This window comes from Silene latifolia, chromosome 11 (assembly GCF_048544455.1).
Source record: "Silene latifolia isolate original U9 population chromosome 11, ASM4854445v1, whole genome shotgun sequence".
Classification (NCBI taxonomy): domain Eukaryota; kingdom Viridiplantae; phylum Streptophyta; class Magnoliopsida; order Caryophyllales; family Caryophyllaceae; genus Silene; species Silene latifolia.
This window is the reverse complement of record NC_133536.1, coordinates 203,070,854-203,142,942: the sequence shown is the minus strand read 5'-3', so window position 1 is coordinate 203,142,942 and position 72,089 is coordinate 203,070,854. Positions and strand designations below refer to the sequence as shown.

Sequence of the window (72,089 nt, the reverse complement as noted above, 5' to 3'; positions counted from 1 at the left end):
CAGTTTCAACTTGTTTTTTTCTCAAAATAAAACAAAATAACGAGAAAAATAAAAAATTAATGAGAGGCCGCTATTATACCAAGTAATTTATTAAAAATAAAAAAAACTCTATGTATCGTGCATTTATTGCTCGGGTTCTAAACTAGTGAAAAGTTAATAAACTAAAAAGTAAAACATATATAAATACCGCGCAATTCCGCGGAATCTGTACTAGTTATACTACAAAGTAGAGAATTTATTAAAAGATCAGCATGGAGTAGAGTGGCAAAATCATATTAAAACCTACAATTTACATTTATCCTTTTTGCATCCTAAAATTAAATGATAAAACGCAAAAATATTACTCCCTCCAATTTTTTTTTTTCTTCCCCTTTCTCTAATATATGTGAGGAGTATTTTATTAAAAGAGGAAGATAATAAGAACTTAGAGGGAGTAATTAAAATCGTTGATGGAAATTATGATGAACAAATACCCCGAAAAAATTTGCACCTTTGTGAAATGGTAGAACAGGACACATGGATAATATTTCTATAAATCAACTTAGCTATGCGGAAAAGTTACATCAAAATTCAACTATAATAAAAAAAAAAATTAATTGCAGAAATTGATGTATGACTAACTGGAGAGTATGGCATTAAGGAATTTGTATTTTGAGCAAATATAATCTTGGAGAAAGATAGGATATGTTGTTTTTAAGGAAGGTAATAATATAAATATATATAAGCATCTTTAGGGTTTGGGTTAGGCGGGATAAACTTTAACAGTGATGTGAGACGTGTCAAGTTTAATGGATAGTGGTTCCTCTATTATACTTTTATATAGAATATAGAATATAGATATAGATAGATGGTAAACCTGTTTTATACAAAATAAAGTATAAAAGGTAAATTTAGGTAGCGTGAACGAAGAGGGACACCAAAACTAATTAATATTGTCCTCGCTCCAATCAGTTCTATATACTCCCTCTGTCTCGGTCAATTGTTGTCATTTGGTTTTTGCACAAAGACCAAGGAAAGAGGACCAATAACTAAATGACAAGTGAAATAAATTGAATGAAAATAATCAAATTACTAATCAAGTTCATTCTTAAAATAGAAAGGACAACAAATGACTGAGATACCCAAAAATGAAAAAGGACAACAAATGACCGGAACATGAGAGTATTTTAATAAAAATATAACTAACATGTATTCCACAAATGTATAGAAATGATTGGAATGAAAATTGGAATGAAGGGAGTGATATAAATAAATCCTTACAGTTGGCCTCACTTAAGATGAGCTATTTTGGTCTTTTCCAAAAAGATGAATTTTGAGACCATTTTACAGTCAAATGTGATCACGTTTGGAAAAAAAAAGTTACCATAAGCAGTAAAACTAGCTGAACCATTGTGATTACATTGATTATAAGATGATCGCAAAATCCCGACTTTATGAAAAGACGAAAATGGTTACAAGAATTTGTGAAATCCTTAGAAAATCATGAAATTTATCAGGATTGATGCATAGTGGTTGATGCATAGTGGTTTTACAAATATACACATCAATTGAAGTGCGAAATAAGATTACAAACTCCACAACTTTTACAACAATTACGAATCTCCATATAATTAACATTACATGAAATATATTAGAGAAATGTATTTAGCAAACCCAAACATATACTTTACATAACACATTTTCGACTACATACGATTCTTACTTGGGAACCCAAACCATGGCGTCCACGCTAAGGAAATGGCAAATGGGAACACTCCCTGGTTTAACCTTAAGGAGTTGGAAGGCAAGGTGCTCTTCATTCCAATGTGAAGTGTCCTTATGGCAAATAGCAATTGCCCTTACCTTTTTCCGGGTCGAATCAACCAAAGACACTTTGTATGCATCCGTTTTACCCAATGCATGGCAATAAAACACGGCGTATGGATAAGCTGTTAAGATTATGTAATCTTTTATACTCCGTATATTATAGCTTTCTTGTAATCTTTATTTGTAATCTTTTATTATCTTAGCATATCTAGGGTTAGTTATAGTTCTTATCTCTTGTATAAATACCCATCTTGTTAATAATAATTCAATCAAGCTTTTAGCTTATACTTGTCTTACATGGTATCACGAGACTTCTGACGATCCTAAATTCGACATCACCATGTCGACCCCTCAAACCATTCCCAACAAAGATGAACCTCTCAAACCCTTCATCACCATCAATACACACTCCATCGATAAATTCGACGGCTCGAACTATCAATCCTGGAAACTTCAACTCACCTCACTTTTAATTGGTTACGATCTCTACTGTTATGTCGATGGGTCATTACCATGTCCCGCGCAAACCCTAACCGCCAAAGACTCCACCACCCCTTCTCCTAACCCTGCCTATGCGACTTGGTATAGGCAAGACAAGCTCTTGTTTGGTGCCCTGGCCGGTACTCTCGACAAATCCATCTCCCCTCTTCTCACCCGCACCACCACATCCAAACAACTCTGGGACACCCTCGCCTCCACATACGGTCTTCCGTCCCGAGGCCACATCAAACAACTCAAATACAAACTCAAACACACAACAAAAGGCTCTTTCTCCATCTCCGTCTACATGAATGCTATCCAATCCACCACGGATGAACTAGCCTTACTCGGTCATCCCGTTTCCTGTGAAGACATCACTGACCGGATCATTGACGGTCTTGATGATCCTCGCTATCAACCCGTGATTGACGCTGTCAATGCTCGCGACACTGCCATCACCTTTGCCGAATTCCATGAAAAATTGATCAACAAAGAACTCTCCCTTCGCATCCAAGAACAAGCCTCTCCCACAACCTTTCCTGCCACTGTCAATGCCGCGTCCTCTCGCCCTTACTACAAACCCAAGTACACCCCATCCCAACCATCCCCTCCACCTCCTGCCACTCCCCTGCCTTCCGCTGCCTCCCAACCCAATCAAAACCCCGCCAATCCTTATCGTGGCCGCTGCCACTGGTGCAATACACAGGGGCACACACTTGCTTATTGTCCTGTGTTCAAAAGTCTGTACCCCTCTATCTCTGTCCCTCGTCACAGCAGGCCCCCTCCCTCTCCTCAAGTCCAAACTGCCATCCTTCCCACACCACCTATGGCTCCTCATCCCTGGCTCATGGATAGTGGTGCATCCCACCATGTGGCTAGTGACCTCTCCTATCTCTCCTTGCACTCTCCCTATGATGGAACCGATGAGATTGTAATTGGCGATGGCTCCGCTCTCCCGATTACGTACACTGGTTCCACTCCTCTTCCCTCTAAATCTCGCACTTTCTCAATTTCTAATGTTTTTTGTGTTCCCTCAATGCATAAAAATATCATATCTGTCTCTCAATTCTGCTCTCAAAATAATGCTATCATTGTTTTCTTATCTTCCTGTTTTCTTGTGAAGGATGCTCAGACGGGAATCCTTCTCCACCAGGGCCCTGCTAAGGACGGAGTATATTACTGGTCCCTGCCCTCCTCCCCAATCGCTCTCTCTGCCACTTCTCAGTCCATCGACATTCATCATCGAGTTGGACATCCATCTCTACCTATCCTACGTCAACTAGCTACTTATTTTAATACCTCTATTAGCAAGGATTTCTATTGTAATTCATGTCTTTCAAATAAAAGTATTAAACTTCCTTTTTCCATATCGTCTCTTACTACCTCTTCGCCACTTGAAGTTATCTTTAGCGATGTATGGACATCTCCATTATACTCTTTTGATAATTTCAAATACTACATTGTTTTTATTGATCATTTCACTAAATTTATATGGTTATATCCGATGAAACACAAATCTGACTCACAATCCATATTCACTAAATTCCACCCTCTTGTCGAAAAACAATTCTCCAAGCAAATTAAAACTTTATACTCTGACAACGGTGGAGAATTCACAAAGCTCGCCCCTTATCTCGCCAGTCACGGCATTGCCCACCTCACCTCTCCGCCTCACACACCCGAGCATAACGGGTATGCTGAGCGTCGTCACAGAAATCTTGTTGACACGGGCCTTGCCCTCCTTCAACACTCCTCTATGCCATTAAAATACTGGACATATGCCCTCACTACAGTCGCATACCTTATCAATCGACTACCTACTCCGACTCTCTCCAATTCCTCGCCCTACGCTGCTCTCTTTGGTCACACTCCCAAATACCACAATTTACGTAATTTTGGGTGTCTCTGCTACCCTTGGTTACGTCCCTATACTACCCATAAACTTGATCCCCGGTCTCTCCCATGTGTCTTTATCGGTTACTCCCCAACCCAACATTCCTACTTATGCCTAGACCCGTCCACAAATCGTGTCTACTCTTCCCGTCATGTCCGCTTTGTTGATACGGTCTATCCCTTTCGCACTCCTCCCACACCACCGCTTCCTACCACTGACCAGTGGGTCACCATCTCTATCCCCCTCCTAAACTCAGACCCACCCCCTGCTGCTACCTCTCCTGAACTCCCTACTACCTCTCCCGACACCCCTGCTACTCCCCTGTCTCCTCCTCCTACCTCCCCTGCCCCCTTTGCTCCTCCTCCCCTCAATTCACCAATTTCCACACCACCCACTCAACCTGCTTCCACTCCACCGCCTCCTCCCCCTCCTCCACCTCCTCCCACCCACACCCATCGCACGCGTGCTTCCAACAACATCTACAAACCTCGAAACCTCATGAACCTCCATGCTGCCCTTCAACACCCCACTCCCACCTCGGTTAGAGCTGCCCTCGCCTCTCCTACATGGCATGCTGCCATGAAAACCCAATTTGATGCCCTCCTCGCCAACCACACCTGGGAGCTTGTCCCTCCTTCCCCTACCCAAAACCTCGTTGGTTGTAAATGGGTTTTCCGTACCAAATACCACCCCGACGGTACCCTTGACAAACACAAGGCTCGCTTAGTAGCCAAGGGGTTTCACCAACGCCCTGGCCTTGACTACACCGAGACCTTCAGCCCTGTCGTTAAACCGGCCACGGTCCGAACTTTGCTTAGTCTTGCCGTTATGAATAACTGGTCGCTTCGTCAACTGGATGTCAATGATGCCTTCCTCCAAAGCACTCTCTCCGACACTGTTTTTATGGCACAACCTCCGGGTTTTGTTGACCCGTTGCATCCCACTCATGTGTGTCGTCTAAGAAAAGCCATTTATGGCCTTAAGCAAGCCCCGAGGGCTTGGTATAATGAGCTACGCTCCTTCCTGCTCGCGCTTGGATTCACTAATTCCGTCTCCGACACTTCCTTATTTATTCATCATGTTACTAATCCTATTTATGTTTTGGTTTATGTGGATGACATCATTGTCACAGGTCCAGCTGCTTCCGCCATTGATGCCTTCAATGCTAAACTTGCCTCGCGCTTCTCCCTTAAAGATCTTGGTGCTTTGTCTTACTTTCTCGGTGTTGAGGTTCACTCTCTTCCCAATGGGTTATTTCTCAGTCAGCATAAATACATTGCTGATTTGCTTTAACGCGCCAACATGACAAATTCAAAACCCGTTTCTACGCCACTTGATCCTAGCACGAAATTGTTTCCCCACGAAGGAGAACTGCTAGCTGATCCCACGCCTTATCGAACACTTGTGGGTGGTCTCCAGTATCTTTCCCTCACTCGCCCTGACTTAGCCTTTGCAGTCAGCCGCCTATCCCAGTTCATGCATGCTCCTACTTCAGTACATTGGGCTGCCCTGAAGCGACTTCTTCGCTATCTCTCTGGTACTGCCACTATGGGTCTCCGGCTTCACAGAAACTCGCCGCTTGCTTTACATGCTTACTCAGATGCGGCTTGGGGCGGTGAGCAAGACAATTTTCTCTCCACGGGTGCCTATATTGTGTATCTCGGTCGCAACCCGATTTCGTGGAGCTCAAAACGGCAACGCACCATTGCTCGTTCTTCTACAGAGGCCGAGTATAGGTCTATTGCTAACACTGCTGTCGAGTTATCCTGGCTCCAAAATTTGTGTCGTGAACTCCACATTGTCTTACCATCACATCCTACAATTTTCTGTGACAATGTGGGTGCTACTCAGTTAAGTGCTAACCCGGTATTTCACTCTCGTATGAAGCATCTCGCGCTTGATTTCCATTTTATTCGAGAAAGGGTGCAGTCCGGTTCCTTATGGGTTACCACTGTTTCGAATGATGATCAATTAGCTGACGCTCTTACCAAGCCTCTGTCTAGTCCTCGTCTGCATATGTTACTCTCCAAGATCGGCCTTACGCAACTGTCGTCCGTCTTGCGGGGGATGTTAAGATTATGTAATCTTTTATATATTATAGCTTTCTTGTAATCTTTATTTGTAATCTTTTATTATCTTAGCATATCTAGGGTTAGTTATAGTTCATATCTCTTGTATAAATACCCATCTTGTTAATAATAATTCAATCAAGCTTTTAGCTTATACTTGTCTTACATAAGCCATCTTATGACAAACTAAATTTTTCTCATTATTATTTATTTTAGTTGCACTCTTAATCTGATACTCTTGTTCCGTCTCTTCGTTTACCTCGGTTGAAAACGCCTTAATTTGGTTTCCTAGCTTGGATTTGGCACGGTTAACCATTCCCTCGAGTGAGGTTTCGCATGACTTTTCTTCCCCTTTTATCGCCTTGATTTCACATAACGTGATTGTTTCCTCGATTATCTTAGCATTTTGTGATCCAGGGTTTACTGTGAAAAATTTTAAGATTTCGGGGAGCTTGGATGATGAAAACGGAATTGATTTGGTCACTTGTAACGGCATAAATTTCGCTTTTTGGGCACCCGTTGAAAAATGGAGTTTCATACTCGATCTTGGATAGATAAGGTCTTTTTCGAAGAAATATTGTACGAAATTGTTGGTTTTGGAATTGTAGTTTTGAGCTCCCTTGGCATAATTAATTCTTGTTTCCCATGAAAGTTGAGCTCCATATGCTCCATATCCATAGTTAATTTGTGTCCCAGTTTTCGGTTTTAGAAGTTCTTGTGCGTAAGCTTGAGCTACTCTCTTTGCATAGTTTTTGAGTGATGCGGTACTAGTCGTTCTTGTTTCTGAAAGAAGTTGCGCAAAATCATGTGAAAAAGAATGGTGCATATAGTCAGGGTCGTCTAAGATGGGGTTTCAAGAGGTTCTTAGAAATTAGAACCGTGGCCAATAATATAAAAGGACCTCAAAATGCATGATCTCTATTAATAGGGTTTTTTTTGTCAGAAACTAAAAGGTACCTAATATTTAGGGTACTTTGTGATTTGTGAATATACAATAAGGTTCCTTATATTTCCGAGTCTAATTTTAACATTTAGAACAGGGTCTCTCAAATCCATTAAACGGCCGTGCATATAGGTATTTAAGTATTTTGAAAGCCGGAACAATGTTCTTAAATACTACAATAATATAGGTTACCTAACAAGGCATCCTTCACAACTTTCGGCATGTTTGAATCGCTACCGATATTCGTTTTCCAGTAGGCTTCTCCCGGAGACTCTGTGCCATCGACCGACACCGACATTAACACCTAAAACAAGGGAACAACATATATCATATACAAATTTCTAAACATATATATGGAGACTTGGGATAACACTTTGGGTGAGGATTTGATGGGAAAAAAAGGGGGGAACGAAGAGGAGTATAAAGTACTATATATGTAAATGATACTCCGTATAAAATTTCTTATAGGAAATAGCGAATGTGAGGGCTGCTGAAAATTGGAGGAAAGAAAATTGGAGGAATTTATTTATCTTCCTCAAAGTTTAATTAAAATCTCTCCCAACATATGCAAGATTTGAAATTAAATTATATTCAAAACTCTTACGGAGTATTTCATTTCCCTTCATTGCTTTTCATTTCCTTGCCTCTAGACTATAGCTATCTTTTCTCCTTTTTCCCTCCACTTTACTATCCAAACACGTCGTGGAGGGAAAATGAGGAGAGGGAAAGGAAGGAAAAAGTAGACCTAGTGAACGGATTAATCGCGCTAGGCTTGACATGTGTCCGTTTGGGGTCCGGGCAATTTTGGATTTGCAATGGTTCAGATCAGGTAGGGTCGGATTGAATCATTTCGGATTCAGGTTCTTTACATGTCAACTATTATCAAGTTATTTATGGATAATTATTAGTGTGCAACAATAAATTCATAACCGAATTATATTGGGTCGGGTCAATACATGTTCGGTCAAGCTCGACTCTTGAGTTCGGGTGTTGAGTCGAGTATGGGTTGAGTTATTCGTGACAGGTCATTTAAGTTGGTTAAATTTTACCAGGCCTGGGAAAATGGAGGAATGAAGATTTTCCTTCAAAAAATTTCTATACTGAAGGAATTTTTCTTAGGCTTAAGACGGGATAATTGAACACTTTAAGGGGGCGTTTGATTGAGGAGTTTTAAGAAAGGGAAAGGGATTCATTCGCTTACAAGGTGTTTGGATAGAATATTTTTTCATTTCCTTTACCGATATTATTTGGAAATGGGTTTACACCTCATATCCCCAAGTTGTTAAACCCCTGATCCGGATCTTAGGATCTTACGATTCTACGATCCAAAATGTGGCTACCGATCCCGATCCTAGGTATGATCTTAATTTTGTAGGATCTGACGATTCAACTTGTCTCAAATTTATTTAAATTAGAATCTTAACCTGATCCTACGATTATACGACCCGAACCTACATTATTAACATATCAAGATTTTCAGTTACCGGAATTTTATATATGACTCTTAAGATAGAAATTTACTATAAACGGGAATAACTTATGGGCATATGCTAAGATAATGGTGTTTTGAGATTTAAATACGAGATTTTAACATATTTTGATAACAGAATTATGTATTTTAGTTAATTTGTAGGATCTTACGATCCTACGATCCGATTCTACGGATTCGATCCTACTAATCTCATCGATCCAAAGTAGGATTCTGATCCTAACAACATTGCTCATACCCCCAAATCCATTCCCCCGCCCCTTAGGGTATCAAAGCACATTCCCCCACTTAATTATGTCATCATCTAACACTAACACCCACCAGACGCCACCACTACCCAACACCAACCACCACAAACACCATCCTTTTCGGCACCACTGACATCGCCTGTCGCCGATGAGTTAGGCCTGCGCCTCGCCATCAACTCCTCCTCCTTATTACCACCACACAACCTAGTCATAGTTTTCCCCTCACCCTTCGAAATTTGCACCTTTACTCCATAACCACCGTCCAAACCATCAAAAAATCACACACATACACTTGAAATCTCCTCCCCCACCCCCAAAACCACCAGCCTGTAGGGGAAGGGCGGCAATGTCGGGGCTTGACTACGATTAAAATAATGTCGGCGATGGCGATAGTTTATGAGTAAGGCGAGGTGGTTCGTGGTCTTAGGGTGGCTTTCTTATTCCCTTACTTATCTTAACCTAAGAGTGTTCATCAAAGGGTATCCCGTTTCTTTTCTTTTCTTTCCCTTTCTTAATCCCATTCCCTTTCCCCTTTGCCAACCAAACACGCCCTCCATTCCTTTACTATATACTCATTTGTTTTCAAAATATAGAATTTTATCTCTCTCTCCACTCTAATTCCCTCCAATACCCTTCAAAAATAAGCCTTAAAGACTAAGCGTCATATATAGTTCAACGGAGAGAATAAGAGTTAGCTCAAGTAGTAGGAGCTCTCTTACTCCAACTATAAAGTTGGGGGTTTGATTCTCACCCGCGACATATTGCGCTCATTTAAATCCAAAAAAATTATATTGTTCAACGGAAAGAAGCTAAGACTCTGATAATTGATTACATTAGATTTAAAACTTGGAACTTAATTAACTAAAAGTTAAATATTCAGTCGATATCCATTTCACCTACTTCACTCTGTGTAGATATTAAATACGAATAGACAAATAAAATACTTAATCCATATGTGGATTTAAATGGATGAAAAATTATTAAATAAATATAAATATGAATATAACTTCACCTCATTCATATCCTACCAATTATCAACTCTAACTATGTCCGCTACCATTTGCTCATTCATTTGATATCCGTAATCCTTTCCACTTGTACGCAGGGGCGGATCTGGGGGGGGATAGGGAGGGCAAGTGCCCTCACGTGACAAAAAAAATTTTTTAAAAAAAAAAAAAAAAAAAAAATTTTTTTTAAAAAAAAAAAAAAAAAAAGACGATAAACACAACACAGAGACAGAAATAACATAAACACAAACACAAAAATCAAAATAGAACCATAAAATCAAGACGATATTTGAATTTTAATGTATAAATGTTGTCCGCAAAAATGGGTGTACTCTAGGAGTACCGTCCTTCTTACGGTTAAAAACAATCTACTAAATGAAATTTTATTAAGGTTTAGGTGTAAGTAGTACGGTTCTCTAGAAAGACACAAGAATTTTTCGTTGATAAAGTATGGAGAAAAAAAATACTCCTTACGGACCGACCATACTTCAGTAAGTGGATTATACATCTGTTGTATTATATCAAATGGTATAGTTTTTGAGCATTAAGATAAGAGTTTTTTAGTTTTGTTTTAAAAATTATGAGTGATGGGGCATATTCTGCACCCGCTGACCGAGTCAACATATTGACCAAGGTCAAAGCTAAAAGACAACAAGTCAACAAGAAGGACGGCCTAGCCGACGAAGCATGCCGGCCTGTCACTTGGGTCTCGGCCTCGACAACTAGCCAGCCGAGAGACATATCCGCGTACTCACGTCCAGTCCCATCGGCATGGAGTCAACCAGGCCTGCCGACCTTCCATGGGTCACCCGGCCGAGGGTAAGATAGTCTTTCCACCTGCACTGCCACTTGGCCACTTGGCCACTACGTGACAAAAGGTGAAAGTCTATAAATACTCCACTTCTCTCATTGAGAAAAGGATCCACAACTTAATCCGAAAATCACTATAATCTGGTATAAACTCCCTTATCTCTCTACATTATACTTCGCCAAGTAACATACAGCTTATCTCTTTAAGTTTACTGACTTGAGCGTCGGAGTGAGTACGTTCGGCCCCCAAGCCGAGCCCTCAGTTTGTTCATCTTAAACAGGACAGAGTGAAAGGAAGAGGCAAGTCGCGGCATCATTCAACAAAGCTTACGTGGTCACAAACACTGCTCTGGAACTTACACCCGGAACAATTGGCGCCGTCTGTGGGAATAGATACTAAAAGCTAGTCACCTCCCTTACAAAAAAAAAAAAAAAAAAAACAAAAAAAAAAAAACCCAAAAAACCACCCAAAGAGCTAAGAAGATGTCAAAACAGCCAGAACTTGTGAGTGTAGAAACTGAATTCTACCAGGATGACACAGTCCCTAATTCTGAGATCGGGCAGTCCCCCACCGGCCGGTTCATTGAACCGGCGTACGGGATGCCAAAAGAGCCAGAAGCCCCGCTGCCTACCGGCCAAGTCACTGTCATGGGACATGTGGTCGATGCAGCTAAATTGAAGCTATTATTGGACCTGATGGGTAGTACGCCGCTAACCCCCGTCACGACGACGGTTACAGCAGCGCACCCACAGTTGACCAGGGCCCATAAAGTGGCCCCGAAGAACTTGTCTGGAGCAATACAAGGAGTCGGGCAAGCAAGGACGCCGGCGGAGCCCGTGCTGCCAGTGGCAGACCAAAGTCCTTCCCCCCCTCGCGGGAGGACAGCGTCGCCGCGGCATCAACGAGGCCACCCCCGAAGAAATGAAGAAAGAAGTCCGACTCTCCAAAGTCGGACAACAAGAAGCCCTTCCCGCCACGGGGAGAGAAGCCAGACTCATGGTGCGAGGAGCCGATCGTCGCGTGTCATTCGACACGTGGTCAGACAGCCCCTCAGTGCCTATGTCCTCGAAACCCCTGTACCAACTAAGCTAAAGCTGCCGCCCATATCATACAAAGGGGATAGCGACCCCACCGACCATGCCGAGGCTTTCGAGTCGTACATGTCGGTGTGGGAGCAGCCCGATGAGGTGTGGTGTCGAGTATTCCCAACAACCCTACATGGGATGTCACAGAGTTGGTACAAAGGGCTACCCAATGGCTCGGTATACTGTTATGCCGACCTGAGGGACAACTTCATAGCCCAGTATGCTTGCAACAAGCAAAGGGCCGTGGAGACATCTGATCTCCTGACTATCCGATAGGGGGAGGACGAGTCCCTCCGGAGCTATGTCAAGAGATTCGACGCTAAGGTTCAGCAGATCCGAGAGCTGAACACTGAACTGGCGGCTTTCGCACTGATGAAAGGCCTACCGAAAGGCGATTTCAAAAATGAGCTCATCAAGTGCGAGGACGTCAACTTGGACTCCGCCAGAAAGATGGCCGACCGAGCCATAAAGGTGGAGGACTATCACAAGACCTGAGTAGGCCACAGTGAAGCTGGGCACCCAGAAAGGAGGAGCCGCCGGGACGACGTGGATGAAGGACGCCGTGACGTTAATAGGTCGCGGCCCGAGAGATTCAACAGGAAACAGAACTCGGCGGGCGCCGGGGGGAGTTCGGGACCATACACCCCGAAGCGGTACAGCAATTACACCCCCCTGGTCAAATCACCGGCCGAGGTCTTTGCCCTAAGCAGGAATGAAGGGCAGAAATGGGCAAGGCCCCCCAAGGCGAGGGGGGACGGTGACCTTAGCCAGTTTTGCGACTACCACGGCCAACCCGGCCATAAGACCGACGACTGTCGGCATCTGAAGAACGCCATCGAGGAGCTGATCCGAAAGGGGGCCCTCAGCAAGTATGTAGCTGGAGGCCCAGCAACAAGCTCCGACGGGGCGAATAGAAAATCAGTATTCCAGAGAATGGGAGTGATCCAGGTTGTCATTGGAGGAAACGAGAACGGTGGGTCAGCTAATGGGCACAAACGGCACCTAAATGAGCTTTACTAAGCCATCAACTTTGTGCCCACCACAGCGATCCCCGCTTCCACCGTCCCCGATATAACCATTGGGAAGAAGGACTACGAAGGAGTCGTAGCCCCGCACAGCGACCCGCTGGTAGTCCACCTGGACATAGCCAACCACTTGGTCAAGAGATGCCTAATTGACACAGGCGCCTACACGAACATCATGTTTAGGGAATGCTTTCTCAATCTCGGTCTGAAGATCGAAGACTTGAGCCCCTACACCAACCCGCTGTACAGCTTCTCCGGGGCCGGCCTGGTGCCCCTGGGGTCAATCAGACTGCCGGTGATGTTCGGCCAAGCCGACGCGGCTAAGAATGTTTTATCTGAGTTCGTGGTGATCGACGGTTCATCCGCCTACAATGTCCTTATAGGCCGGGTCACTTTGAGCGAGGCCGATGCTGTGATGTCCATCCGGGCCCTGACATTGATGTACGTCTCGGACCAGGGGGAAGCACAAAAGCTCGTCTCAAAGGACGAAAGAGATGAAATCGTCAACATCCAAGTATCTGCCAGAGGGTGCAACATGCAATCCCTCAAAGTGGCGAATAAGTCATAGAAGGGGAAGAGCCCATCCTTACAGCAGGAGGGCGAGCGGATGGATACTAACATTGGCATGGTCGAAGGAGCCCAGACCGAAAAAGTGGAAATTGACCCAGAGCCCACCGTAACTATCGGTGCCGACCTGGAGCCAAAATTCAGAGCCGACCTCCTAGACCTGCTGAGGAAGAACAAAGATGTCTTCGCATACTCAGCAGCCGAGATGCCAGGCGTGAGCCGGAAGGTGATCGTTCACAAGCTGAACATACTCTCCACCGCTCGCCCTGTCAAGCAGAAGATGAGGAACTCCTCGGCCGAGAAAGATGAGGCCATCAAAGCCGAGGTAGATAAACTATTAGAGGTGGGCTTTATCATGCCTTGTACTTACCCTGAGTGGCTAGCTAATGTTGTAATGGTGAGGAAGTCATCAGGGGCGTGGAGGATGTGTGTTGATTTTACAAATCTTAATAAAGCGTGCCCTAAAGATTGCTATCTGATATAGGACCATTTTGCACTCTTTTTCCCTCTATTTTCATGCATATTCGACCCCATTTGAGGCGGTTTTGTACCCCCTTTCCTCTCGTTTCTTGTCCCGATTCCCTTTTACTATGACACTGTGGCACCCTTGCAGAAATTGAGGCGGGAACGGGCGAAATGAAGCTAGAAAGACGGGAAGACTAGGCCACGCATGAAAGATGAAGGAAGTGATGCTGAGAAGTACTCTCAGCCGGTAGGCCGGCAGCCGGCTAGCCGGCTGGGAGCACATATATACACGAAATGAAGGAGGAGGCAAGGAAGAAGTGTCCCCAGCCGGTGGCCCGGCGGCCGGCTAGCCGGCTGGGAAGACACAATGAGCTAGGAAACAAAGAAGTTGGAAGAAAGTTACAGGGATCTCCCAACCGGTCAAATGACCGGCAGCCGGCTAGCCGGCTGGGAGTACCCCCAAAGGGTAAAAGTCAAGATTCGAGGTCAAAGGCGTCCCAGCCGGTCAGGGACCGGCAGCCGGTCGACCGGCCGTGCACACCTGATGACTTCCAAAACTTGTTCAAAATTCCAGAGATCTCCCAGCCGGCCAAAGCACCGGCGGCCGGTTGACCGGCCGGGAGTGCGTATGCGTGTTTCAAAGCCCATTTCAATTTCTGTCCTAATCCTTGTGGAACCTATATATACCCCCTCTTAAACCCCTTTTGTACACACAACCCTAGATCCAGAATATTTACCCTTTCAAGTTTCAAACTTTGTTAATTATTTTGTTAATCATTCCCTAATTAAGCTAGTTCTTCAATTAATTGGGGATTGAAGTTGGGTTGTAAGAACAAGATTGAAAGTTTATCCTTATTTATTCTATCCTATTTCCTTTCTTGCTTTGGATTGGTATTATTTCTCTCCTTATTTTCATTTGTTTACATTTTATTCTTCCTTCAAGTTTGTTTGAATGTTTATGTTAAAATTATTGTTGTTGTTTGTTTGTTGTTGTTGATTTCATCATTGTTCATCTTTTCATTGTTCCTCTTTCCTTTGTTTCTCTTTCATTTGTTCATACTTGGATAGTTGTCCTCAAAGACTTAATCTTTGAGTTGATTTGGTTAAAGATTGCATCTTTAGGTCTAATCAACCTTGCTATTAGATTAAATCGTCTTTCTTTACAACTATTGTTGGATTGTTGCATGTTTGGTAGTAAGATTCATCTCCTCACCATGTTTGTGACCAAAGTTTCCATCTTTATTGTTTATTTTGCAATTAAGACCATGATTAGTGAGTAGTCTTCCACTAGGGCTCGGTTTGACCCAACATGAGTAATTTCGCTAATTGAATTTCATAAAGGCTAATTATTTGGGGAAATTGGTGAGGGTAGTTTAGAGGAATGACATGGTTTATGGGTTGACTTTTGGGTAGTGTCGACTTACGACCCTTGACCACCAACGAGAGTTGGTTAGGTTGTGATTTGGATACCCGAGATTTGACCCTATTGTTAACCTTGGTTGAGACCGAAAGGGAGAACCGGGGTAGGACGCCTCTATTCTAGCGTTTGAAATCGACCCTCGAGAGAGGGAGTGGGATGACCCGGGAATTGATGGGGCTTAATGACCTTAGCAAATATTGGACTACCTTGGGAAAATGCATGTTTTTGGGGTAGTCGTGTATTGAGTTAGGGATTCCGACCTTCGAACCCGAGAGGGGGGTTGGTGGGTAGTACTAGTGTCCTATTTCGAACCCGAGAGGGGGGTCTTAGGCTAATTAGAGTCGTCACCTCCTCACCTTACTACCCTTGTGATTAGCCTAGAGATTTGATTGTGTGGAATTACGAATTGTTTGGGAAGAACCGAGTCTTAGGTTTTTAATCTATTTGATTTACAACCTTTCATTCTATCTTGCTCCTTCTCCTATTTCTCTTTTAGTTTGTTTTACCTTATTGTCGATAGTTCTAGCGTAACCTTCTCCCTTTATTGTCGACTTAGCTAAACTATAGGATTAGAACAATTAGTAGTCTTTTCAACTCCTTGTGGGATCGACCCTTAATAGTGTACAACGATAAAATCGTGCACTTGCGAGGTATAGCTTGATACCATCAAGTTTTTGGCGCCGTTGCCGGGGAGTTCGGCTAGATATTAATTGTTTTCGTTCTTGTTTAGACTAAGTCTTTTGTTACTAATACCTCTCTTAAGTGTGTAGGACTTTTTGCATGGTTAGGAGAGCCCGAAGAGGTCAACCAATTCGTCCGATTGACCACGAGATCGAAGCAACCGCGAGAAGACTAAATTCACTCCGTAGAAGAGGGCTTATAGAAACACCGATTCCTCAAGAAAATCCAGTAATTGAGGACCTTCAAGAAGAACCACGGGTCTTTGAAGCTTTCGAAAATCCTTTTGCAACACCGGAAACGGAAGTAACAATGGCCGCGGTTCTTATGAGAGACAACTTGGCTCCTAAAAAGGTGGTGAATCCGAGTATCGTCAAACCACCCATTCAAGCCAACAATTTCGATGTGAAATCCACCTTGCTACAACTTGTCCAAGGGAACCAATTCGGAGGGGGAGCCACCGAAAACCCCAACGAGCATCTGAACGAGTTCTTGGATAGTTGTGACATGTTCAAGGCCAACGGAGTGACGGAGGATGCCGTACGCCTTAGGCTTTTCCCTTACTCCTTGAGGGGAAGTGCCAAGGAGTGGCTTAAAAGTTGTGAACCCGACTCTCTTCGGACTTGGGACGATGTCTCTAAGGCTTTTCTCAACAAGTATTTCCCACCCCAACGAACCGCAAGAATCAAGAGTGAGCTCCAAGGGTTCACCCAACAAGAAGATGAGACCCTTTATGAAGCATGGGAGAGGTACAAGGGCCTCCAAAGGCTATGTCCTCACCACGGTATTGGGGATGATGAGCTCATCAACAATTTCTATGAAGGGTTAAACAATGAGATGAAGATGAACCTTGATTCCGGCTCGGGGAAGGGAGCATTGGATAAGATAGATCACAAGACGGCGAAAGAGCTTATTGAAGAAATGGCTTCTCGTACCTTCCATTGGAACAATGATAGGCACAAGAGGAAAGGGAAGTCAACGGTCGAATCGGCCAACAATGTGGAAGTGAAAGAGATGATAGAAGAGCTTAAGCAACAAGTTGCCTTGATGAGCTCAAGCAAAACATCTAGCAATTCTTCTATGAGAAACCAAGTCTATAGTTGCGAGCTTTGTGGAGACCAAGGACACCCACCCAATGAGTGTCCTTTGGTGGTTGGAGATGGCAATTGTATGGAGCAAGTGAACGGGATATGGGAGTCTAGTCCGGCCAAGCAAGCATTTAACAACAACCAATATCACCCCGGAATGAGAGCCCACCCAAACTTCTCCTATGGTTCTCAAAATGTCCAAAACCCAACCTTCCAACAAAAGTCACAACAACCAAACTTCCAATCTCAAAAACAAAACACTACATTCAACCAAGGTCCACCGGGTTTCCAAGGGAGAACCTTCCAACCAAGACAACAACAATTTCAACCACTCAACCCACCAACCAACCCGCCTTTCCAACAACCCACTCAACCTTTCCAACAAACCACTCAACCAAAGTCAAGCTTGGAACTCATGATGGAACAATTGATGACCTCCCAAAACCAACTTGTCAATACTCAAACACAATTCATCAACCATTCCACTCAAAAACATGACGAGACAACCTCATCCATCAACCAACTTAGGACCCAAATGCAAGCTTCCCAACGGATGACGGACAACCAAATCTCCCAATTGGCTACCCAAATGAGCCAACTACAAGCCTCCCAAGGGAAATTCCCGGGTAAAACCGAGGAAAATCCCAAAACCATGAATGCTATCCACTTGAGGAGTGGTCGAGATTTGGAAGACCGGGAATTTGTCAAGAAGAGGAAGAGTAGTAGACCGGGTAATGTCATTGAACCTCAAGTTGTGGTTGAACCTCCTAAGGTAATTGAAGAAAAGGAGGGAGAATAGGAACTCGTGGAAGTTGTTGTGGAAACTCCAAGAGTGATTGATGAACCAACAAAGGTGGTTGAAGAGCCTCAACAACAAGTTGTAAGAACTTATGTGCCACCGATTCCTTTTCCACAAAGGTTGGCAAGAGCCAAACTTGAACAAAAGTATGGGAAGTTCATGGATATGATGAAGGGTATCAACATTACTATGCCTTTCATTGATGCCGTAAAGGAGATTCCAAGCTATGGAAAGTTCTTGAAGGAGCTCATCTCAAACAAAAACTCCTTGAGCCCGACAACTACAGTGAACTTGTCCAAAGAGTGTAGTGCAATTCTCATGAATGAGGCTCCTCAAAAGCTTGAAGACCCGGGGAGCTTTTCCATACCTTGTAAGATTGGGACCGTGCACATTGAGAGGGCTTTGTGTGATTTGGGGGCTAGCATTAGTCTTATGCCCCTCAAAATTTTCAAGAAGTTGAAAGGTTATGAGCTTTCACCAACAAGGGTTTCTCTCCAACTTGCGGATAGGTCGGTAAGATACCCGATTGGTCTTGTGGAGGATGTCCCGCTCAAGGTGGGGAAACTTGCATTTCCATGTGACTTCTATGTAATGGACATCCCCGAAGACTCAAATATTCCCATCATATTGGGGCGCCCTTGCCTTGTTACGGGGGGTGCCATGATTGATGTGAAGAATGGGAAGCTTTCTCTACAAGTGGGTGAGGAAAAGGTCGAATTCTCCTTGAACAAGGCTATGAAAGAACCTTCGGAAGAAAAGTCTTGTTATATGATTGATGTGGTCGAAGAATGGGTTGATATGAAGAAATTTGATGAAGATAAGGGTTTGCAAGGGTTCCTTGAGGGCAAGGTAAAAGATTGCAAGGAACACCGGGAGTATGCTTTAGCTATGGAAGCTACAATTGAAGAAGACTCGGACAAAGAATTTGAAAGCTTGAGAGGAGATGGTAAAAAGGAGGAGAGATCCACGCCTCCTCAAGTGGAGTTGAAACCTCTTCCCTCTACTCTTAAACATGCTTTCCTTGGCCCCAATGACACTTACCCTATTATTGTCAATAGTGCACTCAATGACACCGAACTTCAAAAGCTACTTGATGTTGTGAGAAAATACAAGGATGTCATTGGGTACTCAATTGATGATATCAAGGGGATTAGCCCTTCTTTTTGCACCCATCGCATTCATTTGGAGGATGAGAGTGCATCTTCCATTGAGCCTCAACGCCGCCTTAACCCCGCTATGAAAGAAGTGGTTAGGAAGGAGGTGTTGAAGCTCTATGATGCAAGCATAATATACCCTATCTCCGATAGTGCGTGGGTGAGCCCGGTGCATGTTGTGCCAAAGAAGGGCGGGGTCACGGTAGTCACCAATGATAAGAACGAACTCATTCCAACAAGAGTCACAACCGGGTGGAGAATGTGTATAGACTATAGGCGCCTCAACAAGGCAACTAGGAAAGACCATTTCCCCCTCCCTTTCCTTGACCAAATGTTGGAAAGACTTGCCCAACATTCTCATTTTTGCTACCTTGATGGGTTTTCGGGATTTTTCCAAATCCCGATTCACCCTAATGACCAAGAAAAGACCACCTTCACGTGCCCGTTTGGCACCTTTGCCTATAGGCACATGCCCTTTGGGCTTTGCAATGCGCCGGCTACGTTTCAAAGATGCATGCTAGCGATATTTTATGAATATGTTGAGAATATCATGGAGGTGTTTATGGACGATTTCTCCGTCGTAGGCACCTCATTTGATGGATGTCTAGCTAATTTGGGTAAGGTCTTGAAAAGATGTCAAGAGAGTGGTCTAGTCTTGAATTGGGAGAAATGTCACTTCATGGTGACATCCGGGGTCGTTTTGGGTCATGTAGTGTCAAGTAAAGGCTTGGAAGTTGATCAAGCCAAGATAGAAGTGATCAAAACTTTACCCCCTCCCACTAATGTCAAAGGAGTAAGAAGTTTTCTTGGGCATGCCGGTTTTTACCGGAGATTTATCAAGGATTTTTCTTTGATTGCCCGACCTTTAACATTGTTGCTTGGAAAAGATGTGCCTTTCGAATTTACTAATGATTGTTTGGATGCTTTTAATAGGTTGAAGGAAGCTCTCATCACCGCTCCAATTATGCAACCTCCCACTTGGGGAGAACCTTTTGAGTTGATGTGCGATGCTAGTGATGTAGCGGTGGGAGCGGTGCTTGGACAAAAGAAGAATGGTAAACTCCATGCCATATATTATGCAAGCAAGACCTTGGATGAAGCTCAATCGCACTACACCACCACCGAAAAGGAGCTTTTGGCGGTCATATATGCCATGAACAAGTTTCGTTCTTATTTGGTGGGCTCTAAGGTAATTGTGCACACCGATCACACGGCGTTGAGGCACTTGCTAATCAAGAAGGAGTCAAAACCACGCTTGATTCAGTGGATTCTTTTGCTACAAGAGTTTGATATTGAAATTCGAGACAAGAAAGGTGTGGAAAATGTGGTAGCCGATCATCTTTCTCGGTTATTACATGTGAAGGGTAAGGATGGATTGCCAATTGATGACTCCTTGCCGGATGATCAACTATTTGCACTTGCTATGATGGATGTCCCCTGGTACGCGGACTATGTAAATTACTTGGTATCCGGGGTCATCCCACATGGTTATGACTCCCATAAGAAGAAGAAATTCTTTCACGATCTTAAGCAATATTTTTGGGAGGAACCATGCCTTTACAAGTCTTGTGCGGATGGGATAATTAGAAGATGCATCCCGAATGAAGAGGTACAACCCATAATCTCTCATTGCCATGACATGCCAAGTGGAGGGCATGGTAGTTCACGAAAAACCGCCGCAAGGGTACTTCAATGTGGCTTTTATTGGCCTTCTTTATTCCATGATGTGGCCACCTACGTCAAGAAGTGTGACAAGTGTCAAAGAAGTGGTAACATTTCAAAGAGGCATGAAATGCCAATGAACTACATACTTGAAGTGGAGGTATTCGATGTATGGGGCATAGACTATCAAGGCCCTTTCCCCTCCTCAAATGGGAATGAGTATATCCTTGTAGCGGTGGACTACGTGAGCAAATGGGTTGAAGCAATCCCAACAAAGACTTGTGACGCAAAATCAGTGACCAAACTCATGGAAACGATCATATTCCCACGGTTTGGGGTTCCACGAATTGTGATTAGTGACCGTGGAACTCATTTTCGGGAAAGGACTCTTGATGCTCTACTCAAGAAACATGGGGTGCAACATAGGCGGAGTCTTGCCTATCACCCACAAGCTAACGGCCAAGCCGAGATCTCTAACCTCGAGATCAAGATGATCCTTGAAAAGACCGTGAGCCGGTCAAGGAAAGATTGGTCAACCAAGCTCAATGATGCATTGTGGGCTTACCGGACCACTTTCAAAACACCAATAGGAACTTCACCGTTCCGGTTGGTGTACGGGAAGCCTTGTCATTTGCCGGTTGAGTTGGAGCACAAGGCGCATTGGGCAATCCGCCTCCTTAACTTTGACTTGAAAAGCGCCGGAGAGAAGCGGCTACTTGACATCAATGAGCTTGAAGAATTTAGGCTAGAGGCTTATGAGAGCTCTAGATTGTATAAGGAGAGGACCAAAAGATTTCATGACAAGGCCATCATTCGGAGAGAGTTCAAGGAGGGAGAGTTGGTTCTCCTCTTTAACTCAAGGTTCAAGTTGTTTGCGGGGAAGCTCAAGTCTAAGTGGTCGGGACCCTTCACCGTGGTCCGAGTCTTTCCACATGGTGCTATTGAAATATCCGATGGGGATCAATCCTTCAAGGTGAACGGGCAAAGGCTCAAGCACTACGTTGCCGGAACCCCTATCATCAAGAATGTGAGCTCTATCGCCACCTTTCTTCCAAATTATTGATTGTTATTCATAACTACGTCGAGCCTACGACATTAAACAAGGGCGCTACATGGGAGGCAACCCATGCAACTTTGTATATATCATGCATTTAGGTAGAATTTGAGGAATTTTGGATGGATACTACTTGTCAATTTGATTGTTGTCGGTCACGATTGTGGAGATTTGGGGTTTTTGTATGATGAACAAGCATTTGAGCATTTATTGGCCTTTATCCGACGTCCCGAGTCGGGTTTGAAAGTCGAAAACACGGAAATCGAGGCCGATAGATGATGGGAATTGGAATAAGGGTATATTGGAGAAATCGTGATGAAGCGTATTCCCAGCCGGGTGACCGGCAGCCGGTCTTCTGACCGGCTGGGAAGTTTCTGTAAAATCAAAGAAGTTTGGTTGAATTAACAAGGAAGGTATTCCCAGCCGGCTGGCCGGCAGCCGGTCCACCGGTTGGGAGTACGTGTATATGGGTTTTTGTCAAAATTTCACCCTTGAGAGAAGTCCCCGGCCGGGCGGCCGGCCGGCCCATGGGGTGGGAATGCATATATGAAGAAAATGGGGATTGGGTGACCTCCCAGCCGGGTGACCGGCGGCCGGTCTTTTGACCGGCTGGGAGTCTTCTGATACTTTTTTTGAAAATTTTGAAAATCACCCGAACTCCCAGCCGGGCGACCGGCGGCCGGTCTCCTGACCGGCTGGGAGTACTCTGATCGTGTTTTTAACACAAAAATCACCCAAAATTAACTCATTTTTTTTCGACTCATTTCTTCTCTCATCTCTCACTCTTAACCCTACCTCCCCTACACCCACCTCACCTCAACCACCAACAACCACCCTACCACCACCCTACCACCATCAAACCCACACAAACCTCCTTCCCTCCCTTAGCCCTCCATCAAATCACACAAAATGGCCCCAAAGAAAAGAGTGAGGAGGGGGGATTTAGCACTTCAACAGGCGGAGGCGGTGGCGGCGGCGGCGACCGATATGAGCACCGATCCCGACTTCCCGGATGTCCAATTTGTTTCCATCACAATGAAAGGTAAATTCGTTTTATTTAAAAAACGCCCCATTGCCACCACCCGATTTATTGATAGACAATCCATGCGGGAGTTAGGGCTAGACCAAGTTACCCTTGACTTGTTTGAGGGGGTGGGAATGAAATTGATGTACGGGATGCATGAGAAAACCTATGCCCGTCTCACTTGGGAGTTTTTGAGCTCCCTCCGTATTGACAAGCATCGCCAAACCCAAAAGGTAGCCTTTTTGCATTTCCGATTGATGAACAAGGACTACTCCTTGACCCTTCCGACCTTTGCTTCCCATTTCGGGCTTGACACAAGCCCCCCTCACAAGGCACCCGATACCTTTGACCATGGTGCCTTATGGAAGGCCATTACGGGTTTAGATGATATTCCGGGGGTCAAGAGAGCCGCCAACACTGTCCATAATGCGGCTATACGGGTTTGGCATAGGTTCATGGGGTGGACCGTTTTTGGCCGTGAGGAAAATCACAATTTCCGAACGGAAGAGTTGGAAAGTCTCGGCTCTTATCTTCGTTCCAACCCCACTACTTTGAAAATTGACATTGCCCACCACTTGGCCCTCACATTACAGAGGCTTAGCAATTCTCCGGCCTCTTCTACGTCCGTTGTCGTGGGTGGACTCATCACCCACTTGATTAAGCGGCTTAACCGGAGAGTCAACTTGAGTGGAATGCATTATATGATTGGTGATACGATGTTTATCAAGAGCTATATCCACCACAACCTCGGTTGGTTGAAGACCCACCCGAATGATGGCCTAGACTATTGGCAAATTCGGGTGGATGGAGTTGATCGAAATTCTATCCCTCTTCCCAACCCCGACAAGATGAAGGTAGTGCCTAACTCGGAGTATTATTTGCTTGAGATTGAAAATCTTGAAGACCCCTCTATCCCCCAACAAATTAACCCAAATCTTCGGTATACTCGTGGCCGACCCATCATTCCCGCAAGGTCTACCTTGCGGTATGCCACACCATCTACTCCTTTTGTCCCCGGGCCCTTCCAACAAGGAGAGGGGTCCTCCAGTCACCAACAACAACAATCGCCCCTTCTCCACGCCGACCTCATTTCCTTCATGGAGGAGATGAAGCTTACCATGGCAAATGCCGCTAGTGAGCGGCTTGGGCTCCAAAATAGGCTTGACCGGATTTACTATGACCATTCCCTTGGTCAATTCCCGGTGTATGATGATATGATGAGGCACCAATACAAGCACCCCTCCGGCCTCCACCCTTCTTACTATCTATTCCCGGATGGCGGACATCCGGATGACGGGACGATTAAATATGGCGACATCAATTTGCAGCCCGATTATTTTAGTGCCCCGGTTTTCCCCACCCCGCCTTCCACTCAAGGGGAGGGTCAAGACACGAGGTGGTTCGGCGGCACCCCCTCCATATTCACTCAAGGAGGTTCTAGTGGAGCCGGAGGGAACTCGGAGGCGTTCGTCGGCATGAGCTCGGGGATGGATGTGTTTGGCTCGGATGCCCTATTGAACACGGACGATTTTATCCGTGAGTCCGAGTTCGGGGCAATTCAAGGTGATGGTGATGACGACTTTGAGTAGAGCCTAGTAATGAGGGCTCCACTTCTTCTTCCCTTTTTCAATCCAAAGCCGTCGGTATGCTCCCCTCATTCAATCCAAATGACAAGTACGATCTCTCCCTTTTATCCAAATTTCTCATTCATGTTTAAATTTTTCGCATGCATTTAGTTGATAATTCATTTAGTTGCATCATATAGGATTGCATTAGATTTCAATTTTGTAATATATTGTCACATTTAGTAATTGCATTCACTTAGCATAAATTTGCATTGTCATTTAAATTTTGCATATAGGATAGAGCATGCATTGCATTTTCAAACTAAAAAAAAAAAAACCAACTAAAAATTGAAAAAAAAAAATGATTAAAACAACCAAAAACATGTTATTTTCTTTCACTAAATTGTCCTCCCATGTCTATAAATAAGTGTGGGGATGGCCTAAAAAAAAAACAAAAACATGCTTTTAATTTGAATTCCCTCCACACATTTATTTCCATTTGGAAGTAATGTAAATAAATAAGTGTGGGGAGGGAGTTCTTATATCAAAAAAAATCAACAAAAATATGTCTTTTTAATTTTTCAAAAACAAAAATCACAAAAATATGTTATTTTCCCTTTAAAATCAAAAATCAAAAAAATATGTTCCTTTCTTTTCTTATTCACTCCCTATGCTTTTGTCCATTGAGGACAATGTACATCTCAAGTGTGGGGAGGGAAATATCCACTCTTGTGAATATTTGTATATATTTGTAAATGCTTGTAAATTTAAGAAAATTCAAGAAAATGCCTAAAAATTGAAAAATTTCTGAAAAATTCAAAAAATTTGCATCGTATATATATATGTTTTGTCTAACCTTTGGCATGGCACATTGACCACTTGAGGCAAAAAAAGAACTTGAAGACCGCTTGGTATAATCCTTCCTACCTCTTGCTCCTTTTACTATTCTTTCTTTTTGGTATCTTGGATATTTTGAAGGAGAATGGGAATTTTGTTGCTTTGGGTGTCTCCTCGGGGGACCGTTTGGAATTTTGGTGTTGATGTGCTGCTAGGTTTAGCCAATTTGTTGCACGTTTCATCTCATGTTTGTTTAAATTTCCGCATGCATTGTTCACATGTAAATACTTGTTGCACTTCTTTCTTTTTGCATTGAGTTTGTAAATAAGTTTTTAAGGAAGAACATGGTCAAGGGAAGGGAACCAAGTACCCCCATGATGAACTAATGTGCCCAATTGTGCCTTTTCCCTCCTCGTGACTCGCACCCGTGACCTCTTAGTTAGCCGAGGAAGGAGGGCTTGACCAATGAGTTTAGACCGATCTTGTGAGACCTAGGGCCGTAGACTAGACCTTTGGCTCGACTTAGCTACTCAAAGGTAAGGGTAGAGCCTCCTAGGGTGGGTACATTCATACCCCGCCCTCATCTAGGTTCGAGAGTAGGTCTTCTCGCGAGGCGTGTCACATCATTACGCATAAGTGTGTCGCATCGTCCTTAGATCATGAAATTGCATTACATTTTTGTGCACATGATATGAAGCATAAATCAGTTTTTATGAACCTCACAATAGCCAAATAGCCATGTTTTCTCCCCTACATCGTTTTCCTTTTTGATTCACCCCCTTTGAGCTTAGCCTTTTCATTTGGCAAACCCACTTAAAATAGCTACGTTCCCATAACCACCCTTCCTTAATCAAGAATTGGTCGGTTTTTGTAGTTGTGTTGTAGGAGGTGATTTGGGTCGTGATGGTGGATGGCTTGCACGTCCACTTGGGTCGGATTTCGATGTGAAATTGGTTTTGTATAAACAAATAATAAGAGGTTGTAAATTGTAATGAAAAAGCAAAATAGAAAAGTGAAAATGTCGTGAAAAATCAAAAATAGTAAGTCATGTTGTATATATGTTATAAAGAAAAAGGCAAAGCAACACCCCTCCTCATCAATAAACGGGGTAGAAAAAGCCGTTGCTAAATAAAATGGGGCAAATTGATGTTTTTCCAAAGATGAGTCGGGTTTACACATTTTTTGCATGGCTTGGGAAACCGAGTCGTTGTTACGGTGTAGACGTTACCATTTGTTGAAATAAAGGGAGTCTTATCAAATTTTTCCTACTTGAGTTGGGTTTATGCAATTTTTGCATAGTTTTGGTCATCAATGCTATGTTAGGGCATAGATGTGTCTCATGTGTTGCAATAAGAGATGGGATGTGATGTGTCGACGATTCTTGATTTGAGCCCCACATGTCCAAACGGTGCTTGCACCAATCCCGTTTCGACCTACTCCTTAGCCCCGTTGTAACCCTTGCTTCATTTTTGTGTGCATTTTGCCATGATTTGCATTTCATTGGACAAAGGACGGTTTTACACATTAGATTGCGGGCACGTTTTCGCTAGTTGAGTTAGTTGAGTGATTTTGGTTACTTTTTGTCACAAAAATCACCTTGTTCTTTCATTGAGTGACGAGTGAAAACCGTGAGGATGTCGTTGCCTTGGTTTCCTTGGTCATGGGTCTTTTGGTTGAATCTTGTGTCGGTTTTGTAATTCTCGGCGGACTTGCCCTTTCTTCCCTTTCCCCGCTCTTGAATTTGTTTCTTGAGCATTGGTCACACAAGGGTTGCTTGAGTCATGCTTAGGGGGTTGGCACCTCCGTTGGAACTTCTGAGTCGGTACTCCCGACCGAGACCATGTTTTGTTGTTTGAAAAATCCGACCACTTAGATGAGGAAAGTGGATCATTTTGTTAGATGCATTCTATTTGTTGATTACGTGCTTTCATGATGAATGTGTCAAAAGTTTTGTAGCTAGACCCAACTTGCCTTGCAATAGGGCACTCTCCCCTCATGGGTGTCAAATTGTGAGTTGAAGGGGCGTTGAGTGCGCTAATACTCGATCGGCTTAAGTAGTAGTTTAGTTGAGTGATACTTATATTGTGCATCCACTCTCCATATCTATCATAATAATGCTTTGTACATTTGGTTGAGGACTTACTCGGGGACGAGTAAGGTTCAAGTGTGGGGAGGTTTGATATAGGACCATTTTCCACTCTTTTTCCCTCTATTTTCATGCATATTCGACCCCATTTGAGGCGGTTTTGTACCCCCTTTCCTCTCGTTTCTTGTCCCGATTCCCTTTTACTATGACACTGTGGCCCCCTTGCAGAAATTGAGGCGGGAACGGGCGAAATGAAGCTAGAAAGACGGGAAGACTAAGCCACGCATGAAAGATGAAGGAAGTGATGCTGAGAAGTACTCTCAGCCGGTAGGCCGGCAGCCGGCTAGCCGGCTGGGAGCACATATATACACGAAATGAAGGAGGAGGCAAGGAAGAAGTGTCCCCAGTCGGTGGCCCGGCGGCCGGCTAGCCGGCTGGGAAGACACAATGAGATAGGAAACAAAGAAGTTGGAAGAAAGTTAGAGGGATCTCCCAACCGGTCAAATGACCGGCAGCCGGCTAGCCGGCTGGGAGTACCCCCAAAGGGTAAAAGTCAAGATTCGAGGTCAAAGGCGTCCCAGCCGGTCAGGGACCGGCAGCCGGTCGACCGGCCGTGCACACCTGATGACTTCCAAAACTTGTTCAAAATTCCAGAGATCTCCCAGTGGCCAGCACCGGCGGGCGGTTGACCTACGGAGTGCGTATGCGTGTTTCAAAGCCCATTTCAATTTCTGTCCTAATCCTTGTGGAACCTATATATACCCCCTCTTAAACCCCTTTTGTACACACAACCCTAGATCCAGAATATTTAACCTTTCAAGTTTCAAACTTTGTTAATTATTTTGTTAATCATTCCCTAATTAAGCTAGTTCTTCAATTAATTGGGGATTGAAGTTGGGTTGTAAGAACAAGATTGAAAGTTTATCCTTATTTATTCTATCCTATTTCCTTTCTTGCTTTGGATTGGTATTATTTCTCTCCTTATTTTCATTTGTTTACATTTTGTTCTTCCTTCAAGTTTGTTTGAATGTTTATGTTAAAATTATTGTTGTTGTTTGTTTGTTGTTGTTGATTTCATCATTGTTCATCTTTTCATTGTTCCTCTTTCCTTTGTTTCTCTTTCATTTGTTCATACTTGGATAGTTGTCCTCAAAGACTTAATCTTTGAGTTGATTTGGTTAAAGATTGCATCTTTAGGTCTAATCAACCTTGCTATTAGATTAAATCGTCTTTCTTTACAACTATTGTTGGATTGTTGCATGTTTGGTAGTAAGATTCATCTCCTCACCATGTTTGTGACCAAAGTTTCCATCTTTATTGTTTATTTTGCAATTAAGACCATGATTAGTGAGTAGTCTTCCACTAGGGCTCGGTTTGACCCAACATGAGTAATTTCGCTAATTGAATTTCATAAAGGCTAATTATTTGGGGAAATTGGTGAGGGTAGTTTAGAGGAATGACATGGTTTATGGGTTGACTTTTGGGTAGTGTCGACTTACGACCCTTGACCACCAACGAGAGTTGGTTAGGTTGTGATTTGGATACCCGAGATTTGACCCTATTGTTAACCTTGGTTGAGACCGAAAGGGAGAACCGGGGTAGGACGCCTCTATTCTAGCGTTTGAAATCGACCCTCGAGAGAGGGAGTGGGATGACCCGGGAATTGATGGGGCTTAATGACCTTAGCAAATATTGGACTACCTTGGGAAAATGCATGTTTTTGGGGTAGTCGGGTATTGAGTTAGGGATTCCGACCTTCGAACCCGAGAGGGGGGTTGGTGGGTAGTACTAGTGTCCTATTTCGAACCCGAGAGGGGGGTATTAGGCGAATTAGAGTCGTCACCTCCTCACCTTACTACCCTTGTGATTAACCTAGAGATTTGATTGTGTGGAATTACGAATTGTTTGGGAAGAACCGAGTCTTAGGTTTTTAATCTATTTGATTTACAACTTTTCATTCTATCTTGCTCCTTCTCCTATTTCTCTTTTAGTTTGTTTTACCTTATTGTCGATAGTTCTAGCGTAACCTTCTCCCTTTATTGTCGACTTAGCTAAACTATAGGATTAGAACAATTAGTAGTATTTTCAACTCCTTGTGGGATCGACCCTTAATAGTGTACAACGATAAAATCGTGCACTTGCGAGGTATAGCTTGATACCATCACTATCCCTTGCCTCGAATAGATAGTTTAATTGACGCAACGGCAGGCTACACTATGCTGAGCCTGCTAGACGCCTTCTCAGGGTACCATCAGGTATTCATGGCGGAAGAAGACATGCCTAAGTGCACATTCATCACCATACACGGCACATACATGTATAAAATGATGCCGTTCGGTTTGAAAAACGCTGGGGCAACTTACACTAGGCTGGTGGACAAAGTGTTTCAAGATAAAAAAGGGCGCAACATCGAGGCTTACGTCGATGATGCTATTGTAAAAAGCAAGTCTGACAGCGAGCACTTAGCCGACTTGAGCGAGACATTTTGTTCACTAAGGAAATATAGAATGAAGCTCAACCCAAAGAAATGCAACTTCGGTGTCCGGGCCGGCAAGTTCCTCGGCGTACTTGTCAGTGCCAGGGGAATTGATGCCAATCCGGAGAAAGTCCAAGCAATACTGGACCTACCGGAGCCGAGGAATCGAAAAGAGGTTATGACGCTGACCGGGAGGATGGCGGCTCTTGCCCGCTTTATCTCTCGGTCGGCCGACAAGAGCACACCGTTCTTTCAAGTGCTGAAAGGGAATAAAGACTTCAGCTGGGGCGAGCAACAGAGCACAGCTTTCAGGCAACTGAAAGCTCACCTTCTCGACATCCGACCCCGCCTGTGCCGAGGCCGATCGGGGGAGACGCTATATCTATATCTAGCAGCTTAACTCGGCCACGGTCGTCGTAATCGTCGAGAAGAAAACAAGCAAAGCAACACCCAATTTACTTTATCAGCCATACACTGCTGGCCGCCGAAAGAAATTACCCACTGATTGAAAAAGCGGCCTTTGCCGTCGTCGTTGCCGCAAGGAAGTAAAAACCCTACTTCGACGCACATCCCGTGACGGTCTTAACCGACCAGCCATTGGAGAAAGCCTTAGAAAAATTCGAAAAATCAGGCATACTTATCAAATGGGCAGTGGAGCTATCCGGCCGCATTCAAGACAAACCAAGGCCTTCGATAAAGGGGCAAGCGCTTGCGAGACTTCCGGCCGAGTGCACATATCAAGAAGAATCACATCCCGGTGTGTGGGAAGTGTATACCGACGGGTCCTCCACGGCGAACAGCTCAGGAGCCGGCATCCTTATCATCAGCCCAAACGGGGACGAGTTTGAGTACGCCTTGAAGTTTACCTTCTCGGCCTCAAACAACGAATCCGAATACGAGGCGGTGATAACTGGAGTCGAGTTAGCTAGAGCTGCCGGGGCGGAGCATGTTGTGGTGAAAACAGATTCACTCTTGGTGACCAATCAAATCAGAGGGGAGTATGAGGCTCGAGACGATGGGATGATGAGGTACCTGGAAAAGGTAAAAGTTGACACCTCAAAATTGAAATCCTTCCAGATACAGTGCGTCCCCACGTCTGAGAACAACCGAGCCGACGCTCTCTCAAAGCTTGCCAGTTCAAGCATCAAGAATGTCAGTCGAACCGTGCTGGTAGATATCAGGAATGCTAAAAGCATCACTGAGACCGTCGACATGGTGGGCGACATCGAAGCCGAGACGACGTGGATGACTCCGATAATGAAATACAAACTGACAAATGAGTTACCGGAGGACCGCATTCTCTCGCAGAAGATAAAAAGGATCGCCGCCAGGTACTTGGTGTTCGAAGGAGAATTATACAGAAGGTCCGTGATAAGGCCACTCTTGAAATGTGTCGGCCCAGCCGACGCGAGCTAATACTGACAGAGATTCACGAAGGCATCTGTGGATATCACATGGGGGCAAGAACGCTAGCCCACAAAGCTCTCCGAGCCGGCTACTTCTGGCCTACCATGCTTGGGGATTCCAGAGCAAACACCAAGAAGTGCAAGAACTGTCAAATGCATGCTCCGGTGATACATGCTCCTTCCCGAGACCTGCAACCGGTGCTTAGTCCCCTTCCTTTTGCACAGTGGGGGATGGATTTATTAGGGCCATTTCCGACGGCTTCCGGAGGAAGAAAATACTTGATTGTCGCCGTTGACTACTTCACCAAATGGGTCGAGGCTGTCGCGGTACCCGCTAAAACAACGGCGGCCGTAAGAAAGGTAATTTGGGAGAACGTCATAACTCGCTTTGGGCTACCCCAAGTCATGGTATTTGACCACGGCCGAGAGTTTTGGAGCGATATGGTAATGAATTGGTTGGAAGAGCTCGGTGTCAAATTTGCATATTCCTCCGTCTGCCACCCTCAGAGCAACGGGCAGGCGGAAGCGGCCAATAAAACAATACTGAACGGGCTAAAGAAGAAGGTTGAAGACCTAAAGGGCAGGTGGGCTGATGAACTACCCGGCGTCCTGTGGTCACTTCGAACTACAGAGAAAGAAGCAACAGGGTACAGTCCATTCCACCTACTCCCTCTGTCCCGGTCAATTGTTGTCCTTTGGTTTTGGCACAAAGACCAAGGGAAGAGGAGATGACCAATAACTAAATGACAAGTGGAATAAATTGAATGAGAATGATCAAATTACTCATCAAGTTCATTCATAAAATAGAAAGGACAACAAATGACTGAGACACCCAATAATGGAAAAGGACAACAAATGACCGGGACGGGGGAGTATTTTAATAAAATATAACTAACATGTATTCCACAAATGTATAAAAATGATTGGAATGAAAATTGGAATGAAGAGAGTGATATAAATAAATCCTTACAGTTGGCTCACTTAAGACGGGCTATTTTGGTCTTTTCCAAAAAGATGAATTTTGAGACCATTTTACAGTCAAATGTGACCACGTTTGGAAAAAAAAAAAGTTACCATAAGCGGTAAAACTAGCTGAACCATTGTGATTACATTGATTATAAGATGGTCGCAAAATCCCGACTTTAGGAAAAGACGAAAATGGTTACATGAATTTGTGAAATCCTTAGAAAATCATGAAATTTATCAGGATTGATGCATAGTGGTTGATGCATAGTGGTTTTACAAATATACACATCAATTGAAGTGCGAAATAAGATTACAAACTCCACAACTTTTACAACAATTACGAATCTCCATATAATTAACATTACATGAAATATATTAGAGAAATGTATTTAGCAAACCCAAACATATACTTTACATATATAACACATTTTCGACTACATACGATTCTTACTTGGGAACCCAAACCATGGCGTCCACGCTAAGGAAATGGCAAATGGGAACACTCCCTGGTTTAACCTTAAGAAGTTGGAAGGCAAGGTGCTCTTCATTCCAATGTGAAGTGTCCTTATGGCAAATAGCGACTGCCCTTACCTTTTTCCCGGTCGAATCAACCAAAGACACTTTGTATGCATCCGTTTTACTCAATGTATGGCAGTAAAACACGGCGTATGGATAAGCCATCTTATGACAAACTAAATTTTTCTCATTATTATTTATTTTAGTTGCACTCTTAATCTGATACTCTTGTTCCGTCTCTTCGTTTACCTCGGTTGAAAACGCCTTAATTTGGTTTCCTAGCTTGGATTTGGCACGGTTAACCATTCCCTCGAGTGAGGTTTCGCATGACTTTTCTTCCCCTTTTATCGCCTTGATTTCACATAACGTGATTGTTTCCTCGATTATCTTAGCATTTTGTGATCCAGGGTTTACTATGAAAAATTTTAAGATTTCGGGGAGTTTGGATGATGAAAACGGAATTGATTTGGTCACTTGTAACGGCATAAATTTCGCTTTTTGGGCACCCGTTGAAAAATGGAGTTTCATACTCGATCTTGGATAGATAAGGTCTTTTTCGAAGAAATATTGTACGAAATTGTTGGTTTTGGAATTGTGGTTTTGAGCTCCCTTGGCATAATTAATATTTGTATCTGATGAAAGTTGAGCTCCATATGCTCCATATCCATAGTTTACGTTTGTTGTGCCACCTTTTGGTTTTAGAAGTTCTTGTGCGTAAGCTTGAGCTGATCTCTTTGCATAGTTTTCGAGTGATGCCGTATTAGTTCCAGTTTCTGAAAGAAGTTGCGCAAAATCATGTGAAAAATGTTAGAGAATATCACGGTATAATATAATTTACGATATGAATAATATCCTCTAGAGGATTCTAGGTCAGATAACGAACTATTATCGGTTTTAGACACTATATAAAGTGCCTCTTATTATAATTGTCAGACAACGAACTATTATCAATAATACAACGATTCGCTTTATGAATTCCTTCTCTCTCGATCTCTATTAAAAAAGAATGGACTATCTATCCCTTGGCTGAGTAATCTCATGGGGATGTAATGGTCCATATAGTCAGGGACTCAGGGTCGTCTAAGATGGGGTTTTAAGACGTTCTTAGAGGCCAATAACATAAAAGGACCTTAAAATGCATGATCTCTATTAATCGGGTTTTTTGTAAGAAACTGAGGTACCTAACACTTAGGGTACTTTGTGATTTGTGAATATACAATAAGATTCCTTATATTTTCGAGTTTAATTTTGACATTTAGAACAGGGTCTCTCAAATTCATTAAACGGCCCTGCATATAGGTATTTAAGTATTTTGAAAGCCAGAACAATGTTCTTAAATATACTTCTATAATATAGGTTACCTAACAAGGCATCCTTCACAACTTTCGGCATGTTTGAATCGCTACCAATATTCGTTTTCCAGTAAGCTTCTCCCGGAGACTCTGTGCTGTCGACCGGTGTCGACATTAATACCTAAAACAAGGCAACAACATATATCATATACGGAGTACAAATTAAATTTCTAAACATATACTCATATCGTCATATGGAGACTTATTTGGAAATGGATTCACACCTCATACGCTCAAATCCATTCCCTCGCCCCCAAGGGTATCAGATCCCATTCCCCCCACTTATGTCATCATCTAACACTAACACCCACTACCAGACGCCACCATTACCCAACACCAACCACCACAAACACCATCCTTTTCCGCACCACTGACATTGTTAAGATAGAGTATAAGAGAGTATTTCATAAGGCAATTGTATTATTGATCGGTGACTTACATATTATGGTGAGGGTATTTATAATACCTCTCATTCTAGAACTTAACCCTAATTTGGCTAACCCTAATGGTAGCCGGGCCTAGTATAGGCCCAATCTCCTAATACCCTCCCGCAATCGTAAAGGCAGTACGTAATTCGTACTAACTTTACGATTGGAGAATTACAATAAAATCAAAATAAGAAAAAAATCAATCTTCATCGACTTCTCCGTCTTCATTATCCATCTCCGTCTTCGCAAGGTTGGTAAAATAAACGAGTATTAAGACTCGCTAGAAAATTTCTCGAACAAGAACGTTAATTTTTTCGGACTTGTCGAAAATATGAGTCAATTTGCAGGAACCCTAATCGAACCTGACAAATATCAATAAAACGGAAAATTATCCGTTACTTTCAAGATTTGGAGAACGCTAAGTTTTTCGGACTCCAAATTGATTTGAACCACCATCATGGTGATTTTAATTGCGTAACTCGCCAGTCAATTTTTAGACTACCTTGAACGAATTCGAAAAATTAATAATGAAATTTCAAAGAAAGACGGTCAGAAAGATCAATCATGGTCTTAAAATCCCGTGGAAATCAATTCACCCTCCATAAAATTTCCACACCATTGATGTAAGGGAACAAATAGAGAAAACGATAAAACACGTAATGCTGCACCATTTTTTTTTTTTTTTTTTTTCAAAACAGAAAGTATTATGTGGTTGAAAATCCTACCGGTGGGTGTAAATTTTCGGCCACCCACCGGTAAGAATGTTTATAGAGACCTCAAGATCGAGGCTCTGATACCATGTTAAGATAGAGTATAAGAGAGTATTTCATAAGGCAATTGTATTATTGATCGGTGACTTACATATTATGGTGAGGGTATTTATAATACCTCTCATTCTAGAACTTAACCCTAATTTGGCTAACCCTAATGGTAGTCGGGCCTAGTATAGGCCCAATCTTCTAATAGACATCTCCTGTCGCCGACGAGTCAGGCTCCACCTCGCCATCAACTCCTCCTCCTTAATTATTACCACCACCAGGGGCGGATCCAGGAATCAAATGTATGGTGGGCTAAAAAAAATACGGGATAAGAAAAGAGGGAAAAAAGTTAGAAATTTTGCGAAAAGAGCAAATAGTATGTATTGAACCATGACTATAAAATCATGAACCATCAAATATTTTGAATAGTACTCATCGCATAATTAAACATATACTCTCTCCGTCTTCATTAATTATATACATTTGATTAAGTAATACCTTATAAAAAAAAAAGAGGTAAATAAATGATTGATACGAAGGGAGTGCAAAATACGGAGTACTTATATAGTGATAACCGTAAACAATAAACAAGTAATTGAGACGGAGAAAGATAAGTACGTAAATAGTGGTTGTTAAACAGCAATAAAAAATTTTGGGGAAAAAACGTTAGTATGGAGATTCGATCCCGCGACATCCTGACTCTAACAAGTTTCTAACAACAAATTCACCCACTTGTGCTACTAGGGGATACGGAAGATAACCATAACTAAAACTTATTTATCAAATTTCACATTGGGCTTGAGCCCACATAGCCCCTAGGCGTAGATCCGCCCATGACCACCACTCAATAACCTAGTCATAGTTTTCCCCTCACCCTTCGAAATTTGCACATGTACTCCATAACCACCATCCAAACCATCGAAAAATCACACACCTACACTCGAAATCTCCTCCCCCACCCCCAAAACCACCAGCCTGTAGGGGAAGGGCGGCAGTGTCGTGGCTTAACTACGATTAAAACAATGGCAATAGTTTATGAGTAAGGTGAGGTGGTTCGTGGTCTTAGAGTAACTTTCTTATTCCCTTACTTATCTTAACCTAAGAGTGTTCATCAAAGGGTATCCCCTTTCTTTCTTTTTCTTTCCCTTTCCCTTTTGCCAACCAAGCGCGCCCTCCATTCCTTTATACATACTCATTTGTTTTCAAAATATAGAATTTTCTCTCTCTCTCTCTCCACTCGAATCCTCTCCAATACCCTTCAAAAACAAGCCTTAAAGACTAAGCGTACGTCATATATAGTTCAACGGATATAATAAGAGTTAGCTCAAGTGACAGAAGCTCTCTTACTCCAACTATAAAGTTGGGGGATTGATTCTCACCCGCGACATATTGCGCTCATTTAAATCCAAAAAAATTATATTGTTCAACGAAAAGAAGACTCTTATAATTGATTACATTAGATTTAAAACTCGGAACTTAACTTACTAAAAGTTAAATATTCAGTCGATATCCATTTCACCTACTTCACCCTGTGTAGATATGAATACGAATAGACAAATAAAATACTTAATTCATATGTGAATTTAAATGGATGAAAAATTATTAAATAAATATAAATATATATGTAACTTCACCTCATTTATATCCCATCAATTATCAACTCTAATTATGTCCGCTACCATTTGCTGATTCATTTGATATCCTTAATCCTTTCCACTTGTACATACGATAATAATGGGTGTACTCTAGAGTACCGTCCTCCTTACGGTTAAAAATAATCTACTAAATGAAATATTATTAAGGCTTAGATATAAGAAGTACGGTTCTCTCAAAAGACACAAGAATTTTCGTTGATAGAGTATAAAGAAAAAAATACTCCTTACGAACAATATTTCAGTAATTGGATTATACATCTACATCAAATGGTATAGTTTTTGAGCATTAAGATAAAGTTTTTAGTTTTGTTTTAAAAATTATGAGTTTTATTATTAAAAATAAAACTAAAAAAATTACAATATAACTCAAAAATATTACATATAAGCTCAGAAAAATTTGAGTTTTGACGTCAAAAAACTAACACGTAACTTTTAAACTTTATAAAACTCGAAAAAAATATACAAATATATATGAAATCTGATGAAATAATACTTTATCCGAGTGACTTTTTTAACTGAGTTGGTATTTGTGAAGAATCATATGTTAGGTCTTTCATATTGGAGAAAGATAGAAGTGTAATCTACTTTATAAGTCAAGGGACCCCTTCTCCCATTGCCAATTGATTTTGGGATGAAACCTTTTTGGACTTGTAAAGTAGACACTCTCTCCTCCTCAACGGACATGGCTAAGACCATGTGCGATCTAACATGGTATCAAAGCCCAAGTTTTAGTCATGGGTTGTGAGATGAAAATAGGTCTGAAAAAGCGACGATGTTCCCGTCCTACGAAAGGTGAAACTGGGCCACTATTTGGTGAGTCTGAAAGCCGACGATGTTCCCGCTCGACGAAATAGGTTCAAAAAATAATGGTTTAACCTATCCTACTAATTAAAATACATTCTACGAGTATTTATCAATATGAACTGATAAAGCCATTATGTCGACTACGTTAATTAGATTCCTCATAATTATATCACAAGATCATCTAACGTAAAATAATTTGTTAAAGAGCTTAAGAAAACTTACTGATAATAAAGCCACAATAACAAGAAACACTTGGAACTCCATTGCAAAATGATTTATCATCTCTTTGATATTTAAGAATTGTGAAGTCTTGCATGATAAGAGTAGCCTATTTATAGCGGAATATAAATTCTCATTTAAAATGGATATATTCATCTTAACCATAAAACAGATTAAGTGGTGGAGCTATGGAGCCTAGCAGGGGCGCTCGCCCCGCTAAATCGGAAAAGTTTTAGTTGAAATTTTCAGAAATTTTTTCGCTTTTACTGGGTTCAAATTCTGACTCCGCCACTAAATAGAATGCAGAAATTTCTAAAAGATTTGTCATTTCATCTATCTAAATACGATGTTATTTGACTCATTTCAATCTTAGAACAAATATATCCGACTTAAAAAAATCTATCGACATCGAAAAGCTTATCCAGCTTTATTATTGGCAAAACAAGTTGCACACTTGCGCTATCCGACATTAATTCTTTTGTCTGTCAGAAGGCACTGCCCAACTATACAGTACTACTCTCTCGTCCACCCGTCTGTTCGCCCCACCCGTTTATACTGAGACATATTGTAAAAGGATTGTTGCGAAATAGTTGCGCATTGCCGACTTCACAAATTATTCTTTAGAAAGTCTCTCTTTATACGCTTATTTTGTTTGAAGGTTTTAAACGAGTTATATTTAGCCAATTTATAATTAAATATAATTACTTTTGTTAAAAAGTTACATAAACAACAAACATTAGTTAATATTTTAATATTAAATGATAATATTTTACTATAAAAATGGTTATATAATGCCTCTAAAATCATCAGACAAAATAGTCCAACTAAAATGAGAATTAGTGATTTCTTTTATGATTATAACAAGTTAATTATTATTTATTTAGATAGATAAGAACATAATTAAGCAAATAATTTTACTTGCATAGATAAGACATTTTTTTTGCTAATACTTGAATATTATGTTTCTGTTTTATTTATTCAAATGGTAAGATATTTGACCCAATTTAACTTTAACACGAATATTTCTATCTTGAACAAGAATTTGTATAAATGGATAATACAAAACCCGTTTTAATTGTAAATAATATCTCCGTCTTAAGATTTTGAATTTATACGGTTGTATCTTTTCTATTTTAAATTCTTATTGATAATATTCTACTTCTAACTTCCGTTAAATTTGATCATACATATTTCTGATATGATACTAAAATATTTATCTTTATTACTACTAATTCAACTAAAATGTTATTTAATAAAGGAAAATGAAAAACCTATAGTTAAAGTGTTGGTGACTTAAGTTGGCTTATCTTTTTATTTAGTGTAATTGGGGTTTGGTCCAAAGGAGGGTAAACTCAATAATACTAAATCATTGTTAGCCGGCCTGCTGTGCGCCTTTTGTCATTCCTTTAGCAATTTCGTAAAGTGTCACTTAAACTACCAAAGAACTATTTTAATCAAAAGCTTAAACTGATGGTTGAAGTAATAAGATCGATTTTATACAATAACACGGCCCCTCACACGAATCCGTTGGGCCAAAGTGTGGATTAAACTGCAGGTTTCCCTATACCTGATGCTTGATAATTCACTTTAAAAATAAAAGTGGTGAAATTTAAACCCTTGACCTTTTAATTACATTGCTCTGATACCATTTTAAGGACGCGCTTAAGATAATGATTGGAGTTTCAATTAAATGATTTTCTACTCTAACATTAAGATTATCCTTGATAATCGCCTACTGTGTCACTGTGTGTCATAGGCGGCCGACCCACCGGTTGAGCCCGTTGAGGGGCTCCTTCGCATTTGGAAATGAGGTTTCAATTTTTTTATTTTTTTTTTAAGGAAATGAGGTTTTATGATGATAATTAACATTGGTTTTGTTGGTTATCTTATCCCTTCTGATTCTTTATGCTGGCCCATCAATTGAACGGCCCTTGTGCATGTAATGGCCCGTTTTTTATTTCTTCTTTGTTTGTTGCCATTCGGCCGTAAGACAATTAGTGGCCCAGTTCACCATTCATACCTCCACGACTCCACCTCCTTGCAAAGGGGTCCTGCTATACGTCGTCGACATTTTACTAATTATCGTCGACAATTAATGTAAATTTCCAAGTTTGCCCTCCATAACATAACTCCATATCCGTCTCACTGAAATGCAATTTCCGTCTCCGTCTCACTAAAATGCAATTTCCGTCTCACTAAAACACAAGTCACTGTCTCACTAAAATATTTGAAACAAAAAAAAAGTTGGTTTTTCAGAAAAAAAAAAAAAAAAAGACCTGTAACACCTCCATACTCCAAGTGCCTTACCAGGACCACTCAGGTATAAGGATGCCACCATCTCGCTTACCCGAGGCATGATATTCATAAGACAATAACGAAACAATTTTAAAAGTAAATAAAGTTTAAAGTGATTACATATCAATTCCAAACTGATAAAAGAAATACAAGATTCTCAGACGGTCTACTGCTAAAACTATCAAAGCTACAAAACATCGTCTGACACAGCGGAAGACTTCTAACTGCCACGTGATGACTCATCCCAGCTATACCATACGCGTCATATCATACCTGCTCACCACCCCCGAATGGATCACCACATTTTTTAAAACATTTAAACGGGGTCAGTACTAATCACACAACTCAATATATCAACAATAAGATAAAGCAGATGCCTTAACCGTCACACACACACACAATCACGCCAATCCCAACAACCCCAATCACCGATCGTCCTTTGGACCGACCCACCAAATGGGGGACCGCAACGTTCCCACCTAAGCCCCGCTCATCATACCGAGCGATAACCCTGTCCCATTAATGTGCACATCCCCTTCCGTGGCGGGTTCCACGAAGGGCGAAACTAGGGCGTGAAGCCACTCCCGCAAGTGACCCTACTCAGCCGAGGACACGCCTCGAGAACCAGCGACAAACAATCACAATCAACAAACCGTCACAATACAATTACTATATTATTCACTCAACCACAACACATCAACAATCATCCCATTATGGGACTAATACTGAGTAGGAAATCCTACCTGGAAAGCACAACAGTCAGACGGTATCAACAACTGTATCAAAAAGCCTCTTTTACAAAACCTCCTCCTATCATACAAACACATAAACACTACCAAATCACAATCTACACAAAATCCCCAAATCCCCATATTAGGGTTTAACCAACTTAAAGGAAAACAGTAAAAAAGGGTACATAGATCTTACCCTCGACGCAAGGATCTCAACGGTATAACCAACGATGAAAACCGACCTTCCAAACTCCGGGATTTGCTAACAATGCGATTAAGATGATGAACGTACTTGCTTTCTCTCTTTGACAGTAAATTAAGTTTTGCAAAAGTGTTTAGAATGATGATGGAAAAGGTTAAATATCTTAATCGCATAATTAACAAAACCCGAGAAAAACTCCCCGTAAACTGGCTACTCGATCGAGTACCTAAGGTACTCGATCGAGTACCCCCTTACTCGATCGAGTATCCTAGTTACTCGATCGAGTACCCAACAGTCAGAAACTATTTTAAAATGCAACTCACCCTTACTCGACAGAGTAAGGCCTACTCGATAGAGTACCCAAAGACTCATAAATACGGAGTATTACAGTCTTCCCTCTTTAAAAAGAACTTCGTCCCCGAAGTTCAACCCATACTCAAAAACAAACATACTAACTCGATCAAGACACAACAACGTGACTAAGAACTCAAAACAAAACTCCAACCCAAACATGAACTCGTAACACCAACTCCACTAACTATTCCTACCTCCACAACATGGCTCAGGATATCGTATCGACTCCATTATATCTCTCTCAACACTAACTCCATACACTACCAACTAGTTCCGTAATACATCATCCAGAGCCAATCCAATATCAAAATACCCCTAACATCAAACGGAATGTTACATTCTACCACCCTTAAAAGGAACTTCGTCCTCGAAGTTTACTTACACTCATAAACATCATCATGCCACTATCAAAACTCTCGAACTCCTAAACATCACACTATTACAAGCACGGCCATGGCCTTTTAACAACATCAACCACAAAAAAATCCCTCCTTTACGCTATGCTACACACTCTACTTCCAATTATTTTACAACATGCACAACCATGAAACTCACTTTTATCGCATCCTACTCCTCTTAAGACAAATGTTACGTCATCGTAACTCACTAATACTAAATCCTTAGTTAAATCATCTCATCATCCTCATCACCACCACATGTCAAAGATAACCGCCTAGAACCTCATTTCTATAACCGTTCCTATTTCCATGGCTTTCTTACTTAAACAGTTCTCATACTTCAATTCACTTTGCACTCCATCTAACTAATACCGCAAAACCCTTAGCATAACCAATACTCCAACTCTTCCACATTACCACAACATGACATACCTCTCTATATAGACTATATAAAACTTCTATCGCCAAAAGCATAACTCACGATCCACACGTGTTACGTACACTCACACAAGATCCTCAAGTTCTTTTCTTTCATCACTGCAAAACTCATACATGACTTAACAAGACACTAAATCCAAACACCCTTCCCTCACTGGCCCAACGAAAGATTAAAACCACCTGCAGCTTTCAGATCATTACCACACATGTTCTACGAATTACTTGCCATGACTATGTGCACCGATGTTTCATTTACAACAAGGTCAAAAGTTACGTACAACCTCTTACAACCGTGCCCTATCAACGTAAAAATCACTATACCATCACAACAACAAAACATACACAACGTTCTCCCATATCATACTCTACCCTCACACCCAAGTTGAAACTGGTAAGAAACATCAACAAATAAAACAACAGTCTACATGTTCAACCAAAACTCACAAAGAACGACAACAAACAAAACAACAATCTATGTATAACTGGTATGCACTTTCGAAAACTCGTATCATAATCATCCCGCCTACTCCACCACAACCGGTGACGACATCACAACATCGTCACCAACAACCGCACCGCAGTGCGAAAATACCCGCATCACAACCACGAAGTACCGTGCCCGGATCACCACCCGAGGCACCACAACCGCACCGATAGACATCACAACTTACTCAAACCCATAAACACTGACTCAGCATAACTTCTCAGGCAAGAAAAACTTACTCAAATCCACTTTATTAAATCACAACACAACATATTATAAGGATAAACAGATAATCACCTCATGAACATCATCTCTACCATTTCACGGAATACGCATGTGTTATCAATACACATAAAATTATAACTAGCCATGCCAAATCAATCAAATTATTACCTTTTTAGCCTCATTCCATCAGATTGTCGTACCCTACATATATCACAAACATTCATATAACATCTTTATAACTATCACACCATACCGCTTCTCGTGAGGTCAGAACCTCACACAAACATTTATACACATCATAGACCCATAATCACATCCAACTAGTCAATCCTGATCACGTAAGTTACCACTCGATAAAGGTTACCTGTCGCCCGAGCTTAACTCATATGCCCCTCATAACATATTTTCCCATTCGCATAACCATCACCTCATGCCATACCATTAATATTCAACCACTAGCGTTCGCCTCATATAACCACATCTTATACTCCCTTACAACCACTGTAATACTCCGTATTTATATGTCTTGGGGTACTCTATCGAGTAGCCCTTACTCTGTTGAGTAAGGGCAAGTGGCGAAATAAAATAGTTTCTGACCTGTTGGGTACTCGATCGAGTAGCTTGGGTACTCGATCGAGTAAGGGGGTACTCGATCGAGTACCTTGGGTACTCGATCGAGTGTCCGGTTTACGGGGAGTTTTTCTCGGGTTTTGTTAATTATGCGATTAGGGTATTTAAACATAATCGTCGTTGTTTTAATTCACTTTTACCAAAACCTAAAACCTGTTTAAGAGAGAAAGCAGTCAGTCCATCTTCCTAATCGCATCCTTAGCAATTCCCGGAGTTCAGACGGTCAGTTTGCGTCATAGTTCGTATCGTTGAGTTCCTTGCGTCAAGGGTAAGCTTTTAACATAATTTTTATAATGTTTTGCTAAGTTTGGTTAAACCCTAATTTAGGGTTTGGGGGTTTTTATGAGTAGTTTGTGATGTGTAGTCCTTATGTGCTATATGGTAGGAGGAGGATTCGTAGAAGAGGCGTTTTGAGACAGCTGTAGAGATACCGTCGCTTGTTGTGCTTTCCGGTAGGATTTCTACTCGGTATTAGTCCCATAATGGGATATTGGTGATGTGCTGTAGTTAGTTGTTTAATATGATGATTGTGATTGTGGTTGTGATTGTGATTGTGATTGGTTTCTATGGCTCTCGAGATGCGTTCTCGGCTGAGTGGGGTCACTTGCGGGAGTGATCTCACGCCCTAGTTTCGCCCTTCGTGGAACCCGCCACGATAGGGGATGTGCACATTAATGGACAGGGTTATCGCTCGTACGATGAGCGGGGCTTAGGTGGGAACGGCTGCGGTCCCCATCGCGCGAGGGTGGGTCCGGTGGACGTCGTATTGAGATGATGGGAGTTGGTGGTGTGTGTGTGTGTGTGTGTGACAGTTCAGCTGTCTGTTTATCTTATTGTTGTTATCTATATTGATTGTGTGATTAGTACTGACCCCGTTTAAATGTTTTAAAAACTGTGGTGATCCATTCGGGGGTGGTGAGCAGTTATTGAGCAGGTATGAGCTGATGCGTATGGGGTAACTGGGAGGAGTCACCACGATGCGATTTAGAAGTCTTCCATTGTGTTTGATAGTTTTATAGTCTTTTGATAGTAGATAGTTTTGGAGAACTTGTATCTCTTTATCAGTTTTGGTTTTTGGCATGTAATCACTTTAAACGTTAATTATTATTTAAATATGTTTCTTTATTGTCTTATGATAATCATTGCCTCGGGTAACCGAGATGGTAGCATTTCCATGCCTTAAGTGGTCCTGGTAAGGCACTTGGAGTATGGGGGTGTTACAATACATATCAATCCGGCCTTTGTAAAATCATCCTCTCTAGGACTGCTGTCTTTCTTATCTATCATCACCCTTAACCACTAGTGACAACACCACAATACCACCACTGCTCGTATATCAAACCTCTTACACTCATATCAAAACAACACGGTTTTTCTCCTATCTTTGGTTAACATCCCCAAATAAAGAACATCAAACCCATCAACAAAATTACCTCAACATTATTCCCAATACTATCTTAATTGTATCGTCATCTAACTTTCCACCAAAAATCTCATATCGTGTAAATATTCCACCAACTCTTACTCCCTTAATTCCTCGAAACTCATTATTAATCATGTTGTCCTGAAGCTCCCATATAACCATTAACTAACATCCTCATGATAATATCACACATTTCGATGATTCTTTACCTTTATATCACATAACTCCGGTGAAAATTTTCCTTAGCTTACTTTTTACTCTTCTTTTCTCTTCACATTCAACAATACCATTTAATAGCTCAACTCCTTATTACTTCTATCTAATTCTTTAGTGCTCCGGTTACCTTCTCATTCCGCCAAAGCTCAAATCCCATTATTTCATGTCGATATCATCTCACTCTTTCTTACCATGGATCTTCTTTTATTATGATATCGCTCACACTTGTCACTAACCTATCCATAAAATCAACGTTCACTGTTTAAACAACTTCATTTCATGTCGTTAAATGCTCAAAGAAATCACACGTAGTTTCACCTCTTAATAAACCAAATTTTCCAAACTCATTCACCGTCTACAAATCCACCTCGCAACATGTCTTCATAAAGTTCACTATATACTACTCTTCTCAACCCCTTTAAAACGAACTTTCACTGTGTATATTCTTAACCCACACGACTCCTAACCATCTCACTCCATAATTCTTTACACATCTCAAGTTGCCACTATTCAAACCTTCCTTTCAATCTTTTCATTCTCACGTTCCTTAGACCCACATCATCCCTTACCTACTTTCACTTACTTTTACATCACTCAATTTCGCGAATAAATCACTCACCACGTCTCACCAAAACTTGCACCATGCCTCAATCAGCTCATCAATATTCTTTTTCTTTTTCCACTTCTCAGCACAACCACATATAGCTCATCTCCTCCCACCAAACTCATACTCACCATAAGGTGCCACTCACCACCCCATAAGATTGGGTAACTTACGAATCAAGACCAACTTACATGTAAAACAATGCAATAAGAAGTAAAATAACAACTTTGAATTAAACATAATATGCACGAATGTCAAAAGATAAGCATATGACCCAAAACAGGGGTCACTAGATCGAGTACAGGCCACTCGATCGAGTAAGGGACTTACTCGATCGAGTAGGTGAAGATCAGAAGCACGTAAAACAAATCACCAGGGCTACTTGATCGAGTAGCTAAGGTACTCGATCGAGTGCCCCCTTACTCGATCGAGTATCCTAGTTACTCGATCGAGTACCCTAATTCTCAGCACTGTCCAGTTTTCGTAAAACAGTCATAACTCACTCATTACTTGGTCGTTTTGGGCGTGTGACCTATCGTTAGAATCGTAAAAGGACAAGCTATCACCTCCAATTGGAATCACATCAAAATCATTTATGAATCACAAGTTATAACAGTTTAAATACAACCTCTTTATAATCGAAAAAACACAACTACTTGATTTTACTTCCAAACAACTTAAACAACAACCAAGCAAACAAAACCAGTCCAAAACTCATAAAACCAGAATTCATAATCATATGTTACTATTTTCAAAAATCAAGCAACAACATCCATCATGCACATATATTATTTAACTCATTAGTCATGTACTAACCGCATACTTTAAATTTTATAACTTTTCGTAACACAACATTCTCATACATTACAAATCCTATTTCCATGTTACTAATACAACAACATTACAAATACACTTCGTCACTTAAACATATTCATAATCACAAAATTCATATTCTCATGCAATTGCTACCCCATCTTTTCCTATCAATTCATCCATTTCCAACACATTACTCATCATTCTCATACACTTTTCTAACAATTCCAACCAACATTGTAAACCAACTATCATGCAACATGCTTTCAATCAACAACATACGAAATCATATTATCACCATCTTTTCTACACATTCCCCATTCTCCACATACATACATCCACTGATTCATGCCACACATCACCATATAGGTACACAATTCACAAGATAAACACATAGCGATCCCGACTCATATCCCATGGTGACCGGTTCAAAATTGTAGGGCGAGTTCACGACTTTAGGACGTCTCCCAAGTCTTTGCATTAGCTCCTACAACCTTTACCCCGGGTTCATTTTAACTGACTCCCTATATTCATTGGGTTCATTGGTTACAGGTTTCAGGATCGTCGCTCGATACCATTTGTAACACCCCATACTCCAAGTGCCTTACCAGGACCACTCAGGTATAAGGATGCCACCATCTCGGTTACCCGAGGCATGATATTCATAAGACAATAACGAAACAACTTTAAAAGTAAATAAAGTTTAAAGTAATTACATAGCAATTCCAAACTGATAAAAGAAATACAAGATTCTCAGACGGTCTACTGCTAAAACTATCAAAGCTACAAAACATCGTCTGACACAGCGGAAAACTTCTAACTGCCACGTGATGACTCATCCCGGCCTATCCCATACGCGTCATATCATACCGCTCAATAACCGCTCACCACCCCGAATGGATCACCACGTTTTTAAAACATTTAAACGGGGCCAAGACTAATCACACAACTCAATATATCAACAATAAGATAAAAGACGACTTAACCACACACACACACACAATCACGCCAATCCCAACAATCTCAATCACCGACGGTCCACTGGGGACCACCCGATGGGGGACCGCATGCGTTCCCACCTAAGCCCCGCTCATCATACCGAGCGATAACCCTGTCCCATTAATGTGCACATCCCCTTCCGTGGCGGGTTCCACGAAGGGCGAAACTAGGGCGTGAAGCCACTCCCGCAAGTGACCCTACTCAGCCGAGGACACGCCTCGAGAACCAGCGACAAACAATCACAATCAACAAACCGTCACAATACAATTACTATATTATTCACTCAACCACAACACATCAACAATCATCTCATTATGGGACTAATACTGAGTAGGAAATCCTACCTGGAAAGCACAACAGTCAGACGGTATCAACAGCTGTATCAAAAATCCTCTTTTACAAAACCTCCTCCTATCATACAAACACATAAACACTACCAAATCACAATCTACACAAAACCCCCAAATCCCCATATTAGGGTTTAACCAACTTAAAGGAAAAACAGTAAAAAGGGTACATAGATCTTACCCTCGATGCAAGGATCTCAACGGTATAACCAACGATGAAAACCGACCTTCCAAACTCCGGGATTTGCTAACAATGCGATTAAGATGATGAACGTACTTGCTTTCTCTCTTTGACAGTAAATTAAGTTTTGCAAAAGTGTTTAGAATGATGACGGAAAAGGTTATATATCTTAATCGGGCGAGAAAAACTCCCCGTAAACCGGCTACTCGATCGAGTTATATATCCAAGGCCCAATTCGTGTAATTTTTTTTTTCTTTTTTTTTTTTTTTTTTTTTGTTTCGACTCGTTTTGTATAAAACATTTAAAATAATTAATTTCCGTCTTTGTATTATATTTTGTTTTCGACAATTCAAATAATTAATTACCATCTTTATATTATATTTTTATCTTTAATATTTCGGACTCGTTTTGTATAAAATAATTAAAATAATTAATTACCGTCTTTGTATTCTTTTTATTTTATTTTTTATTTATTCCGACTCATTTCGTAGGAAATACTTAATTATTAACTAATTTATCGAAATGCGTGCGCAGGTGATTAACGATGGAGATGGTATTGATTACTCAGATCATTTTACGACTACCTTGTTCTTTGCATCAAGTATGGAAGCGTTTAATTGGGCATATGAGATCGGACTCCTACTCGGGTTTGGTATAAAAAGAGCAAGCAACAAGAGAGTTGGTCGTAACACGAATTTGAGAAAAGATTATTTTGTTTGTCGGATGGGTGGAAAAGGTCCCGTAAATAAGGATGCCGATTCTTTAATGAGGGGTAACACGGCCACCGCGTGGTGCAAATGCAAATTTTCAATGAAAGTTATTGAATTAGAAGAGAATAAGTGGAAGCTTGTGATGAGATCCGGGTTTCATAATCATGCTTTAACGTTGTATTGTGACGGCGACAGATACTTTGCAAAGTTTGATGAAGAGGAGTTGGCTTATATTGATGCCCAAGTTAGAGCTCATGTTAGACCGGCAATTATTAGTGCGGGTTTGCATCAACGGAATCCGGAAAAGTCAAGACCTAATCGGCGACAAATCTACAATCGTTCTCAGAAAGTAAGGGCCGAGGAAAGTGATGGGAGAAACCCGGCACAACAGATGTTAGCACTTGCGGTTCAGCATAAGTACGTTCATTATTGGGTCACTGATCAGGAGACCGAGGAGCTAACCCACGTGTTCATGGCTCATCCAGAAGCTGTTAAGATGTTTCGATCATACTATTATGTGGTATTGATCGATTCCACGTACAAGACAAATTTATACTGTCTTCCGCTTGTTGAGATGGTTGGAGTCACACCCGTCGGGAAGAGCTTTGTCATCGCGTATGCTCTTGTGACGCATGAGTCCGAGGATGGATATTTGTGGGTCTTACGGAAACTGAAGGCCCTTCTCAATGATGCCGTTCAACCTAATGCTATTGTTACTGATTGCGAGGCAGGTTTGTTAAACGCGATTCCCATTGTTTTTCTGGATTCGTCTCACTTGCTATGTCTTTGGCATATATATTCTAACGTGGAGACGAAAGCACTTGATATCACGGGTCAGGATAGTTGGGCTAAGCACATAACTTGTAACTTGTTTGAAGCGGTTGTCGAGGCGGAGACCGAAGATAAGTTTAATGTGGCGTGGGGCAATTTGGCAAGGCAATGGGCGGGAGTGGCGGCTTATATTGAGAGGCAATGGTTCCCGCACTTGGAAAAATGGGCCAAGTATAGAACGAACAAGATAACTCATTTTGAGAATACTTCTACATCCCGGGTTGAGTCGGCTCATGCGAATTTGAAGAGATGGTTGAATAGCGAAACCGCCGTTGATAGCATCTGGATTCGGTTTCATTCTTTGATGGAAACGCAACATGTTGAGATCCGACACTCGTTGGAGTTATCTAGATCGAGGCGGTTGACGGGGATTCAGCGATTATTTTCCAGACTTTCTTTAAAAATATCAAAGAATGCCATCAGTGAATTGCGTGAAGAATTCGAAAGAAGTGCCAAGATGACGGAAGATGCCTTGATTATCGATTGCGGTTGTGTAAAGGCTACTACACTTGGTTTGTTATGTGCTTGTTCACTTCATCGCATTGTTAGAAACGGATCTCGGGTCCCTGTTGATGTGTTACATGCATTTTGGAGGAAGTTGGAGTACGATGGTTCCGAGGCAATGCCAGCTTGTGACGATGATCGATTGGAGGAGTTATTCGATGAAATTCGGAATGCAGATCCGAGTATGAGATCATCCATGTTCGATGCCCTTTACTCTCAGATACATCAGTCTCCACAACCCCAACCCTAACCTCGTACCCTATCCCCGAAGCAGGACGATGCGCTACCAATCTCATAATGGGATTGGGTATTATCTGCACATACCCAAACTGTTGTAAACACCGATCAGGCTGATACGGCTCGGCAATGTCCATGAAATGAACACAACCGGCAAACAGGGTACGTTGATGATACGCCTCCTGACGCGGCCCGTACGGATCCTACCTAATGGAAGCACAAGTAAGCCCATCTAACAACCTCCGATACTCCAACAATTTCTCCGCATTTTGAGCGAAGGGACCAACGGATCTCCAAGAACACGACCGAGGCTGAGTAGGGTCAATTAACGAAGGTGGACCGGGTCTGAACATAGGAAAATACTCATAGATCCACGATTGCAACAAAGTCAAACAACCACCAATAGTCTTCACACCAGCACGTGAAGCCACACCCAACTGTCGGTACATAAAGGCTAGTACAGTGGCTCCCCAAGCATAGTGGTGTACAGCATCAGTATCATACACTAAAGGAAACAACTGAGGACGTAACCTATCACCTGATTTGTCGACAAAAAGTGTCGACCCCAACACCGCAACCAAAAACTCCTGAGCAAAAACAACATCACAACTAGCTGCCGTCATGTCACAAACTGCATCTACCAATATATCCCCACTCTTGAAAATAGGGGCCTTCTTACTAGGGTTTAACGGCAACCTCAATTGATCTGATGAAATCCCAAAGAAGCCACAAACAAACATAAGGGGATCCGCCAACTTCCCGTCATTAGTCTCCACCTTACAACAGTTACTATCAACCCGAACACCTAAGATCTGCGCAACATCGTGAAGGAGTATGGACATCTCCCCAAAAGACATGTGAAAACTGTTGGTGTCGGGTTGCCATCTCTCAACGAAAGCAGAAATAAGGGGCATGTTAAAATGCTCGGCCATGGAATGTAATAGGTGAGAAAGACCACTACCGTCATAAATAGTCTGAACGGCCGGCGGTAGTTCCCAACAACTCAACAACCTCGTCTTACCAAACCGGTGGTAACCCGTCAAAACTGGTCGACCGACCTCATTAGGAGTCGGCCATAAGGTGTTGGCAATGTGGCCCCCAAAGCTAGGAATCACGTGGGGAAACATCGGACCACCCAGAACACGATGATCGATCAACCAATAGACATCCTTACCCGACTTCTTCTTCTTCGGAGCCACGACACTACTAGAACTACCATCCGACATCCACTGAAAACGCCCCTCCTCATTCCGTCTACGTGGCACCCTACGCACTCGCTCATCACCCGCCTCCTCCTCACCTATCACATCACTAGACCGAACCACCTCCTCCAACCGCTCCGCAGTCCACGACTCGGTACTACCATCTCCAACCTCAGACTCAAACTGGAGCCCCTTTCGAGCTCGAACGTGACGGTCATTTCCTCCACCGGCCATCTATTCAAAAAATAATAAAAACGCATTGATTACTTAAATTAATAAAACAAAGAATTTATAAATATAAGTTTAAGTAAATTAAAAAATTAAAAAAAAAAACAAAATAACCCCGAACGGGGTTTATTAGTAATAATTAATTAATATTTTACGTAAACAAAACGAGACGGAAAAAAAATATATTTACAACGACTTGATTACTTAAATTAATAAAACAAAGAATTTATAAATATAAGTTTAAGTAAATTAAAAAATAAATAAATAAACAAAATATCCCCGAACGGGGTTTATTAGTAATAATTAATTAATATTTTACGTAAACAAAACGAGACGGAAAAAAATAAATTTACAAAGACTTCGCCACGGACGAGAATTATTATTAATAATTTATTAGTTTTTAACACTAAAAAAAGACGGAAAATAATGTTTTTAAAAATCTAAAAAATAAATTAAATAATTTTACAACGACTTCGGCACGGACGAGGTTTATTATTAATAATTTATTAGTTTATAACGATAACAAAACAAGACGGAAAAATAAAAAAAATTAAAAAAAAAAAAGAAACGAGAAATTCAAAAGGAAAAAGAAAAAAAAAACCAGAAACTGGGCCAGACGAAGAACATTTTCGTCCAGGTCCGGGCCCAGACAAAAATGTTTTTCGTCCAAGACCCATAATGGACGAAGAACATTTTCGTCTGGGTCTGGACCTGGACGAAAATATTCTTCGTCTGGCCCCAGATTTCGTTTTTTTTTTTTTTTTGGTTTTTTTTTTTCGAATTTTCCGATTGATTTTGGCATAACACGACTTAATCCGATTGAAATCAAAGCATCTATCCTAATTTCGTCTACAATAAAGGCATGTATCCTAATTCCGTCACAAATTTACAAACTAAGCAAAATACTACAAAATTTTTTTAATACTAATCACATACCTTGTTAAATGTTTGAATTCATGACGGAAATGATGCGGTCGATACGTTTTTTTGTTGTTATTTGAGTCGGTTTTTTTTTTCAAAATTTGGAATGTGAAAGGTAGTTTTTGAATAAAAAGGAAAAAATTAGGGGGAGTGTGAGGGAGGGGCAATTTTGGAAGTTCATTAAAACTGTCGACGATATTTAGTAATTTGTCGACGACCTTTAGCAGGCAGGTTGCAAAGATCAATTCTTTTTGGGACGTGTTTTTTACATACGATTTTTATCATATTATCCTTGTCATTTTTTTTCATCACTCATCCAATTGATTTTTTTTCTCTCTTCCTTCATCCCCTTAACCACCAAGTCACATACACCTACCAACCACCTACTCCATTCACCAACTCTGACAATTTCAAATAGATAAATAAAAAATTAATTATAGTAATAGTTAATTAATAAAGAACAATTAAATTAAATTAAATTAATCAAAGAATAAAAAAATAAAAAATAAAAAAACTAATTATTCTAATTTAAACAAAAATAATAATTACGGAGTAATATTACACAAAAAAAAATCAAAAACGACATATACAGCATGCCAGCACTCCGTTAACCCCAACGCCGACCACCCCAATCACCACCTGATCTCCGTTCACAACGTTGTCCCAACCAACAACCTCGACCCGACAACCCAACGCCGACCACCCCCTTACCCACCGTCGACAACGGGTCATCACCTTTCCATCCCACCAGAACTTCATTTAACTCGCTCATCCCATCTAACAACCCCACCCCACAAACCCAATGCCGACCATCCCATCCCACAAACCCGACGCCGACCACCCCCCTTACCTACTGCGCATACCAACAACGACCATCAACCACTGCCATCCACCGCCCATAAACCCTAATCAACAATGTCGCTAATCATATTAATTTTAATTATAATAATAATTTCAATAAAACGTATTAATAATCGCCAATAAACAATATTACTTCACTAATTGGAGAATTATAATCCATTGTTTAAGTTTTTAGAGTAATTAGATCCACTATTAAGTAAAGATGTATATATGAGAATTGTTTTGATTAGGTTTAGGTAAAAAGGTAGGATATGGAAACTTTATGAAAAAATGTATGTGAAGGCGTAAAATCTGTATATGAAAAAGTAATTCTGTTCTTTTTAATCTATATTGAAATTAATACATAAGATAAAGCATGTTTGGTAAACAACATATTGAGTGAAATAAGTAGATTTTGGCCTAATTAGTAGTTTGACTAAGCAATCAACTATTTTCATTTGTTTGGTAAACAGCGTATTTTGATAGCATATTGGTCGGAATCTACTGTTTTTGAATATGCTGCTAATAGAAGCATATTGCATTAGCATATTCAATTTATTTATGAAATGATCATTCTAATTATCCTAAGATCTGCTAATTACCAAACGCCTTTTTTTAATTATGCTAATTTGTTTGATAGTCAAATCTGCTACTAAGATCGGCTAACTGTATTCTGCTAGTGTTATCCGCTATCATGACTCTACTTCTGTTGTTTGCCAAACAGGACCAAGACCAACTTCAAATATCAAAATCCAAATCAACATTTCTACAAAATCTCACTAATTTATAATTTTATCTAATTGCTCCAACATAGTGATAATATAATAAAGTGCTAAATTATGGAATTACAACTCTATGCTCCACTTTTCGTACCAATTACTCACATAAATCGACACTCCAACACCATACTAAATACGACTTATCATGAGGCACTAATCAAAATGTCTCGGTCCATTTTACATGTGCCTTATAGACAAGGCGGCAAGATGCAATTATTATACAATTTCCATTGTTGTAGTTCTAGTTGTTTTATTATACCTGTTTACACAAATGAGTGATTATGTAAATAAATAACAAACACACAAATTGCAACAAAGATAATTTTATCAGATTTGAATATTTTGGGTACAATCTCTATTTATTCTGCTAATTCGATCTCCACGTGACTTGAATGACGATTTTGAAGGAGGGTCTCGTTGACCTGCTTCTCCTTTCGTGAGACGTTGATTTCTTGATTCTCAACTTCACGATTTTGGATGTTTGGCGTCAGGACTTGAAAATTTTGATAGAGGAGGGTCGCTTGAATTTATCCCCTTTGATGATTTGACTTTGGGAAAGAAGGCCTTTAGACTCGAGTTCCTTCACAATTTGACACCTTGGTGACGGCACGAGATTTGAAGTGCTTTGATGTCTTGATCCTCGGAGGCGATGATTAATCTTCTAATTTGGTGGATGGACTTAGAGAAACTTATTTGTTTTGTAGAGAGAATTTTAGAGTTCTCTAGTCTTTATCCTTTTTTTTTCTTCTACTTGTGATTTCTCTAAATGCCGTAAATGATGGAGGATGAGTTTTATTTATAGAGAAAAGTCTCTTGAACCCTAAGCTTTAGTGACCTTGGACTTGGTGGTCGTTTCAACCTGTGGACAGCGGGCCGCCCACGGGGGCGCTTGGTGAGGAGCGAAAACAAGCGTTTGCATTTTGTATGGAGTCGCCACCAATTTTTATGGGAAATTGGAACCGTTCGAATACTTCGTGTCATGTCAAGACACAAAGTAGTGACATGAACACTAAGCAATCGTTACCCTTAGCATTCTATGTCTAGAATGACTCTCGTGGATGCCAATGAACACGGGTGCTCACGGAGATCTGGAGTAAGGGGCGAGGGTACGTATTAGGAAGCTCTTTTGATCGAACACCTAATCCCGCCCGCCTCGACAGCGGCCTCTACTAATGATTAGGGAAGTTATTCGTACTTGATATATCGTCGGTTATATGCATGCAATGCAACATCCATTGTTTTGATCCTAGCATGTGAAGATTAATAGTAAGTCGGTTGACACGTAATTTAGCATACAATTGGGTCGAAGTAGGATTTAATGTTGATTTACATGTGAAAACATACAAATGATAAAAGAAATACAATAATTATAAATTACAATAATGAAAATTACAATAATTACATTGGGATAGGCGATTTATGTCGAAAATACCTTTAAAACGGATAATTCGAGAAAACGAATAAAAGAATAAAATTAAACGAACAGGAATTAGCGTGATATTACGGATAATAGTTAATTAATATGTAAACTAATTAAACTAGGTCAAGGCAACAACGGAGTTCAGGGACAGAACTCAACCAGGAACAGGCGCAGCAGAGCTGCGTCCTTTGGAATAGGCGCAGCAGACGCTGCGTCTGTTCCTTGGCTCAGTTCTGGCTGTGAAGCCGTAATTGCAAGCCGTTAATGTCAATTGGTAAATTTAATGATGGATTAAATTATTTACTCGGATGAAAGCGATTAATAGGTTATTTACATGTGATTAAAGGTCATAAAACGATAAAACATGGATGAGACAGAATTAAGACGGATTAATTACATGGATGAACGATATTAATTACAAATAAACAAATTAAACTAAGCTAATTAGGTTAAATACGATGAGTTAATGACGAATACAATGAACAACAGATGAAAAATATATCGAAGACGGATTCCAGAAACTCAATATGAACAAATCGAATCCCTACAACCCGGATTGAATTTTATGACGAAAACCCGCAAATATGAATTATAAGGGATTTAAGTCGGATTTATGACGAATTAAACATGTGAATGAATTATAAATAAAATACATGTGAATTATATGCTATTATAACAAAGAATTAATGAACAAACAAATAAAACAAATAAAAGACGAACGAATTACAGAGGATGAAGGAAGAAGAAAGGAAGCAGGAACTGCGGCAGCCTCACGAAGAGGCGCAGCAGGTACTGCGCTCCTTCGAAGAGGCGCAGCAGTTGCTGCGTCCTTTCTCGACGGTTATCTTCTGGAAATCCGTAAAAAAGAGGTTTTAAAGCACGGTTTTAGAAATCGGTTTTAATGATATTTTCGACATAAACCTTACAATTGTGATACGATAATTAAAATACAATAAATAAATAAGGATTATACACCCTCAGACTTACATGTTGACGAAACGAGAAGGACTAAGATATCGATTAGTGATGCTCGACGCGAATGCAAAGAAAGTGCCCTCGTAGGAGGAAAACGATTAAGTTGATTGATTAGATTGATTATTGTGTAGTTGGTCAAATTGGTCGGTCATGCAACGGAGAGGCTGGTACCCGGAAGGATCCGAGCTTACGTGGTCGAAAGTGCAAGCACGTAGGCGCCAAATAGTAAGAACAAAGTCTAGAATGCAAAGGGAGAAGAGAAGGGCGGACACTCGCGTGAGAAATATGAGGAGCGAAGGCTTCTATTTATACTAATCACACGACGGAATTATGGTAAGACTAGGATACGGAAGGAAAGATCCGGAAATAACCGACTTAGGTTAAAACACGGAAACTTGGACAAAAAGAAAACCTTGAGGAAAAGGCGCAGCAGAGATGCGTCCCTTGGAAGAGGCGCAGCACCTGCTGCGTCCTTTCCTCAGCGGGTTCCTCCTGCGCAAGAAAGCGCGTTTGACAGCCTGTCGTATTTTAGGCATAACTTTCTCTACAAGACTCGGAATAAGGTGATTTCGGTGGCGTTGGAAAGCTAAGAGAGAGATCTAGAACTTTTTGTGAAATAGGCCTGACCCAAAAAAGTCGTTATGAGCTCGTAAAATGGGCCTAAAGGTCGGGTTGTCATTTTAGCTAAATGAAATACACATTTTGTAATGTAAACTTTAAGTTTAGCCTAATGAAGTTACATGAGACTCAAAATGAGACATAATCTCAACATTTTATGACATCTTAACCTTAGGTAGACAAGCACATTGCTTTGACTCGGGATTTGACGGTTTTAAGAAATGAAGACGGTTTTTGACCCGGACTCCAAATGTACTCTAATTACTGTCAAAACGACTGTATCGGCACGTAGATGACATTTATGAGGTAGACATTAATGTTTGAGCAATCACTTGACGATAATCTTACGAACTGTCACAAATCGTTCCGCGTACCAAACATGCGGCCCAATCATCACCGGGTGGTTTGCGGGAGGTGCAGAAACGAGGTGTCTACAGAGCCCCCACTTTGACTGAGGCTTGGACAAGGCGAAAGTCAAAGTATAGCCATCAGGTCAATCGAAGATTATAACCTGATGACTATGGCGACGCGAGGCGACTCAAGGGGTCTGAGCCAAGGACCTGTCGTCGGGAACATTTTAGAGTCTGTCGACTATCGGGGAGGGTCGTTTAAAGTCCATTAGACTACGTAAGGAAGCTCGCCAGCCATAAGAAGAGACCATACCTGAGACTTCTTTCTCGAGATGTTTCCGGAGGTGCGTAGGAGCTAAGGGCAAGCGTAGGAGCTAAGGGTAAGACCTAAAAGATATATAAGGATTGTGCTAGGGTGTGGGACCCTAAAGGAAAGCATCGATGGGAAGGAGGCCAAATATAAGTTCAACTTAAGGGGTAACCAAGGTTTGGGTGTAGGAACTCTAAGGGAAGGTGGTCCTAAAGGATTATGATCCTAAAGGGAAAAGGTGATCCTAAAGGAATATGATCCTAAGGGAAAAAGTGTATGAACTATAGGGAGTTTGGGAACCTAAAAAGCTAGGTGTATGAACATGGGTATATGAACCTAAAAGGGCGACTGGTATGAGAACTTAAAGGCTTGTGAACCTAAAGGAATTGGGATCCTAAGGTTAAGTTTAGGAACTTACTGGGTTACTAATTCTTGTTTCAAACGCGTGCGTTTAAGCTTTCTAAGGTATGAGAACTACAAAAGGATTTATGGGTTTATGAACCTAAGGACGTTGGTGTGGGAGCTTAAAGGGTTTATGAACCTAAAGGAGGTCATTTTGGGATCTAAGAATCTAGGGGTAAGAATCCTAACTTTGGGTTTACGAACCTAAGGAAGGAGGCTCTGGTTTGGGAACTTCTGGAGAACGACACCTTCGTCGAACTCCGCGGGGAAACACAAAATATAGTGAGGGTAGCAGGACGTCGGTAGAAACTGCTGGGGAATCTGCTTGCGTCGGTCTCAAGCGAACTCTGGCAAAAACTTGAGGTTGAATCTGCTTGCGTCGGTCTCAAGCGAACTCTTGTTGGGGAATATATTGATGATTAGGAACATCTTGATCGCCATGGAAGAAATCTTGAGTGAGCAATCGCAAAATATCTTTGCGCATTTGGGACAGATATTTTGACGACTATGAACATCTTGATCGTCATGGAAGAAATTTTGAGTGAGCAATCAGAAAAATCTTTCTGTTACTGGGAGAATGAAGACTTGGGTGAAGCCCCAAATCGTGAGCGAGCACGCTTCCGATACTTACCTGCATGGATATTAGCCACACAAGAATGCAATCTAATATGCAAATAGAACATAAACACATATGCACGTAAGCAATTATCACATGGACCTCGAATGAGGAAACACATAGGCTTTGCAAAAGTTGTTTCTTTATAAAAGTCGTTTAAAACTTGTTCAAAGAAGTTTGTCGTTTGTAACGCGTTATGCATATTCAATGGACTTTAGACACGTGACTGACATGACGTAGACCTTATATGGACGTGACGCGAAATGTAGACTTAGATTTGACTGACGCGACACTAACTTAGATTTGACGCGACACGGGGATGACCTTGGCAGACTTTGCCTAAGCATGCGCGACCCCTAGCGTATTGCGAAAAGGTAGGGTTTCCCTACTCAGTTGAGTGTGTAATTAAGTTTAAGACGATGTTGTTTGATGTACTAACATGATTATTCGATTGTTGAGATTTTTTAATTTGTAATTGGCTTGTTATATTGGTATTGCTATTTTGGTTGTTGATGTATATGGGGTTTGCGAGGTTCGCCCTTGGCTGAGTGGAGTCGTCATCAAGAATGGATTCACGCCCTTGATTCGCCACTTGTGGTTCCCGTCACAAGAGGAATGTTCACATTAATGGACATGAGTTATTCGCTCTTGGTGTTGAGCGGGGCTTAGGTGGTAAGGCTGCAGTCCCCACTGACGGTGTGGATTACCTGTTGCGATGGGTAATTTGGCAGGGCTACACTATTGAGTGGGCTTACTCTGTCGAGTAAGTATGTTTTGATTTACGAAACAGTGTTCTGCCTGTAGGGTACTCGATCCAATAGCCTTGGCACTCGATCGAGTAAGTGGCACTCGATCGAGTATGTTACTTACTCGATCGAATAAGTCGGTTATCGGGTAATATTTTGACGGGTTTTGTTAATAATGCGAATTTGTATATATAATACTTCGTTATCTTTCTTAAACACTTTTATAAACCTAATACACATAAAAAGAGATTGCAAACTACGTTGTTCTCCACATTCGCATTATTGGCAAATCCCGGAGCTAGAGAGGTTGGGTCTGAGAGAGTATGAGTCTGTAAGAGAGGAAGTTTTTATACCTTCGGGTGAGTCTGTATTGTATGGGAGGTTGTATAGAGATGTATCCAAGATAGTTGGGCAAGTTGATCTACCTATAGACTTGCTAGAGTTTCCTTTAGGGGGCTTTGAGATGATAGTCGGGATGGATTGGTTAGAAAAGTACAAAGCTAAGATAGATTGTCATCAAAAGAAAGTTTCCTAAGAGGTCCTAAGGGGATTAGTGTGTCTTATCGTGGGTTTGTTGTCAAACCCAAAGTTAAGTTGATTGCAACCGTGACCTTGAAGTCCTATCCGAGGGGTGCCCGTTGATCTTGTGCCATGTGAGAGATGACAGGATGGAGAGTCCGACAGTTGAACAGATACCAGTTGTGGGGGAGTTTCCAGATGTCTTTCCAGAGGAGATTCCGGGGTTGCCACCTAAGAGGGAGATAGATTTCAGTGTTGAGCTGAAACCGGGGATGGGGCCAATCTTTAAGGCACCGTACCGGATGGGTCCTAAGGAGTTTGAGGAGCTCAGGAAGCAGTTGGATGATCTGATTGAGAGGGGATACATTAGACCTAGTGTATCACCGTGGAGAGCGCCAGTTATGTTTGTGAAAAAGAAAGATGGGAGCTTGAGGTTGTGCATAGATTACATGGAGCTGAACAGAGTGACGGTGAAGAACAAGTATCCTTTACCAAGGATAGATGACCTGTTTGATTAGTTGAGTGGTGCAACAGTCTTTTCTAAGATTGATTTGAGGTCGGGGTACCATCAGGTGAAGATTAGAGAGGAGGAAATACCAAAGACAGGTTTCACGTCGAGGTATGGCCATTATGAGTATGTAGTGATGCCTTTTGGGTTATCTAATGCACCCGCTGTGTTTATGGATTTGATGAACAGAGTCTTCAGTCAGTTTTTGGACAAGTTTGTAGTGGTTTTCATAGATGACATCTTATTCTTTTCTAAGACTAAGGAGGAGCATGAGGAGCATCTGAGGATTGTGTTGCAGACCTTGAGTTGTATGCAAAGTTGTCCAAGTGTGAGTTCTGGTTGGAGAAAGTTGTTTTTCTGGGACATTTGATTTCAAAGGAAGGGGTAGCTGTGGATCCTGCAAGGATTGAGGCAGTTACCAAGTGGAAAGCACCAACGAATGTAGCTGAGATCAAGAGTTTCTTGGATTTAGCTGGGTATTATCGACGGTTCGTGAAGGATTTCTCCAAGATTGCTAGACCTATGACAGCTTTGATGAGGAAAGAGAACAGGTTTTGTTGGGATGAGAGTTGTGAGACGACGTTCTAAACATTAAAGGAGTGTTTGACCACAGCTTCAATCTTAGCATTGCCTGAAGGGAATGAGAACTTTGAAGTGTATATAGATGCTTTAAAGAATGGGTTGGGATGTGTGTTGATGCAGAATGGTAAAGTGATTGCCTATGCTTCTAGGAAATTGAAGCCTTATGAGGAGAATTATCCTACACACGATCTGGAGTTGGGTGCAGTTGTGTTTGCTCTTAAGATTTAGAGACATTACCTATATGGGGCGACCTTTAAGGTATTTTCAGATCACAAGAGTCTCAAGTACATCTTCACTCAAATGAGTTGAACATGAGACAGAGGAGGTGGATGAAGTTGATTGGCGATTATGACATGGATATTATCTACCATGAAGGGAAAGCCAATATAGTTGCAGATGCTTTGAGCAGGAAGAGTGTACATTCTTTGTGCACAGCTATATCTTTGATAAGATTGAGAGATGAGGTTGGGATGTTTGGGATACATATGATCCAGAAAGGGGATGCCATGGGAGATTTGACAGTGCAGCCTGATCTTTATGATGACATTCGCGGTAAACAGGTGATAGATCCCAAGATGGTGGAGTGGAGAGCTGGAGTAGATAAAGGGACGGTGTCTAGACTCTCTATTCATACAGATGGTAGTCTGTGGTTCGATGGGAGGTGGTGTGTCCCTAATGATGAGGAGCTGAAAAAGACAATCATGACAGAGGCTCATTGTACACCATACTCAGTACATCCAGGTGGTGACAAGCTATACAAGGATTTAAAGAAGACTTTCTGGTGGCCTGGGATGAAGAAAGAAACAACTGAGTTTGTGGCCCGTTGTTTGACATGTCACAGTGTTAAAGGGGAGCAGCGACGACCACAAGGTAAGATTCAATCTCTTGAGGTACCTGAGTGGAAGTGGGAGTCCATTTCTATGGATTTTATCGTGGGTTTTCCGAAGTGTCAACAAGGTAACAACATGATATGGGTTATCGTGGATCGACTGACCAAGTCAGCTCATTTTGTGCCATTGAAAAATACATGGACTAAGGCACAATTAGCTATGGCTTATCGGAAGAATGTGCTGAGATTGCATGGGGTGCCTAAAGACATAGTATCTGACAGAGATTCGGGGTTTATCTCACGGTTTTGGAAAGAGTTGCAGGAGTATTTAGGAACTACATTAAAGATGAGTACAACATTTCATCCTGCGACAGAAGGTCAGACAGAGAGGACAATCAAGACTCTGGAGGATATGTTACGAGCTTATGATGGCTTTTGGTGGTAGATGAGAACAGAAGTTAGATTTGATTGAATTTTCTTATAACAACAGCTATCACACCAGTATTAGCATGGCGCCATTTGAGGCTTTATATGGGAGGAGATGTAGGAGTCCGATTTGTTGGGACGACAGTGCTGAGGCAGTGGTTTTAGGACCAGAGATGGTACATGAGATGTGATACGTGCATTTTGTATAGTCTTTTTTAGCCTATTTCAGCACGTATTTCTATGCATTTTTATACTGTTTTTGTAGTATTTTTCCCCGAATTGGCTACTTTGGTTCGTTTTGTCCGTTTTGTAGAAATGAACGCGAAAGTAGTGGAATCATACCCTTTTCGTCCTTTTTGCATGCATTTAGAGGAGACGGGATTTTCCTGAGTGAGATACTGCGTTGGGAAGCGTGATGGCACGGATTACGAGGCAGTCGAGCACGGACTTGAGCTGATTTGAAGACAAAGGACTCGATCGAGCAGTTTATTCACTCGATCGAGTGGTTTTTACGTCCCCTGTTGGTCGATCGAGTAGTTTTCTACTCGATCCCGAAGTTGCTGAAAAGAGAGTTACTTGATGGAGTAACTATCTACTCGATCGAGTAACTATCTACTCGACCGAGTAGATTTTGCTGAGGTTTGCTCGATCGAGTGGTTTTATTCCACTCGATCGAGTGGTTTCTACTATTATGGGCTTTAATTAGCCCGTGAGTTGTTTTATTTCGTTAAACTTATCTATTTTCCTATTTAAGCACGCATTTACTAGGTTATTAGGCATCTAATCTTTACTTAGCTTTTGAACTATCAAACTTTACTGCGTTGGTTTTCTTTCACTGTAACTTTACTTTGGGAATTGTTCTGCTCGGATTCGATTGTTCTTTACGCAGGATTCGCACGATTGTAATTCCTTTCTTTTCTCTTAATAATAATCTCTCTTTTGTTTGCTTTAATTCTTCATTTGGTCGTATTTAGCTTCTGCCCTAATTTCTCTTTTATGCATTTTACTTGTTATTTCATTATGTTTATTGTTAATTCATTGTTGATTATTAGTTTTGATATTAATAGCGATATGAGTAGCTAAATTTAATGCATGTTGGGATTAGGGGATCTGCGGTAGGAATGTGACGATGTAGTAAATGAAATAGATGAATTAATTGTGAGATCCTGTCACTATAGCAATTTAATTGTATTTATCGACTTAGTTGAGTGCACGCTTCTGAGTCATCTCTTTAATCTAGCTAAAATTAATCCTAGATCGAAAGATTGGACTAAATAGGTCTGCTATGAACAATAGACTACCCTGACAAGAATGAAAGTTAAGTTAGCGGTATTTTAGGATAGAAAGTGGACCGAAAGGACCTTTCCACATCCGCCTTGCATTAATTCATCTGAGTTATTTACAGCTGAGTCACTGGACTACCGTAGTGAACCGAATTCCTAACATGTCCCTTCTCTATCTGATAGTTTAATCCTATTTTCTTGCCTTTACTGCTCTTGTCTCTTTTTCTCTTTCTTTAAACTTTGTAGTTTAGAAATCGTACTCAAACCCCCGTTACTCTTAGACTAACTTAATACAGATAAATCTCATTTTTGCCTCCCTGTGGAGATCGACCCTACTTGCTGCTAGCTTCTGTTAGTTGTATTTAGGTTTATTTTTGGTACAGAAACGACCATATCAAATTTTGGCACCGTTGCCGGGGAGGCAATTGCCCTATCTGTTTTTGTTTCGTTTATTTTATCCGTCTCAGGGAATTTTTATTCCTTGAGGCAGTTCTTACTTATTTTCCTTCAGTGTTGTTTATGCCCAGTCGACGGGTTTGAGTTAGTTTTGGTGATTGAGAACGGAGAGATTGTTCAGGCATAGACTCCGTCTGCAGAGAAAATCACGAAAGGAAGACTTGAGTACTTTCGAGCCAGAGCTAGATCATTCTCTTTTCGCATAAGAGATTCCTATTTCTGCCGATCAACCAGTAAAGATGCCAAAGCTTTCTAGTCATTCGGTACCTAAAGCAACCTCGATTCCAAAAGGTTTCAATCTCCAGACTGAGGATGGAAATACATTCGACATCCGTCCTTCTTACATCAATCTGGTGGAGAGAAATATTTATAGAGGTGTGGCAGGTGAAGACCCGAGGAAGCACATGGAAGTCTTTACAGACTATTGTTCTACTATCCCCGCCACTAAGGGGGTAACTCAAGACAAGATTAAGGAGGTTCTATTTCCTTTCTCTTTGACTGAATCAGCCAGGGAGTGGCTGACTGACTTGGACCGCACAGCTGCAGGGGTTATAAATTGGGAGTCTCTTGCTCTTGCCTTTTACAAGAGATATTTCCCTCCACAGCGCACCAATCTGCTGAGGGCCAAGATTACCAGTTTCAGGCAGGCTCCCGATGAGACTTTATATGAGGCGTGGTCCCGATTCAAGAAGTTGGTGAGGTCTATTCCTCACCATTGTTTTGACCCATGGTTTATAACCAATCAGTTCTACAATGGGCTGTATGATGACCACAGAGCCATACTTGACGCGTCGTCTAGTGGGAGATTCCAGGAAAATACAGATGATGATAAGGGATGGGCCCTTATTGAGGAGATGGCGAATCACAGTGCTGAGTATGGTAACCCGAGGGATAGTATAAGAACAGTTCATGCAGTCGATAAGCAGGTTGTGGCTCAGCTGGAAGCCATGAATGCTAGATTTGACAAGTTGGAGTTACAAGCTGCTGGGGAGCCTCAGACGGTCCATGTTCTTACTAGAGGAGAGTCTGTTTCATGTGAGAGATGTGGGAGTAATGATGGCCACACTGCTGTTAGCTGTCTTGTGGAGAAGAAACAAGTCATTGCCTTTCAGCAATATAGGCAAGAAGGGGGTTCCTATTACAACAACCAAGGGGCAGTCCATCCCAATTTGAGGTGAACTAGTCAAAATGTGCTCAATCCTACCCCTCCTCCGCACCAGCAGCAGCCATATGTTCCTCCACATAAGAATCAACAAGGCTTTCAGAAACCTCCTTCCTTCGCTCCTCCCAATCACGGTGCATCATGTTCCGGTGGGGTGAGTGAAATAGGTGAGCTTAAGTCTATGTTGCAGTCCTTTACAAAGCAGTGGCAGCTGAGTGATCAACAGAAAGATGCGTCCATTAAGGCACTTGAAACTCAAGTTGCCCAACTAGCCACGAATCAATCCACAAGGAAGCAGGGTCAATTACCGACTCAAAATGAGAAGAATCCATATGAGACGGTAAATTTAATCAATCTGAGAAGCGGTCGTTCATATGAGGGACCGGAAATGCAAAAATCAAACCCAAGGAAGGGCGATAACTGATGATGAACAGTGTTCTGGCGAAGAAAATGAGCTGACGGCTAAGAAAGTGCTCGATCGACTGGTTTCTGGAGGTCGATCGAGCAGTTTTAATGGTCAAAGTACTCGATCGAGTGGTTTATCTACTCGATCGAGTGAACAGAAAAAGCAGACTGTTCGATCGAGTGATATTTCCACTCGATCGAGTGATATTGATGAAGAAACCACTCGATCGAATGGGCAATTTGGTCGATCGAGTAGTTTAGATGACGGGAAGCTTGATCGAGAGCCTGCTAGTGCTCGATTAAGCGAGAAATCACCAGAAAGACCTCGTTCGAGAGGTAAGAAGCGTCCAAAGGATACAGAGCTTGCTCCGGGTGATACATTGGAATAGAGAAACAAGGGACTCGAGATACCCATCACGGTTCCCTTCCCGAGGCGTCTGCAGAATACTAAAGCTAATCAACAATTCGGCAAATTTTTCGAACTTCTGAGAAGCTTAGAAGTCACTGTGCCATTCACCGAGTTGCTGACAAAGGTACCTCCTTACCTTAAATTTATGAAAGAATTTTTATCGCGTAAGAGGAATATTAGTGATAATGAGACAGTGGCTTTGACTGAGGTGGGGTCAGCCCTATTTCAAAATAAGTTACCTCCCAAATAGTCAGATCCGGGTAGTTTTTTAATTCCGTGTCATATCGGTACCCATTTGATTGATAACGCGCTATGCGATCTAGGCGCTAGCGTGAGTGTCTTACCGTTGTCTCTGGCTAAGAGACTCGGTTTGACAAAGCTGAGTTGCACCAACATGACTGTCCAGATGGCCGACCGTAGTATATCACGGCCACTAGGTATAATAGAAGACATACCTGTTCAGATCGGGAGGTTCTTTATTCCCGTTGATTTCGTTGTCTTAGACATCCCCGAAGATGCACACACCTCTATTATTTTAGGGAGACCATTTCTGTCTACTGCCCGTGCAGTGATAGACGTCGGGGGTAAGACTTTAACTTTTCAGGTAGGGGACGAGGAGCTGATATTCCATCAGTCTAAGCTCCGGAGGGCTCCCATGCAAGCTCAGCCTTGCAATGCCCTCTTTTCTATTAATCCTATTATTGACACTCCAGATGAAAATTTGAAGTATTGTGCTGCTATTGTTACCCCTCCGCCTCAGGTTGAGAGCAAAAAGGAGGAAAGTTCGTATGTTTTCCTTGCTGCAGGTACAGATGAAAGCAATGAAAGAGCTATCAAAGGACATTGTGCAACTAATGTCAATCAAATTGTGAGTGAGGATGCTAAAGATGGTGATAAAGGAGCAAGGATGAGGAAAGTTCGTGCATATGTGGATGTGAACTATTCCCCTCCTAGAGAATTAAATGATTCAAGTTCAAGCTCATGGAAGCTGAAGAGGACAATCAATGTTGTTGAGATGACGTCCTCCAGTCAGGAGCCCTCCAAGGGGCTACTGAAGTGCATTAGAAAGTGAGCGGGGAAATGCCCCATGTAACACCTTGTAAAAACAATTTTTGAATTTCCGTTGAATTTCTTTTAATGCTTTTAATTAGGACAATTAGCTTTTAGACAGTTTTTAGCGTAGATTTAAGACTATAGACTGTTCTTATGCGTATTTGGTATTTTGGGATATCTTTGCACGTGTTTTTACGCAGGTTTGGGGAATTTTTACGCAAATCCAAAGGAAGAATGACGAAATTAAAGAGCTTACGCGAGAAAAGAACTCGATCGAGTACTTTTTGTACTCGATCGAGTGAATTGTGGTCGATCGAGTGCCTTCTTTTCAGTCGATCGAGTAAAGCATATAAAGGGAGTTCTCGACCGATTAGAATTCTACTCGATCGAGTAGGTGAAGCATCAAAGTCCTCGATCGAGTAGTTTAAAACCACTCGATCGAGTAAATGGGAAAGGACGCAGGGAGTTTCTTCCTTAAACTCTTTTCTTTTGATTTCTATTTCATTTTCCCCCAAATTTTCGTCTAACCCCTCCTAATTGCGATCAAAATCACCCCCAAATCCCCATTTTAATTGCTCCAAATACCAAATCCATCACCTACATTGCTTTCATTGCTAATTAACCGACATAAACCCTCTACTTTCCTCTTGATTCGTGTTGGTTTACTCGGTCTATTGAAGGATTTAGGGTTCCGCGATTTTCGATCAAAAATCGCCTATTTTGCTTAATTTTTGTCGATTAATTGTTCCTTGTAGGACCTCTAGCATCAAGTAAGTGATTCCTTCATCCTCTATGCATTTTAATTTCGTTTTTTTTTTCGAATTTTTATGAGGTAATGTGAATTAGGGTTCGAAATTTTAGGTTTAGTCGAATTTTTCGACTTTAATTGTCTTTGTTTGCCCTTACTTGTCTTACTTGATGATGAATCCCCATTCCTCACTGTTGTTGCATGTTTAATTCGAATTTTACGCAAAAAATTGCGATATGGGTTCAGGACAGTCGAAATTTTCGACTGTCATATTGGTTATTGTTGCTGTAATTTGCCTAGTTAACTTCATTGTTGCGTAATTGCTGCTGATTGTTGACTGCCATCACACCCCTATCACCGTTTGCATGATTTAATTCGAATTTTCCGAGGAATGTTGGGAATTTTTGGGCTGAAGTCGAATTTTTCGACTGTTTGGGGGTTTATCATGCTGTTTTTATGCTGGTTTACCTGCTGTTAGCCGCTATTTTTCTTATAAAATCCCCTGCCCTTGTTTACAGGATGAAGTCTAGCTCATTACCTTCCACCAGGTCGTTTTCTAGCCCATCCCTGTCTGAGACGGTGGTCGCTGCTGTTGCCACCGTCTCCACTTTAGTTAGTACCGCAACACCCGTGTTCTTGGTTTCAGCTGCCGGTACAGTTTTTACTCCAGCTAGCTCTGCTGCTAGCTGAGTTTCGGCTGCCACTTCCGTTACGGCCACCACCACTGCTAGCATTGCTGCTAGTCTTTCTTCAGTGGTGGCCCCAGCAGCCACATCTTCTACTCCAGCCGCCGTTTTCACACCTGTGGCAGACTCGCCAGCAGTTGCAGCTGCCTTTAGGGCAGCTCTGGTTCCTCACACCGTCACTGCACGGGCTTCTACTTTGAGTTCCAAAGGCCGGGGCCGAGGTCTTGGACGTTTCCGTTCTACGTCAGCTCCCGCTACTTCCACTTATGCTGTTCCTTCTACCTCAGGTGCTGCTCCTTCTACTTCTGGCACGGTCACAGTCCGAGGGGACACCTCCCTCGACTCTCACCCAGACTATCCGCAGGTACATTTTGTTAACGCTTTACATCGTAAGAAATTTATCACCTGCTAGGTTACGAGTTTGTACCTTCCCGATTTTTAGAGAAATCGGCACTTGAGAGACTCGGCATTTACGAGTCGGTTTGTGATTTACTACGGGGCACGGGGATGGCCGGACTCATCACTATGAGCGGCCGTACCTTTCTGGAGTTGAGCCTCAAGTTTCTCAACTCCTTCACTTTTTCCTCAGGGGCACACGATGCTGACCCCACTAGTTCTTCACTGTCCTTCCGATTGTTTAACCGGACTTTTCAGTTGACTTTAGAGGAGTTTGGTAGGAGACTTGGCCTCTCCTCTACGGGTGAGACTACATATAACAACCCGACCCACCACTGTCATAACACAACCCTCCTAAAGATGAGATGTTCACCTTTGGGCCCGTTTTGTCCTCACTTAAGCCCAAAAGCACAAGGCCTTGTTACTATGTGCTGGGTGGAATCCCTTATAAACATATCACAACCTCCTCAATTCCCCGATGTGGGACAACCTTACTCTCAATAACTTGGGGTGTTACAATCTCCCCCACTTAAAGAACACAACGTCCTCGTTGTGCCTCCAACTTGACCGCAGCCAAGCCCAGAATCCTCCCCCGCTAGGTGTGTGACCCGAGTACTCCCGACCACGGGCTCACCACACGGTCGCAGGGTCGCTCTGATACCATTTATAACAACCCGACCCACCACTGTCGTAACACAACCCACCTAAAGATGAGATGTTCACCTTAAGGCCCGTTTTGTCCTCACTTAAGCCCAAAAGCACAAGGCCTTGTTACTAAGTGGTGGGTGGAATCCCTTATAAACATATCACAACCTCCTCAATTCCCCGATGTGGGACAACCTTACTCTCAATAACTTGGGGTGTTACACTACACCTCCTAGGAGGGTCTTTCGTCAGCTGTGGCGGACCCTGGCCCAGACCACTTTTACGGAGCGAAAGGTCCAACAGGTCCACTTTCCCCCTGTCCGTTGTTTTCTTAGATTGATGGGGAGCACTATCTTCGGCCGAAAGGAGCCGAAAAACATCACAAACACCGAGCTCTCCATCCTGGGCGGTTATCTGAACGTTGACTGTGAGGGTCCTTTTACCCTCAACATAGCTTACTTGACCGCCAAGTACTTTCAGGCCCAGGAGCTGAAGGAGACGGGATCCATTGCCTGCGGTGGCATATCCACCATTCTTGCCCGTTCCTTCTTCCCCGTTTGGCCCCGTGACTTGCAGTACCTCGAGGGAGAGAGGTATCTGAGTCTGGATGCCATGCTTTCTCAGCATTGGCAGACCCCAGACTACCAGACATGGAAGATAGACGGCTTCCTGTATGTAGACTTGCCCTGTGACACTCTCCCCTGTCTAGCCCTTCTGCCTACTGTTGCTAGGGGCGCTCGACTTCCACCACTGCCTGGCCTTCACCTTCCACTCCGACCACCTCCTGCTGCACCCGCCGCCAAGAAGCAGCGTCGAGTTGAGACTAGAGAGGGGTCCACACCTTCAGAGAGTACCCAGCCTTCCACGGCTACTCCCATCTGGACCCCTACTACCACTCCTACTCCCGCTCCCACTGACCAGACACAGGCTCAGCCGGCCCTACCGGCTACTTTCGTACCACCTCCTCCCTTTGTGGCGTCCGCGGTCATGGACCAAGGGCGCCGTGACGGTTTGTTGCTTGAGATTGCAGAGCGTCAGGCTCCTATGGAGAGGGACATCGCCCTGGCCTTGTACCCTCTGTACGAGTACCACTTGAGGCGACACCGTCCGATCCTAGAGGGTTGGCCACACCCTTCCTTCTACCGGTACCCAGCTGAGGGGTACCCGGAGTCTACTGAGGACGAGGACGAGGACCCAGAGGTGGCAGTGGAGAGAGCTCGAGCTGAGGAGCGGAGGAGGAGAGAGGAGGAGAGAGATCCTGAGTTCAGGGTGGAGGACGTCCGCGACAGCGACGACAACGCTGACAAGTAACTACTGGTCTAATCACTTTCCCGGTTTTCTGGCTGGTTTGGGGAAGTTCGCATTTTGTATGTATTTCTTACTCTTTTATTTTGTCTCCTTTTTATTTCTTGTTTTTCTTTATTTATTGGTTGTATATTCCCGTTCCCCCGTATATATCTGCTGGTGTATGCTGGAGGACAACGAGGGCGTTGTCCGTTTTGGTTTGGGGAGGGTATTGCATCCTTTTGAGTCTGCATCTGCATTTGTTTTGCATTCACGTTTAATTTTCAGCTTGCATTGTTTGTTTATTTCATTAAAAATTCAAAAATCACAAAAAATTAAGAAAATTTCAAAAAATTTCACGTTTATTTTTGCATATAGGTTGAGTCGGAACGGTAGATTTCCATGATGATAATGCACTATAACTTGTCATCTTACTTGAGCCTTGCACTTTATTAATAGTTATTAGCTTTGTCATACGCATGGTCTACGAGTTTCTGTTCAAATATAGCTGACTGTTTAGACTTGACCTGATAAATTGGCAAACTACTTGATAAATTCTGAGTTTTAGAGCCATAACTGGTGACATTCATGACCAGTTCATTAGGAATTGAGAGTAGTACTCCTTGCATAGCATGTTCTTCTTTTTTGCACTTTTATGACATTCAATTTCTTGTCAAATGCGCATATTCGGGTTTGTGGTTGGTGTCACATGCAGGGAGGTGCTTGCAAATTTCCCTTTTCCTTATACTTTTCACCCATTTAGCTCCACATAAGCCAAAACTTGCCTTTTTGACCCATTAGCTACATCAAAAATTAACCCTGCCTAGTCAAGC

General features: G+C 41.9%; 2 protein-coding genes and 1 non-coding gene across 3 annotated transcripts; 1 reads left to right on the top strand and 2 right to left on the bottom strand.

The window, feature by feature from the left end:
* Positions 1-16,668: 16,668 nt before the first annotated feature.
* LOC141615463 (small nucleolar RNA R71) lies at positions 16,669-16,775 on the bottom strand. The gene has a single exon (XR_012529885.1). It is a non-coding gene; the product is annotated as a small nucleolar RNA R71 (small nucleolar RNA).
* A 15,600-nt stretch (positions 16,776-32,375) lies between these two features.
* LOC141612351 (BURP domain-containing protein 6-like) lies at positions 32,376-37,958 on the bottom strand. The gene is made up of 3 exons (XM_074431107.1): positions 37,840-37,958; positions 33,982-34,093; positions 32,376-33,393 (listed from the first exon to the last, which is right to left on the bottom strand). The coding sequence occupies exons 1-3, from the start codon at positions 37,897-37,899 to the stop codon at positions 32,552-32,554; spliced, it is 1,014 nt and encodes a 337-aa protein (XP_074287208.1). The 5' UTR covers positions 37,900-37,958; the 3' UTR covers positions 32,376-32,551.
* Positions 37,959-48,986: 11,028 nt separating this feature from the next.
* LOC141614697 (PKS-NRPS hybrid synthetase cheA-like) lies at positions 48,987-50,471 on the top strand. The gene is made up of 2 exons (XM_074433442.1): positions 48,987-49,822; positions 50,141-50,471. Exons 1-2 carry the CDS (start codon positions 48,987-48,989, stop codon positions 50,469-50,471), a joined length of 1,167 nt encoding a protein of 388 aa, XP_074289543.1.
* The last annotated feature ends 21,618 nt before the right edge of the window (positions 50,472-72,089 follow it).

Excerpts from the sequence above, each read along its gene's own strand:
- LOC141614697 (XM_074433442.1), top strand. The coding sequence starts at position 48,987 with ATGAAAGTTATTGAATTAGAAGAGAATAAGTGGAAGCTTGTGATGAGA. Across the intron at positions 49,823-50,140 it reads GCGTGGGGCAATTTGGCAAG|TGAATTGCGTGAAGAATTCG; the intron begins GCAATGGGCGGG and ends GAATGCCATCAG.
- LOC141612351 (XM_074431107.1), bottom strand. The coding sequence starts at position 37,899 with ATGATAAATCATTTTGCAATGGAGTTCCAAGTGTTTCTTGTTATTGTG. Across the intron at positions 34,094-37,839 it reads TTATTGTGGCTTTATTATCA|GTATTAATGTCGACACCGGT; the intron begins GTAAGTTTTCTT and ends GCCTTGTTTTAG. Across the intron at positions 33,394-33,981 it reads TGTGAAGGATGCCTTGTTAG|AAACTGGAACTAATACGGCA; the intron begins GTAACCTATATT and ends AACTTCTTTCAG.